Here is a 72089-nt window from a genome sequence, read left to right as displayed (position 1 = left end):
GGCGAACTTGAAAGAACAATCACGAAAACACTATAAAGAGACAGTACATACTAATAGAATAACAACTTGTCATCTTCTTGTTCCCGGCCCCCCCCCCCCTCGTTGCCACACTTGCAGACATCATGCTGCTGGTGGTGTGTCATTTCCACCAAAAGGCCAGTTGATGGGCAAATAAAAATTGCAGTCTTGTAATGTGAACCCACTGCTGTGAGAAAGCAAAAATTTACTACACTTTCTAAGGCGAACTTTAAAGAACAATCTTTAAAACATTATAAAGAGACAGTATATACCAATGGAAGAACAACTTGTCGTCTTCTTGTTCCCACCCCACACCCCCTCTTTGCGACCCTCGAGGACATCATGCTGCTTGTGGTGTGCCATTTCCACGAAAAGCCCAGTTGATGGGCAAATAAAAATTGCAGCCTTTTAATGTGAGCACCCTGCTGTGAGAAAGAAAAGGTTTACTACACTTTGGAAATAAAATACTACGTTCTAAGGCGAACTTGAAAGAACAATCTTTAAAACACTATAAAGAGACAGTACATACCAATAGAATAACAACTTGTCATCTTCTTGTTCCGGCCCCCCCCCCCCCTCGTTGCCACTCTTGCGGACATCATGCTGCTGGTGGTGCATCATTTCCACCAAAAGCCCAGTTGATGGGGAAATAAAAATTACAGCCTTGTAATGCGAACACCCTGCTGTGAGAAAACAAATATTAACTACACTTTGGTAATAAAATGCTACATTCTGAGGCGAACTTGAAAGAACAATGTTTAAAACACTATAAAGAGGCAGTACATACCAATAGAATAACAACTTGTCATTTTCCTGTTCCCGGCCCCCCCCCCCCCCCCCGCCTCCTTGCCACTCTTGCGGACATCATGCAGCTGGTGCTGCGTCATTTCCACCAAAAGCCCAGTTGATGGGCAAATAAAAATTGCAGCCTTGTAATGTGAACCCCCTGCTGTGAGAAAGCAAAGATTTACTACACTTTGGAAATAAAATGCTACGTTCTAAGATGTACTTCAAAGAACAATCTTTAAAACAACATAAAGTGACTGTACATACCAATAGGATAACAACTTGTCGTCCTCCCGTTCCTTGGTCCTCCAACCCCCCTCCCCGCCACCACCCCTACCGCCCCGTGCCAATCTTGTGGACATTATGCTGCTGCTGGTGTGTCATTTCTACGAAAAGCCCAGTTGATGGGCAAATAAAAATTGCAGCCTTGTAATGTGAACCCCCTGCTGTGAGAAAGCAAAGATTTACTACACTTTGGAAATAAAATGCTACGTTCTAAGATGTACTTGAAAGAACAATCTTTAAAACAACATAAAGTGACTGTACATACCAATAGGATAACAACTTGTCGTCCTCCCGTTCCTTGGTCCTCCAACCCCCCTCCCCCCCACCACCCCTACCGCTCCGTGCCAATCTTGTGGACATTATGCTGCTGCTGGTGTGTCATTTCTACGAAAAGCCCAGTTGATGGGCAAATAAAAATTGCAGCCTTGTAATGTGAACACCCTGCTGTGAGAAAGCAAAGATTTATTACACTATGGAAATAAAATGCTACGTTCTAGGGCGAACTTGAAAGAACAATCTTTAAAACACTATAAAGAGACAGTACATACCAATAGAATAACAACTTGTCATCTTCTTGTTCCCGGCCCCCTCCCCTCGTTGACACTGTTGCGGACATCATGCAGCTGGTGCTGCATCATTTCCACCAAAAGCCCAGTTGATGGGCAAATAAAAATTGCAGCCTTGTAATGTGAACCCCCTGCTGTGAGAAAGCAAAGATTTACTACACTTTGGAAATAAAATGCTACGTTCTAAGATGTACTTGAAAGAACAATCTTTAAAACACCGTAAAGAGACTGTACATACCAATAGGATTACAACTTGTCGTCCTCCCGTTCCTTGGCTCTCCACCCCCCCCCCCCCCTCCCGCTCCATTCCAATCCTGTGGACATCATGCTGCTGGTGGTGCGTCATCTCCACCAAATGCCCAGTTGATGAGCAAATAAAAATTGCAGCCTTGTAATTTGAACACCCTGCTGTGAGAAAGCAAAGATTTACTACACTTTGGAAATAAATTGCGACGTTCTAAGGCGAACTTGAAAGAACAATCATGAAAACACTATAAAGAGACAGTACATACCAATAGAATAACAACTTGTCATCTTCTTGTTCCCCCCCCCCCCCCCCCCCACCTCCCCACGTTGCCACACTTTCAGACATCATGCTGCTGGTGGTGTGTCATTTCCACCAAAAGGCCAGTTGATGGGCAAATAAAAATTGCAGTCTTGTAATGTGAACACCCTGCTGTGAGAAAGCAAAAATTTACTACACTTTGGAAAAAAAATGCTATGTTCTAAGATGTACTTGAAAGAACAATCTTTAAAACAACATAAAGTGACTGTACATCCCAATAGGATAACAACTTGTCGTCCTCCCGTTCCTAGGTCCTCCAACCCCCCCCCCCCCCCCCCGCCACCCTCAACTCCGTGCCAATCTTGTGGACATCACGCTGCTGGTGGTGCGTCATTTCCACCAAAAGCCCAGTTGATGGGCAAATAAAAATTGCAGCCTTGTAATGTGAACCCCCTGCTGTGAGAAAGCAAAGATTTACTACACTTTCTAAGGCGAACTTTAAAGAACAATCTTTAAAACATTATAAAGATACAGTACATACCAATGGAAGAACAACTTGTCGTCTTCTTGTTCCCACCCGACAACCCCTCTTTGCGACTCTCGAGGACATCATGCTGCTGGTGGTGTGCCATTTCCACGAAAAGCCCAGTTGATGGGCAAATAAAAATTGCAGCCTTTTAATGTGAACACCCTGCTGTGAGAGAGAAAAGATTTACTACACTTTGGAAATAAAATACTTTGTTCTAAGGCGAACTTGCAAGAACAATCTTTAAAACACAATAAAAAGACAGTACATACCAATAGAATAACAACTTGTCATCTTCCTGTTCCCGGCCCCCCCCCCCCGCCTCGTTGCCACTCTTGCGGACATCATGCTGCTGGTGGTGCGTCATTTCCACCAAAAGCCCAGTTGATGGGCAAATAACAATTGAAGCCTTGTAATGTGAACACCATGCTGTGAGAAAGCAAGGATTTACTACACTTTGGAAATAAAATGCTACGTTCTATGATGTACTTGAAAATACAATCTTTAAATCACTATAAAGAGACAGTACATACCAATAAAATAACAACTTGTCATCTTCTTGTTCTCGGCCCCCCCCTCGTTGCCAATCTTGCGGACATCATGCTGCTGGCGGTGCGTCATTTCCCACAAAAGCCCAGTTGATGGGCAAATAAAAATTGCAGCCTTGTAATGTGAATACCCTGCTGTGAGAAAACAAAGATTTACTACACTTTGGAAATAAAATGCTACGTTCCAAGGCGAACTTGAAAGAACAATCTTTAAAACACAATAAAGGGACAGTACATACGAATAGAATAACAAGTTGTCATCTTCCTGTTCCCGGCCCCCCCCCCCCCCCCGCCTCGTTGCCACTCTTGCGGACATCATGCTGCTGGTGGTGCGTCATTTGCAACAAAAGGCCAGCTGATGGGCAAATAAAAATTGCAGCCTTGTAATGTGAACACCCTGCTGTGAGAAAGCAAAGATTTACTACACGTTGGATATAAAATGCTACGTTCTAAGATGTACTTGAAAGAACAATCTTTAAAACACCATAAAGAGACTGTACATACCAATAGGATAACAACTTGTCGTCCTCCCGTTCCTAGGCCCTCCAACCCCCTCCCCCCCCTTCCCCCACTCCGTGCAAATCTTGTGGACATCATGCTGCTGGGGTGCGTCATTTCCACCAAAAGCCCAGTTGATGGGCAAATAAAAATTGCAGCCTTGTAATGTGAACACCCTGCTGTGAGAAAGCTAATATTTACTTCACTTTGGAAATAAAATGTGATGTCCTAAGGCGAACTTGAAAGAACAATCTTTAAAACACTATAAAGCGACAGTACATACCAATAGAATAACAACTTGTCATCTTCTTGCTCCCGCCCCCCCCCCCCCCCCCCTCGTTGCCACTCTTGCGGACATCATGCTGCTGGTGGTGCATCATTTCCACCAAAATCCCAGTTGATGGGCAAATAAAAATTGCAGCCTTGTAATGTGAACACCCTGCTGCGAGAAAGTTAAGATTTACTACATTTTGTAAATAAAATGCTACGTTCTAAGATGTACTTGAAAGAACAATCTTTAAAACACCATAAAGAGACTGTAGATACCAATTGGATAACAACTTGTCGTCCTCCCGTTCCTTGGCCCTCCCCCCCCCCCCCCCCCCCCTTTTCCGCTCCGTGCCAATCTCGTGGACATCATGCTACTGGCGGTGCGCCTTTTCCACCATAAGTTCAGTTGATGGGCAAATAAAAATTGCAGCCTTGTAATGTGAAGACCCTGCTGTGAGAAAGCAAAGATTTACTACACTTTGGTAATAAAATGCTATGTTCTAAGCCGAACTTGAAAGAACAATCTTTAAAACACTATGAAGAGACAGTACATACCAATAGAATAACAACTTGTCATCTTCTTGTTCTCGGCCCCCCCCCCCTCCCCCTCGTTGCCAATCTTTCGGACATCATGCTGCTGGTGGTGCAACATTTCCACCAAAAGCCCAGTTGATGGGCAAATAAAAATTGCAGCCTTGTAATGTGAATACCCTGCTGTGAGAAAGCAAAGATTTACTACACTTTGGAAATAAAATACTACGTTCTAAGATAATCTTTAAAACACCATAAAGAGACTGTACATACCAATTGAATAACAACTTCTCGTCCTTCCGTTCCTAGGCACTCCAACCCCCCCCCCCCTCCACCCCTTCCCAACACCTCCTTCCCGCCCCCACCCCAACGCTCCGTGCTAATCTTGTGGACATCATGCTGCTGGTGGTGCGTCATTTCCACCAAAAGCCCAGTTGATGGGCAAATAAAAATTGCATCCTTGTAATGTGAACACCCTGCTGTGAGAAAGCAAAGATTTACTACACCTTGGAAATAAAATGCTACGTTCTAAGGCGAACTTGAAAGAACAATCTTTAAAACACTACAAAGAGACAGTACATACCAATAGAATAACAACTTGTCATCTTCTTGTTCCCGCCCCCCCCCCCCCCCTCATTGCCATTCTTGCGGACATCATGCTGCTGGTGGAGCGTCATTTGCATCAAAAGGCCAGTTGATGGGCAAATAAAAATTGCAGCCTTGTAATGTGAACACCCTGCTGTGAGAAAGCAAAGATTTACTACACTTTGGAAATAAAATGCTACATTCTAAGGCGAACTTGAAAGAACAATCTTTAAAACACCATAATGGGACCGTACATACCAATAGGATAAAAACTTGTCGTCTTCCCGTTCCTTTGCCCTCCACCCCCCCCCCCCCCCCCGCCACCCTCCCTCTCCGTGCCAATCTTGTGGACATCATGCTGCTGGTGGTGTGTCATTTCCACCAAAAGCCCAGTTGAAGGCAAAATAAAAATTGCAGCCATGTAATGTGAACACCCTTCTGTGAGAAAGCTAAGATTTACTACATTTTGTAAATAAAATGCTACGTTCTAAGATGTACTTGAAAGAACAATCTATAAAACACCATAAAGAGACTGTAGATACCAATTGGATAACAACTTGTCGTCCTCCCGTTCCTTGGCCCCCCCCCCCCCCCCCCCCCTTTTCCGCTCCGTGCCAATCTCGTGGACATCATGCTACTGGTGGTGCGTCTTTTCCACCATAAGTTCAGTTGATGGGCAAATAAAAATTGCAGCCTTGTAATGTGAACACCCTGCTGTGAGACAGCAAAGATTTATTACACTTTGGAAATAAAATGCTACGTTCAAAGGCGAACTTGAAAGAACAATCTTTAAAACACTATAAAGAGACAGTACATACCAATAGAATAACAACTTGGCATCTTCTTGCTCCCGCCCCCCCCCCCCTCGTTTCCGCTCTTGCGGACATCATGCTACTGGTGGTGCATCATTTCCACCAAAAGCCCAGTTGATGGGCAAATAAAAATTGCAGCCTTGTAATGTGAACACCCTGCTGTGAGAAAGCAAAGATTTACTACACTTTGGTAATAAAATGCTATGTTCTAAGCCGAACTTGAAAGAACAATCTTTAAAACACTATGAAGAGACAGTACATACCAATAGAATAACAACTTGTCATCTTCTTGTTCTCGCCCCCCCCCCCCCCCCCCTCGTTGCCAATCTTTCAGACATCATGTTGCTGGTGGTGTGTCATTTCCACCAAAAGCCCAGTTGAAGGCAAAATAAAAATTGCAGCCATGTAATGTGAACACCCTTCTGTGAGAAAGCAAAGATTTACTACACTTTGGAAATAAAATGATACGTTCTAAGATGAACTTGAAATAACATTCTTTTAAACACTATGAAGGGACAATACATACCAATAGAATAACAACTTGTCGTCTTCTTGTTCCGATCTCTCCGCCCCCCCCCCCCCCCCCAAACCCATTCCACTCTCATGGACATCATGATGCTGGTGGTCTGCCATTTCCACCAAAAGCCCTGTTGATGAACAAATAAAAAATGCTGCCTTGTAATGTGAACACCCTGCTGTGAGAAAGCAAAGATTTACTACACTTTGGAAATAAAGTGCTACGTTTTAAGATGAACTTGAAAGATCAATCTTTGAAACACTATAAAGAGACGGTACATACCAATAGAATAACAACTTGTCGTCTTCTTGTTCCCATCCACTCCCCCCCCCCCCCCCCCCCAACCCAAGCCACTCTCGTAGACATCATGCTGCTGGTGGTCTGCCATTTCCACAAAAAGCACTGTTGAAGGGCAGATAAAAATTGCAGCCTTGTAATGTGAACACCCTGCTGTGAGAACAAAAAATTTACTACGCTATGTAAATAAAATGCTACGCTCTAAGATGAACTTGAAGGAACAATCTATGAAACACTGTAAAGTGATCTGACATACCAATAGAATAACACCTTGAGGTTTTCCATTCTTCGGCCCTCATTCCCCCCTCCCAACCCCCACCCACACCACCACCCTGCCTTCGTGCCAATCTCATGGACATCATGCTGCTGGTGGTGCGTCATTTCCACCAAAAGCCCACTTGATGGGCACGTAAAAATTGCAGCCTTGTAATGTGAACACCCTGCTGTGAGAAAGCAAAGGTTTACTACACTTTGGAAATAAAATGCTACGTTCTAAGTGAACTTGAAAAAACAATCTTTGAAACACTATAAAGAGACAGTACATACCAATAGAATAACAACTTGTCGTCTTCTTGTTCCCACCCCACACCCCCTCTTTGCCACACTCGTGGACATCATGCTGCTGGTGGATTGTCATTTCCACCAAAAGCCCAGTTGATGGGCAAACAAAAATTGCAGCCTTGTAATGTGAACACCCTGCTGTGAGAAAGCAAAGATTTACTACACTTTGGAAAGATAATGCTACGTTCTAAGATGAACTTGAAAGAACAATCTTTAAAACACTCTAAAGGGACCGTACATACCAATAGAATAACAACTTGTCGTCTTCTTGTTCCCACCCCACACCCCCTCTTTGCCACACTCGTGGACATCATGCTGCTGGTGGAGTTTCATTTCCACCTAAAGCCCAGTTGATGGGCAAATAAAAATTGCAGCCTTGTAATGTGAACACCCTACTGTGAGAAAGCAAAGATTTACTACACTTTGGAAATAAAATGCTACGTTCTAAGATGAACTTGAAAGAACAATCTTTAAAACACTCTAAAGGGACCGTACATATCAATAGAATAACAACTTGTCGTCTTCTTGTTCCCACCCCACACCCTCTCTTTGCCACACTCGTGGACATCATGCTGCTGGTGGAGTGTCATTTCCACCAAAAGCCCAGTTGATGGTCAAATAAAAATTGCAGCCTTGTAATGTGAACACCCTACTGTCAGAAAGCAAAGATTTACTACACTTTGGAAATGAAATGCTACGTTCTAAGATGAACTTGAAAGAACAATCTCTAAAACACTATAAAGAGACAGTACATACCAATAGAATAACAACTTGTCGTCTTCTTGTTCCCACCCCACACCCACTCTTAGCCACTCTCGAGGACATCATGCTGCTGGTGGTGTGTCACTTCCACCAAAAGCACAGCTGATGGCCAAATAAAAATTGCAGGCTTGTAATGTGAACACATTGCTGTGAGAAAGCAAAGGTTTACTACACCTCTGAAATTAAATGCTACGTTCTAAGAAGCACTTGACAGAACAATCTTTAAAACACTATAAAGAGACAATACATACCAATAGAATAACAACTTGTCGTCTTCTTGTTCCCATCCACTCCCCCCCCCCCCCCATCCCAACCCAAGCCACTCTCGTAGACATCATGCTGCTGGTGGTCTGCCATTTCCACCAAAAGCACTGTTGAAAGGCAAATAAAAATTGCAGCCTTGTAATGTGAACACCCTGTTGTGAGAGAGCAAAGATTTACTACACTTTGGAAATAAAATGCTACGTTCTAAGTGAACTTGAAAAAACAATCTTTGAAACACTATAGAGAGACAGTACATACCAATAGAATAACAACTTGTCGTCTTCTTGTTCCCACCCCACACCCCCTCTTTGCCACACTCGTGGATATCATGCTGCTGGTGGTGTGTCATTTCTACCAAAAGCCCAGTTGATGGGCAAATAAAAATTGCAGCCTTGTAATGTGAACACCCTGTTGTGAGAGAGCAAAGATTTACTACACTTTGGAAATAAAATGCTACGTTCTAAGATGAACTTGAAAGAACAATCTTTGAAACACTATAAAGAGACGGTACATACCAATAGAATAACAACTTGTCGTCTTCTTGTTCCCACGCCCTCCTTGCCACTCTCGTGGACGTCATGCAGCTGGTGGTGTGTCATTTCAACCAAATGCCCAGTTGGTGGGCAAATAAAAATTGCAGCCCTGTAATGTGAACACCCTGCTGTGAGAAAGCAAAAATTTACTACACTTTTGAAATAAAATGCTTCCTTCTAAGTTGAACTTGAAAGAACAATCTTTAAAACACTATAAAGAGACAGTACATACCAATAGAATAACAACTTGTCGTCTTCTTGTTCCCACCCCACACCCCCTCTTTGCCACACTCGTGGATATCATGCTGCTGGTGGAGTGTCATTTCCACCAAAAGCCCAGTTGATGGTCAAATAAAAATTGCAGCCTTGTAATGTGAACACCCTACTGTCAGAAAGCAAAGATTTACTACACTTTGGAAATAAAATGCTACGTTCTAAGATGAACTTGAAAGAACAATCGCTAAAACACTATAAAGAGACTGTACATACCAATAGAATAACGACTTGTCGTCTTCTTGTTCCCACCCCACACCCACTCTTAGCCACTCTCGAGGACATCATGCTGCTGGTGGTGTGTCACTTCCACCAAAAGCACAGCTGATGGCCAAATAAAAATTGCAGCCTTGTAATGTGAACACATTGCTGTGAGAAAGCAAAGGTTTACTACACTTCTGAAATTAAATGCTACGTTCTAAGAAGCACTTGACAGAACAATCTTTAAAACACTATAAAGAGACAATACATACCAATAGAATAACAACTTGTCGTCTTCTTGTTCCCATCCACTCCCCCCCCCCCCCCCCCCCCATCCCAACCCAAGCCACTCTCATAGACATCATGCTGCTGGTGGTCTGCCATTTCCCCCAAAAGCACTGTTGAAAGGCAAATAAAAATTGCAGCCTTGTAATGTGAACACCCTGCTGTGAGAACCAAAAATTTACTACACTATGGAAATAAAATGCTACGCTCTAAGATGAACTTGGAAGAACAATCTTTAAAACACTGTAAAGTGATCTGACAAACCAATAGAATAACAACTTGAGGTCTTCCATTCTTCGGCCCTCATTCCCCCCTCCCACCCCCCACATACACCGCCACCCTGCCTTCGTGCCAATCTCATGGACATCATGCTGCTGGTGGTGTGTCATTTCCACCAAAAGGCCAGTTGATGGGCAAATAATAATTGCAGCCCTGTAATGTGAACACCCTGCTGTGAGAAAGCAAAGATTTACTACACTTTTGAAATAAAATGCTACATTCTAAGATGAACTAGAAAGACCTATAAAGAGACCGTACATACCAATAGAATAACAACTTGTCGTCTTCCCGTTCCCCAGCCCTCCACAGCCCCTCCCCCTCCCCCCACCCCATTCCAATCTCGTGGACATGATGCTGCTGGTGGTGTGTCATTTCCACCAAAAGCCCAGTTGATGGGCAAATAAAAATTGCAGCCTTGTAATGTGAACACCCTGCTGTGAGAACCAAAAATTTATTACACTATGGAAATAAAATGCTACGTTCTAAGATGAACTTGAAAGAACAATCTTTAAAATACTGTAAAGTGATCTGACATACCAATAGAATAACAACTTGAGCTCTTCCCATTCTTCGGCCCTCATTGCCCTCTCCCACCCCCCACCCACACCACCCCCCCTGCCATTGTGCCAGTCTCATGGACATCATGCACCTGGTGGTACGTCGTTTCCACCAAAAGCCCAGTTGATGGGCAAGAAAAAATTGCAGCCTTGTAATGTGAACACCCTGCTGTGAGAAAGCAAAGATTTACTATACTTCTGAAATTAAATGCTACGTTCTAAGAAGCACTTGACAGAACAATCTTTAAAACACTATAAAGAGACAATACATACCAATAGAATAGCAATTTGTCGTCTTTTTGTTCCCACCCCCCCCCCCCCCCCTCCCCCCGCCGCGCCACTCTCGTGGACATCATGCTGCTGGTATTGTGTCATTTCCACCAAAAGGCCAGTTGATGGGCAAATAAAAATTGCAGCCCTGTAATGTGAACACCCTCCTGTGAGAAAGCAAAGATTTACTACACTTTTGAAATAAAATGCTACTTTCTAAGATGAACTAGAAAGACCTATAAAGAGACCGTACATACCAATAGAATAACAACTTGTCGTCTTCCCGTTCTTTGGCCCTCCACACCCCCCCCCCCCCCTTCACCCCACCATTCCAATCTCGTGGACATGATGCTGCTGGTGGTGTGTCATTTCCACCAAAAGACCAGTTGATGGGCAAATAAAAATTGCAGTCTTGTAATGTGAACACCCTGCTGTGAGAAAGCAAAGATTTACTACACTTTGGAAAGATAATGCTATGTTCTAAGATGAACTTGAAAGAACAATCGTTAAAACACTATAAAGGGACCGTACATACCAATAGAATAACAACTTGTCGCCTTCTTGTTCCCACCCCACACCCCCTCTTTGCCACACTCGTGGACATCATGCTGCTGTTGGTGTGCCATTTCCACCAAAAGCCCAGTTGATGCGCAAATAAAATTTGCAGCCTTGTAATGTGAACACCCTGCTGTGAGAAAGCAAAGATTTTCTACACTTTGGAATGAGTATGCTACGTTCTAAGAGGAACTTGAAAGAACAATCTTTATAACACTATAAAGAGACAGTACACACCAATAGAATAACAACATGTCGTCTTCTTGTTCCCACCCCACACCCCCTCTTAGCCACTCTCGAGGACATCATGCTGCAGGTGGTGTGCCATTTCCGCCAAAAGCCCAGTTGATGGGCAAATAAAAATTGCGGCCTTGTAATGTGAACACCCTGCTCTGAGAAAGCAAAGATTTACTACACGTTGGAAATAAAATGCTTTGTTCTAAGATGAACTTGAGAGACCAATCTTTAAAACACTATAAAGAGACAGTACATACCAATAGAATAAAAACTTGTCGTCTTCTAGTTCCCACCCCGCCCCCACCCTTTCCACTCTCGTGGACGTCATGCAGCTGGTGGTGTGTCATTTCAACCAAATGCCCAGTTGATGGGCAAATAAAAAACTGCAACCTTGTAATGTGAACACCCTGCTGTGAGAAAGCAACGATTTACTACACTTTGGAAAGAAAATGCTATGTTCTAAGATGAACTTGAAAGAACAATCTTTAAAACACTATAAATAGATCGTACATACCAATAGAATAACAACTTGTCGTCTTCTTGTTCCCCCCCCCCCCCCTCCCCCAATGGAGCTCTCGTGTACATGATGCTGCTGATGGTGTGTCATTTCCACCAAAAGCCCAGTTGATAAGAAAATAAAAACTCCAGCCTTCTATTGTGAACACCCTCCTGCGAGAAAGCAAAGATTTGCTACACTATGGACATAAAATGCTACCATATAAGATGAACTTGAAATAACATTCTTCAAAATGCAATAAAGAGACATTACATACCAATACAATAACAACATGTCTTCTTCTTGTCCCACCCTCCCCCCCTCCCCACCTTAACACTCTCGTGGACATGCTGCTGCTGGTGGTGTGTCATTTCCACCAATGGCGCCGTTGATGGGCAAATAAAAATTGCAGCCTTGTAATGTGATCACCCTGCTGTGAGAAAGCAAAGATTTACTACACTTTGGAAATAACATGCTATGTTCTAAGATGAACTTGAAAGAACAATCTTTAAAACACTATAAAGAGACAGTACATACCAATAGAATAACAAAAATGTTGTCTTCTTCTTCCCACCCCACACCCCCTCTTTGCCACTCTCGAGGACATCATGTTGCTGGTGGTGTGTCATTTCCAACAAAAGCCCAGTTGATGGGCAAATAAAAATTGCAGCCTCGTAATGTGAGCACATTGCTGTGAGAATGCAAGATTTATTACACTTTTGAAATAAAATGCTACCATCTAAGATGAACTTGAAAGAACAATCTTTAAAGCACTATAAGGAGACATTACATACCAATAGAATAACAACTTGTTGTCTTCTTGTTCCCACCCCACACCCCGTCTTGGCCACTCTCGAGGACGTCATGCTGCTCGTGGTGTGCCATTTCCACCAAAAGCCCAGTAGATGGGCAAATAAAAATTGTAGCCTTCTAATGTGAACACCCTGCTGTGAGAAAGCAAAGAATTACTAAACTTTGGAAATAAAATGCTACGTTCTAAGATGTACTTGAAAGAACAATCTTTAAAACACCATAAAGAGACAGTACATACCAATAGGATTACAACTTGTCGTCAACCCGTTCCTTGGCCCTCCACCCCCCTCCACCCTCCCGCTCCGAGCCAATCTTGTGGACATCATGCTGCTGGTGGTGCGTCATTTCCACCAAAAGCCCATTAGATGGGCAAATAAAAATTGCAGCCTTGTAATGTGAACACCCTGCTGTGTAAAGCAAACATTTACTACACGTTGGATATAAAATGCTACGTTCTAAGATGTACTTGAAAGAACAATCTTTAAAACACCATAAAGAGACTGTACATACCAATAGGATAACAACTTGTCGTCCTCCCGGTCCTAGGCCCTCCAAACCCCCCCCCCCCCCCCACCCTCCCCCTCCCCCATTCCGTGCAATTCATGTGGACATCATGCTGCTGGGGTGCGTCATTTCATTTCCACCAAAAGCCCAGTTGATGGGCAAATAAAAATTGCAGCCTTGTAATGTGAACACCAAACTGTGAGAAAGCAAAGATTCACTATGCTTAGGAAATAAAATGCTAGGTTCTAAGATGAACTTGAAAGAACCATCTTTAAAACACTATAAAGAGACAGTACATACCAACAGAATAACAACTTGTCGTCTTCTTGTTCCCACCCCTCACCCCCTCTTAGCCACTCTCAATGACATCATGCTGCTGGTGGTGTGTCATTTCCACCAAAAGCCCAGTTGATGGGCAAATAAAAATTGCAGCCTTGTAATGTGAACACCCTACTGTGAGAAAGCAACGATTCACTATGCTTAGGAAATAAAATGCTAGGTTCTAAGATGAACTTGAAAGAACAATCTTTAAAATACTATAAAGAGACAATACATGCCAATAGAATAACAACATGTCGTCTTCTTGTTCCCACCCTACACCCCCTCCCCCTTTGCCACACTCATGGACATCATGCTGCTGGTGGTGTGTCAATTCCACCAAAAGCCCAGTTGAAGGGCTGATAAAAATTGCAGCCTTGTAATGTGAACACATTGCTGTGAGAAAGCAAACATTTACTACACTTCTGAAATTAAATGCTATGTTCTAAGAAGAACTTGACAGAACAATCTTTAAAACACTATAAAGAGACAATACATACCAATAGAATAACAATTTGTGGTCTTTTTGTTCCCCCACCCCCCCCTCTCCCCACCGCACCACTCTCATAGACATCATGCTGCTGGTATTGTGTCATTTCCACCAAAAGGCCAGTTGATGAGCAAATAAAAATTGCAGCCCTGTAAAGTGAACACCCTGCTGTGAGAAAGCAAAAATTTACTACACTTTTGAAATAAAATGCTACGTTCTAAGATGAACTTGAAAGAACAATCTTTAAAACACTATGAAGAGACAATACATACCAATAGAATAACAACTTGTCGTCTTCTTGTTCCCATCCCCTCCGCCCCCCCCCCCCCCCAAACCCATGCCACTCTCATGGACATCATGATGCTGGTGGTCTGCCATTTCCACCAAAAGCCCTGTTGATGGGCAAATAAAAATTGCTGCCTTGTAATGTGAACACCCTGCTGTGAGAAAGCAAAGATTTACTACACTTTGGAAATAAAATGCTACGTTCTAAGATGAACTAGAAAGAACAATCTTTAAACCACTATAAAGAGACCGTACATACCAATAGAATAAACTTGTCATCTTCCTGTTCCCCGGAACTCCACTGCCCCCCCCCTCCCCCACTCCATCGATCTCGTGGACATGATGCTGCTGGTGGGGTGTCATTTCCACCAAAAGCCCAGTTGATGGGCAAATAAAAATTGCAGCCTTGTAATGTGAACACCCTGCTGTGAGAAAGCAAAGATATACTACACTTTGGAAAGATAATGCTACGTTCTAAGATGAACTTGAAAGAACAATCTCTAAAACACTCTAAAGGGACCGTACATACCAATAGAATAACAACTTGTCGTCTTCTTGTTCCCACCCCACACCCCCTCTTTGCCACACTCGTGGACATCATGCTGCTGGTGGAGTGTCATTTCCACCTAAAGCCCAGATGATGGGCAAATAAAAATTGCAGCCTTGTAATGTGAACACCCTACTGTGAGAAAGCAAAGATTTACTACACTTTGGGAATAAAATGCTACGTTCTAAGATGAACTTGAAAGAACAATCTCTAAAACACTATAAAGAGACAGTACATACCAATAGAATAACAACTTGTCGTCTTCTTGTTCCCACCCCACACCCCCTCTTTGCCACACTCGTGGACATCATGCTGCTGGTGGTGTGTCATTTCTACCAAAAGCCCAGTTGATGGGCAAATACAAATTGCAGCCTTGTAATGTGAACACCCTGCTGTGAGAAAGCAAAGATTTACTACACTTTGGAAAGATAATGCTACGTTCTAAGATGAACTTGAAAGAACAATCTTTAAAACACTCTAAAGGGACCGTACATACCAATAGAATAACAACTTGTCGTCTTCTTGTTCCCACCCCACACCCCCTCTTTGCCACACTCGTGGACATCATGCTGCTGGTGGAGTGTCATTTCCAACAAAAGCCCAGTTGATGGTCAAATAAAAATTGCAGCCTTGTAATGTGAACACCCTACTGTGAGAAAGCAAAGATTTACTACACTTTGGGAATAAAATGCTACGTTCTAAGATGAACTTCAAAGAACAATCTCTAAAACACTATAAAGAGACAGTACATACCAATAGAATAACAACTTGTCGTTTTCTTGTTCCCACCCCACACCCACTCTTAGCCACTCTCGAGGACATCATGCTGCTGGTGGTGTGTCACTTCCACCAAAAGCACAGCTGATGGGCAAATAAAAATTGCAAACTTGTAATGTGAACACATTGCTGTGAGAAAGCAAAGATTTACTACACTTCTGAAATTAAATGCTACGTTCTAAGAAGCACTTGACAGAACAATCTTTAAAACACTATAAAGAGACAATACATACCAATAGAATAACAATTTGTCGTCTTTTTGTTCCCACTTCCCCCCCACCCCCGCCACGCCACTCTCGTGTACATCATGCTGCTGGTATTGTGTCATTTCCACCAAAAGGCCAGTTGATGGGCAAATAAAAATTGCAGCCCTGTAATGTGAACACCCTGCTGTGAGAAAGCAAAGATTTACTACACTTTTGAAATAAAATGCTACATTCTAAGATGAACTAGAAAGACCTATAAAGAGACCGTACATACCAATAGAATAACAACTTGTCATCTTCCCGTTCCCCAGCCCTCCACAGCCCCTCCCCCCCCCCCCCCCCCCAATTCCAATCTCGTGGACATGATGCTGCTGGTGGTGTGTCATTTGCACCAAAAGCCCAGTTGATGGGCAAATAAAAATTGCAGCCTTGTAATGTGAACACCCTGCTGTGAGAAAGCAAAGATTTACTCCACTTTGGAAATAAAATGCTACGTTCTAAGGCGAACTTGAAAGATCTATATTTAAAACACTAGAAAGAGACATTACATACCAATAGAATAACAACTTGTCGTCTTCTTGTTCCCCCCCCCCCCCCCCTCCCCCAATGGAGCTCTCGTGTACATGATGCTGCTGATGGTGTGTCGTTTCCACCAAAAGCCCAGTTGATAAGAAAATAAAAACTCCAGCCTTCTATTGTGAACACCCTCCTGTGAGAAAGCAAAGATTTACTACACTTTTGAAATAAAATGCTACTTTCTAAGATGAACTTGAAAGAACAATCTTTCAAATACTGTAAAGTGATCTGACATACCAATAGAATAACAACTTGAGCTCTTCCCATTCTTCGGCCCTCATTCCCCCTCCCCCCCCCCCCTCCCCATCCCCCTGCCTTCGTGCCAGTCTCATGGACATCATGCACCTGGTGGTGCATCATTTCCGCCAAAAGCCCAGTTGATGGGCAAGTAAAAATTGCAGCCTTGTAATGTGAACACCCTGCTGTGAGAAAGCAACGATTTTCTACACTTTGGAAATAAAATGCTACGCTCTAAGATGAACTTGAAAGAACAATCTTTGAAACACTATAAAGAGACGGGACATACCAATAGAATAACAACTTGTCGTCTTCTTGTTCCCACCCCCTCCTTGCCACTCACGTGGACATCATGCAGCTGGTGGTGTATCATTTCAACCAAATGCCCAGTTGATGGGCAAATAAAAATTGCAGCCTTGTAATGTGAACACCCTGCTGTAAGAAAGCAAATATTTACCACACTATGGAAAGAAAATGCTACGTTCTAAAATGAACGTGAAAGAACAATATTTACAACACTATAAATAGACCGTACATACCAATAGAATAACAACTTGTCGTCTTCCTGTTCCCCGGACCTCCACCACTGCCCCCCCCCCCCCCTCCCCACCCCACCGCCAGCCACTGGGCCAATCTCGTGGACGTGATGCTGCTGGTGGTGTGTCATTTCCACCAAAAGACCAGTTGATGGGCAAATAAAAATTGCAGTCTTGTAATGTGAACACCCTGCTGTGAGAAAGCAAAGATTTACTACACTTTGGAAAGATAATGCTATGTTCTAAGATGAACTTGAAAGAACAATCGTTAAAACACTATAAAGGGACCGTACATACCAATAGAATAACAACTTGTCGCCTTCTTGTTCCCACCCCACACCCCCTCCTTGCCACACTCGTGGACATCATGCTGCTGTTGGTGTGCCATTTCCACCAAAAGCCCAGTTGATGGGCAAATAAAATTTGCAGCCTTGTAATGTGAACACCCTGCTGTGAGAAAGCAAAGATTTTCTACACTTTGGAATGAGTATGCTACGTTCTAAGATGAACTTGAAAGAACAATCTTTATAACACTATAAAGAGACAGTACATACCAATAGAATAACAACTTGTCGTCTTCTTGTTCCCACACCACACCCCCTCTTAGCCACTCTCGAGGACATCATGCTGCAGGTGGTGTGCCATTTCCGCCAAAAGCCCAGTTGATGGGCAAATAAAAACTGCAACCTTGTAATGTGAACACCCTGCTGTGAGAAAGCAACGATTTACTACACTTTGGAAAGAAAATGCTACGTTCTAAGATGAACTTGAAAGAACAATCTTTAAAACACTATAAATAGATCGTACATACCAATAGAATAACAACTTGTCGTCTTCCCGTTCCCCGGATCTCCACCCCCCACCCCCCCCCCCCCCGCCCACTACCGTGCCAATGTTGTGGCCATGATGCTGCTGGTGGTGTGTTATTTGCACCAAAAGCCCAGTTGATGGGCAAATAAAAACTGCAACCTTGTAATGTGAACACCCTGCTGTGAGAAAGCAACGATTTACTACACTTTGGAAATAAAATGCTACGTTCTAAGGCGAACTTGAAAGAACAATCTTTAAAACACCATAAAGAGACAGTACATACCAATAGAATAACAACTTGTCATCTTCTTGTTCCCGGCCCCCCCCCCCCCCCCTCGTAGCCACTCTTGCGGACATCATGCTGCTGGTTGTGCGTCATTTGCAACAGAAGCCCAGTTGATGGGCAAATAAAAATTGCAGCCTTGTAATGTGAACACCCTGCTGTGAGAAAGCAAAGATTTACTACACTTTGGAAATAACATGCTATGTTCTAAGATGAACTTGAAAGAACAATCTTTAAAACACTATAAAGAGACAGTACATACCAATAGAATAACAAAAATGTTGTCGTCTTGTTCCCACCCCACACCCCCTCTTTGCCACTCTCGAGGACATCATGTTGCTGGTGGTGTGTCATTTCCACCAAAAGCCCAGTTGATGGGCAAATAAAAATTGCAGCCTGGTAATGTGAGCACATTGCTGTGAGAATGCAAGATTTATTACACTTTTGAAATAAAATGCTACCATCTAAGATGAACTTGAAAGAACAATCTTTAAAGCACTATAAGGAGACATTACATACCAATAGAATAACAACTTGTTGTCTTCTTGTTCCCACCCCACATCCCGTCTTGGCCACTCTCGAGGACGTCATGCTGCTCGTGGTGTGCCATTTCCACCAAAAGCCCAGTAGATGGGCAAATAAAAATTGTAGCCTTCTAATGTGAACACCCTGCTGTGAGAAAGCAAAGAATTACTAAACTTTGGAAATAAAATGCTACGTTCTAAGATGTACTTGAAAGAACAATCTTTAAAACACCATAAAGAGACAGTACATACCAATAGGATTACAACTTGTCGTCAACCCGTTCCTTGGCCCTCCACCCCCCTCCACCCTCCTGCTCCGAGGCAATTTTGTGGACATCATGCTGCTGGTGGTGCGTCATTTCCACTAAAAGCCCATTAGATGGGCAAATAAAAATTGCAGCCTTGTAATGTGAACACCCTGCTGTGAGAAAGCAAAAATTTACTACACGTTAGATATAAAATGCTACGTTCTAAGATGTACTTGAAAGAACAATCTTTAAAACACCATAAAGAGACTGTACATACCAATAGGATAACAACTTGTCTTCCTCCCGGTCCTAGGCCCTCCAAACCCCCCCCCCCCCCACCCCTCCCCCTCCCCCATTCCGTGCAATTCATGTGGACATCATGCTGCTGGGGTGCGTCATTTCATTTCCACCAAAAGCCCAGTTGATGGGCAAATAAAAATTGCAGCCTTGTAATGTGAACACCCTACTGTGAGAAAGCAAAGATTCACTATGCTTAGGAAATAAAATGCTAGGTTCTAAGATGAACTTGAAAGAACCATCTTTAAAACACTATAAAGAGACAGTACATACCAACAGAATAACAACTTGTCGTGTTCTTGTTCCCACCCCTCACCCCCTCTTAGCCACTCTCAATGACATCATGCTGCTGGTGGTGTGTCATTTCCACCAAAAGCCCAGTTGATGGGCAAATAAAAATTGCAGCCTTGTAATGTGAACACCCTACTGTGAGAAAGCAAAGATTCACTATGCTTAGGAAATAAAATGCTAGGTTCTAAGATGAACTTGAAAGAACAATCTTTAAAATACTATAAAGAGACAATACATGCCAATAGAATAACAACATGTCGTCTTCTTGTTCCCACCCTACACCCCCCCCCCCCTTTGCCACACTCATGGACATCATGCTGCTGGTGGTGTGTCAATTCCACCAAAAGCCCAGTTGAAGGGCTGATAAAAATTGCAGCCTTGTAATGTGAACACATTGCTGTGAGAAAGCAAACATTTACTACACTTCTGAAATTAAATGCTATGTCCTAAGAAGAACTTGACAGAACAATCTTTAAAACACTATAAAGAGACAATACATACCAATAGAATAACAATTTGTGGTCTTTTTGTTCCCCCACCCCCCCCTCTCCCCACCGCACCACTCTCATAGACATCATGCTGCTGGTATTGTGTCATTTCCACCAAAAGGCCAGTTGATGAGCAAATAAAAATTGCAGCCCTGTAAAGTGAACACCCTGCTGTGAGAAAGCAAAAATTTACTACACTTTTGAAATAAAATGCTACGTTCTAAGATGAACTTGAAAGAACAATCTTTAAAACACTATGAAGAGACAATACATAGCAATAGAATAACAACTTGTCGTCTTCTTGTTCCCATCCCCTCCGCCCCCCACCCCCCCCAAACCCATGCCACTCCCATGGACATCATGATGCTGGTGGTCTGCCATTTCCACCAAAAGCCCTGTTGATGGGCAAATAAAAATTGCTGCCTTGTAATGTGAACACCCTGCTGTGAGAAAGCAAAGATTTACTACACTTTGGAAATAAAATGCTACGTTCTAAGATGAACTAGAAAGAACAATCTTTAAACCACTATAAAGAGACCGTACATACCAATAGAATAAACTTGTCATCTTCCTGTTCCCCGGAACTCCACTGCCCCCCCCCTCCCCCACTCCATCGATCTCGTGGACATGATGCTGCTGGTGGGGTGTCATTTCCACCAAAAGCCCAGTTGATGGGCAAATAAAAATTGCAGCCTTGTATTGTGAAAACCCTCCTGTGAGAACCAAAAATTTTCTACACTATGGAAATAAAGTGCTACGTTCCAAGATGAACTTGAAAGAACAATCTTTAAAACACTGTAAAGTGATCTGACGTACCAATAGAATAACAACTTGAGGTCTTCCCATTCTTTGGCCCTCATTCCCCCTTCCACCCCCCACCCACACCACCCCCCTGATTTCGTGCCAATCTCATGGACATCATGCTGCTGGTGGTGCGTCATTTCCACTAAAAGCCCAGTAGATGGGCAAATAGAAATTGCAGCCTTGTAATGTGAACCCCCGCTGTGAGAAAGCATAGATTTACTACGCTTTGGAAATAAAGTGCTACGTTTTAAGATGAACTTGAAAGGTCAATCTTTGAAACACTATAAAGAGACGGTACATACCAATAGAATAACAACTTGTCGTCTTCCCGTTCCCCTGCCCTCCACCCGCCCACACCCCATCCCCCCCCCCCCAACCGTGCCAATCTCGTGAACATGATGCTGCTGGTGCTGTGTCATTTTCACCAAAAGCCCAGTTGGTGGGCAAATAAAAATTGCAGCCCTGTAATGTGAACACCCTGCTGTGAGAAAGCAAAAATTTACTACACTTTGGAAATAAAATGCTACGTTCTAAGTGAACTTGAAAAAACAATCTTTGAAACACTATAAAGAGACAGTACATACCAATAGAATAACAACTTGTCGTCTTCTTGTTCCCACCCCACACCCCCTCTTTGCCACACTCGTGGACATCATGCTGCTGGTGGATTGTCATTTCCACCAAAAGCCCAGTTGATGGGCAAATAAAAATTGCAGCCTTGTAATGTGAACACCCTGCTGTGAGAAAGCAAAGATATACTACACTTTGGAAAGATAATGCTACGTTCTAAGATGAACTTGAAAGAACAATCTCTAAAACACTCTAAAGGGACCGTACATACCAATAGAATAACAACTTGTCGTCTTCTTGTTCCCACCCCACACCCCCTCTTTGCCACACTCGTGGACATCATGCTGCTGGTGGAGTGTCATTTCCACCTAAAGCCCAGTTGATGGGCAAATAAAAATTGCAGCCTTGTAATGTGAACACCCTACTGTGAGAAAGCAAAGATTTACTACACTTTGGGAATAAAATGCTACGTTCTAAGATGAACTTGAAAGAACAATCTCTAAAACACTATAAAGCGACAGTACATACCAATAGAATAACAACTTGTCGTTTTCTTTTTCCCACCCCACACCCACTCTTAGCCACTCTCGAGGACATCATGCTGCTGGTGGTGTGTCACTTCCACCAAAAGCACAGCTGATGGGCAAATAAAAATTGCAACCTTGTAATGTGAACACATTGCTGTGAGAAAGCAAAGATTTACTACACTTCTGAAATTAAATGCTACGTTCTAAGAAGCACTTGACAGAACAATCTTTAAAACACTATAAAGAGACAATACATACCAATAGAATAACAATTTGTCGTCTTTTTGTTCCCACTTCCCCCCCACCCCCGCCACGCCACTCTCGTGTACATCATGCTGCTGGTATTGTGTCATTTCCACCAAAAGGCCAGTTGATGGGCAAATAAAAATTGCAGCCCTGTAATGTGAACACCCTGCTGTGAGAAAGCAAAGATTTACTACACTTTTGAAATAAAATGCTACATTCTAAGATGAACTAGAAAGACCTATAAAGAGACCGTACATACCAATAGAATAACAACTTGTCATCTTCCCGTTCCCCAGCCCTCCACAGCCCCTCCCCCCCCCCCCCCCCCCCCAATTCCAATCTCGTGGACATGATGCTGCTGGTGGTGTGTCATTTCCACCAAAAGCCCAGTTGATGGGCAAGTAAAAATTGCAGCCTTGTAATGTGAACACCCTGCTGTGAGAGAGCATAGATTTACTACACTTTGGAAATAAAATGCTACGTTCTAAGATGAACTTGAAAGAACAATCTTTTAAACACCATAAAGAGACGGTACATACCAATTGAATAACAACTTGTCGTCTTCTTGTTCCCACCCCCTCCTTGCCACTCTCGTGGACGTCATGCAGCTGGTGGTGTGTCATTTCAACCAAATGCCCAGTTGGTGGGCAAATAAAAATTGCAGCCCTGTAATGTGAACACCCTGCTGTGAGAAAGCAAAAATTTACTACACTTTTGAAATAAAATGCTTCGTTCTAAGTTGAACTTGAAAGAACAATCTTTAAAACACTATAAAGAGACAATACATACCAATAGAATAACAACTTGTCGTCTTCTTGTTCCCATCCACTCCCCCCCCCAACCCAAGCCACTCTCATAGACATCATGCTGCTGGTGGTCTGCCATTTCCACCAAAAGCACTGTTGAAGGGCAAATAAAAATTGCAGCCTTGTAATGTGAACACCCTGCTGTGAGAACCAAAAATTTACTACACTATGGAAATAAAATGCTACGCTCTAAGATGAACTTGAAAGAACAATCTTTAAAACACTGTAAATTGATCTGACATACCAATAGAATAACAACTTGAGGTCTTCCATTCTTCGGCCCTCATTCCCCCCTCCCACCTCCCACCCACACCACCACCATGCCTTCGTGCCAATCTCTTGGACATCATGCTGCTGGTGGTGCGTCATTTCCACCAAAAGCCCAGTTGATGGGCAAGTAAAAATTGCAGCCTTGTAATGTGAACACCCTGCTGTGAGAAAGCAAAGATTTACTACACTTTGGAAATAAAATGCTACGTTCTAAGTGAACTTGAAAAAACAATCTTTGAAACACTATAGAGAGACAGTACATACCAATAGAATAACAACTTGTCGTCTTCTTGTTCCCGCCCCACACCCCCTCTTTGCCACACTCGTGGATATCATGCTGCTGGTGGTGTGTCATTTCTACCAAAAGCCCAGTTGATGGGCAAGTAAAAATTGCAGCCTTGTAATGTGAACACCCTGCTGTGAGAAAGCAAAGATTTACTACACTTTGGAAAGATAATGCTACGTTCTTAGATGAACTTGAAAGAACAATCTTTAAAACACTCTAAAGGGACCGTACATACCAATAGAATAACAACTTGTCGTCTTCTTGTTCCCACCCCACACCCCCTCTTTGCCACACTCGTGGACATCATGCTGCTGGTGGTGCGTCATTTCCACCAAAAGCCCAGTTGATGGGCAAATAAAAATTGCAGCCTTGTAATGTGAACACCCTACTGTGAGAAAGCAAAGATTTACTACACATTGGAAATAAAATGCTACATTCTAAGATGAACTTGAAAGAACAATCTCTAAAACACTATAAAGAGACAATACATACCAATAGAATAACAATTTGTCGTCTTTTTGTTCCCCCCCCCCCCCCCCCTCCCCCCGCCGCGCCACTCTCGTGGACATCATGCTGCTGGTATTGTGTCATTTCCACCAAAAGGCCAGTAAATGGGCAAATAAAAATTGCAGCCCTGTAATGTGAACACCCTGCTGTGAGAAAGCAAAGATTTACTACACTTTTGAAATAAAATGCTACATTCTAAGGTGAACTAGAAAGACCTATAAAGAGACCGTACATACCAATAGAATAACAACTTGTCGTCTTCCCGTTCCCCGGCCCTCCACCACTGCCCCCCCCCCCCCCCCCCCCCCACCCGCCTCTGGGCCAGTCTCGTGGACGTGATGCCGCTGGTGGTGTGTCATTTCCACCAAAAGACCAGTTGATATGCAAATAAAAATTGCAGTCTTGTAATGTGAACACCCTGCTGTGAGAAAGCAAAGATTTACTACACTTTGGAAAGATAATGCTATGTTGCAAGATGAACTTGAAAGAACAATCTTTAAAACACTATAAAGGGACCGTACATACCAATAGAATAACAACTTGTCGCCTTCTTGTTCCCACCCCACACCCCCTCTTTGCCACACTCGTGGACATCATGCTGCTGTTGGTGTGCCATTTCCACCAAAAGCCCAGTTGATGGGCAAATAAAATTTGCAGCCTTGTAATGTGAACACCCTGCTGTGAGAAAGCAAAGATTTTCTACACTTTGGAATGAGTATGCTACGTTCTAAGATGAACTTGAAAGAACAATCTTTATAACACTATAAAGAGCCAGTACATACCAATAGAATAACAACTTGTCGTCTTCTTGTTCCCACCCCACACCCCCTCTTAGCCACTCTCGAGGACATCATGCTGCAGGTGGTGTGTCATTTCCACCAAAAGCCCAGTTGATGGGCAAATAAAAATTGCGGCCTTGTAATGTGAACACCCTGCTCTGAGAAACCAAAGATTTACTACACGTTGGAAATAAAATGCTACGTTCTAAGATGAACTTGAGAGAACAATCTTTAAAACACTATAAAGAGACAGTACATACCAATAGAATAAAAACTTGTCGTCTTCTAGTTCCCACCCCGCCCCCACCCTTTCCACTCTCGTGGACGTCATGCAGCTGGTGGTGTGTCATTTCAACCAAATGCCCAGTTGATGGGCAAATAAAAAACTGCAACCTTGTAATGTGAACACCCTGCTGTGAGAAAGCAAAGATTTACTACACTTTGGAAAGAAAATGCTACGTTCTAAGATGAACTTGAAAGAACAATCTTTAAAACACTATAAATAGATCGTACATACCAATAGAATAACAACTTGTCGTCTTCCCGTTCCCCGGCTCTATACCCCCCCCCCCCCCCCCCCCCCCCCCCCCCCTCCGTGCCAATCTTGTGGACATGATGCTGCTGGTGGTGTGTCATTTGCACCAAAAGCCCAGTTGATGGGCAAATAAAAATTGCAGCCTTGTAAGGTGAACACCCTGCTGTGTAAAGCAAAGATTCACTACACTTTGGAAATAAAATGCTACGTTGTAAGATGAACTTGAAAGAACAATCTTTAAAACACTATAAAGAGACCGTGCATACCAATAGAATAATATCTTGTCGTCTTCTTGTCCCTCTCCCCGCCCCTCCTTGCCGCTCTCGTGGACATCATGCTGCTGGTGGTGTGTCATTTCCACCAAAAGCCCAGTTGATGGACAAATAAAAATTGCAGCCTTGTAATGTGAACACCCTGCTGTGAGAAAGCAAAAATTTACTACACTTACGAAATAAAATGGTACGTCCTAAGATGAATTTGAAAGAACAATCCTTAAAACACTATAAAGAGACCGTACATAGCAATAGAATAACAACTTGTCGTCTTCCCGTTCCGCGGCCCTCCATCTCACCCCCCCACCCCCACCCCCCTCCGTGCCAATCTCGTGGACATCATGCTGCTGGTGGTGTGTCATTTCCACCAAATGCCCAGTTGATGGGCAAATAAAAATTGCAGCCTTGTAATGTGAACACCCTGATATGAGAAAGGAAAGATTTACTACACTTGGGAAATAAAATGCTACGTCCTAAGATGAACTTGAAAGAAGAATCTTTAAAACACTGTGAAGATACAGTGCATACCAATAGAATAACAACTTGTTGTCTTCCCGTTCCCCGCCCGTCCCCCTCCCCCACCGTTCCTATCTCGTGGACATCATGCTTCTGGTGGTGTTTCATTTCCACCAAGAGCCCATTTGATAGGCAAATAAAAATTGCAGCCTTGTAATGTGAACATGTGGCTGTGAGAAAGCAAAGATTTACTACACTTTGTAAATGAAATGCTACGTTCTAAGATGAACTTGAAAGAACAATCATTAAAACACTATGAAGATACAGTACATACCAATAGAATAACAACTTGTCGTCTTCTTCCCCCCCCCCCCCCCCCTCCTTGCCACTCTCGTGGACATCATGCTGCTGGCGGTGTGTCATTTCCACCAAAAGACCAGTTGATGGGCAAATAAAAATTGCAGCGTTGTAATGTGAACACCCTGCTGTGAGAAAGCAAAGATTTACTACACTTGGGAAATAAAATGCTTCGTTCTAAGATGAACTTGAAAGAACAGTCTTTAAGACACTATAAAGAGACAGTACATACCAATAGAATAACAACTTGTCGTCTTCCCGTTCCCCGTCCCCCTCGGCCCCCTAATGGACATCATGCTGCTGCTGGTGTGTCATTTCCTTCAAAATTGCAGTCGATGGGCTAAGAAACATTGCAGCCTTGTATCGAGAACACTCTGCTGTGAGGAAGAAAAAATCTACTCCATTTTGGATATCAAATACTTCTTACTTATATGAAGTTGTTGTAGCTAACGTTTAAAAATTATAATTGTTGTGTACTTACCATACATTCATTTGTTATTCACGTGACACTTAATGATTAGTCAACAATGTTAGTCATTGATTTTTTTTTGAGCCACTCATTAGTTACTGCTTCCTTACTGACAACATAATGGTCTCAGGCTTCTTTCAAATTGGTTGCTCCTCTTCTCGTAACATCTTTTGGTTAATAGCTGATAATAGTTTCGTTACCAGATGCTTCAGACGATGTCATCGATACTGGTGTACTCTATATTGTACACTGAAGGTGCTCAGAATGTTGGACACCTTCCTAACATTGTGTAGAGCACACGCGAGCACGCAGATATGTCCTACCATGACGTGGCGTGGATTTGTCTAATTTCTGTATATTGAGCAAGCAGTAAAGGAAACAAAAGAAAAATTTGGAGTAGGTATTAAATTCCATGGAGAAGAAATAAAAAGTTTGAGGTTCGCCGATGACATTGTAATTCCGTCAGAGACAGCAAAGGACTTGGAAGAGGAGTTGAACGGAATTGACAGTGTCTCGAAAGGAGGATATAAGATGAACATCAACAAACGCAAAATGAGGATAATGGAATGTAGTCGAATTAAGTCGGGTGATGCTGAGGGAATTAGATTAGGAAATCAGACACTTGAAGTAGTAAAGGAGTTTTGCTATTTGGGGAGCAAACTAACTGATGATGGTTGAAGTGGAGAGGATATAAAATGTATACTGGCAATGGCAAAGAAAGTGTTTCTAAAGAAGAAAAATTTGCTAACATCCAGTATAGATTTAAATGTCAGGAAGTGGTTTCTGAAAGTATTTGTATGGAGTGTAGCCATGTATGGAAGTGAAACGTGGACGATAAATAGGTTAGACAAGAAGAGAATAGAACCTTTCGAAATGTGGTGTTACAGAACAATGCTGAAGATTAGATGGGTAGATCACATAACTAATGAGGAGGTATTGAATAAAATTGGGGAGAAGAGGAGTTTGTGGCACAGCTTGAAAAGAAGAAGAAGAGACCGGTTGGTAGGACACGTTCTGAGGCATCAATGGATTACAAATTTAGCGTTGGAGGGCAGTGTGGAGGGTAAAAATTGAAGAGGGAGACCAAGAGATGAATACACTAAGCAGATTCAGAAGAATGTAGGTTGCAGTAAGTACAGGTAGATGAAGAAGCTTGTACAGGATAGAGTAGCATGGAGAGCTGCATCAAACCAGTCTCAGGACTGAAGACCACAACAACAACAACAACAACGAAATTTCTCGAATTTATTTCTCTAGGTGACATACGTAAGTGATTAACATTGTAAGATCTTAAGTTATTGAGAGCGTGAGATGAGCCACTGCATATGTGAAATGCTGGTGTATGAATAATAACCATAAGAGCCAGAATGTTTCATGCAAACGTGGTTGCATTGTGTTGCACATGTGCCGGATCTCAGTCTGTGGGAATGACATCCATGCCTGTCGCACATGGTCGGTCAGTACAGGGACGGTTAACGCTATTTGCTGATAACGCTGAAGTTGTTGCCTGAAGATGTCATTAAAGACAGATGTGGTGATTGAACAGGCCAAGGCAACATGTCGACGAGTATGTTGTGTTACAAAAGCGCTATGCTGGCGAGCGTTATCCTGTTGGAAAATATCTGCAATGCTGTTCAAGAACGGCAGTACAACAGGTCGAATCATCAGATTGGCATCCAGATTTGTAGTCAGAGTGCGTTAGATAACCACGAAAGTGTCCCTGCTGTCGTACGACATCGCATCCAAGATCATAGCTCCAGTGAGTCTAGCATGTAGACGGGTTGGTTGCAGGCCCTCAACTGACACTCTTCTATCCCACACACGGCCATCACTGGCATCGAGGCAGAATCACCTTTCATCAGAAAACACAACAGACCTCCACCCTGCCCTCCAAACCGAAAATGGGGGTGTTTTGGGGTCAGTGGAATACACGGTACAGGGCGCCTGGCTCGGAGCTGTCCTTGAAGTAACAGATTTGTTACAGTTCATTGTGTCACTGTGGTGGCAATTGCTCCTCAGATTGCAGCTACAGAAGCAGTACCATTCGCTAGAGCCGTGTGCTGATCATGATGGCCTCTACTCTCGGTAATGAAAGGCCATCTGGAGCCCGGTCTTTTTGCGAACGTACAGTCTCGTGACCAACGCTGCCAGCAATCACGTACAATGCCTACATTCCTACCAAGTATTTCTGCAATATCGTAGAAGGAACATCCAGCTTCTCGTAGTCCAATTCCACGACCGCGTTTAAATTCGGTAAGGTGTTGGTGATGGAATCTTTGTCACCTTAAAGACATTTTTGACTAACAACAACTCTTCACGTCCCATCTAAAAGCTAACTAACGCTCCCGATCGTTGCAGTGCGTATTTCAAGCGAACCTGATTTGCACTCTCCTACATCCCGTTTACATGGGACGCCCAAAACCTAATTTCGTACATCGATTTCCCAATAACGATTTTGTGTGGTCATGTATACGCTTCAGAGTCGATTCTGGAAATCTACACCTACATCCATACCCCGCAAGCCACCTGATGGTGTGTGGCGGAGGGTACCTTGAGTATCTCTATCAGTTCACCCTTCTATTCCAGTCTCGTATTGTTCTTGGACAGGATTGTCGGTATGCCTCTATGTGGGCTCTAATCTCTCTGATTTTATCCTCATGGTCTCTTCGTGAGATATACGTAGGAGGGAGCAATATACTGCTTGACTCCTCAGTGAAGGTATGTTATCGAAACTTCAAACTTTGGAAGTCTATTTATTTGTACAGAAGGTGTCAAAGAATTTTTAACTCATTGTGAGACTAAGATGACTTCTACTTTTGATGAATATGCTCACATAAGTAATTGTGGTGCTTTCTTTGTGAACATGTTGATGGACATCCTCAATTTTCCACCTGGGTGCTGTGCTGAAACCAAGCTGCTGTTAATAAGACTGTTTGTGAAAGTGAGGCTCTTTTACATCACAGTTTAGTCAACTATCAGCTGCCTTTACTGAATTAGCAGTCTAGTTAAAAGTTGATTAACTCTCTACAGTAAATTGACTTCTTCGGATGGATAGGATGTGTGACTGCTGTGTACGGACGCAGGAGGAGCTGGCCACTGTTCGTGAAGAGCTGAGCGTGTTGATGGCCGCGGTCAGCCGTCTTCAGGCTGCTGCCTCGGAGTGTAGCGGCAGTGGGGAGTCTGGTGCGTCGCAAGGTACACCCCAGGTGTTACATGCTTCACCCACGGTCCCTGCTATCGAGACATCTTCGCTCGTAGCGGGCGCGGTTGGGCCACCCTCTCCCCGAGGGGAGTGGCGGGTTCAGCTGCGTTCGCGGCGCACGAGGCGGAGGGTCAATGTGGAGGCTGGCCGTGTGGCATCGCCCGCTCTGCCTGTGAGTGGACACGTGGCCGCTCCTTCAGCAAGGTCCGAGCAGGCACATGGGGGAAGGGGTTTATTAGTTATTGGGAGCTCCAACGTTAGGCGAGCCCCTTAGGGGAATAGCGGAAAGGTCTGGGAAGAAGGCCAGTGTTCACTCTGTTTGCTTGCCGGGGGGTCTCATCTGAGATGTGGAGGAGGCCCTGCCGGCGGCGATAGAGAGCACTGGGTGCACCCGACTGCAAATTGTTGCTCATGTCGGCACCAATGACTCCTACCGTCTGGGTTTAGAGGTCATCCTCAGTTCGTACAGGCGGTTGGCGGAATCGGTGAAGGCGGAAAGCCTCGCTCGCGGGGTGGAATCTGAGCTAACTATTTGTAGTATCGTTCCCAGAACCGATCGCGGTCCTCTGGTTTGGAGCCGAGTGGAAGGCTTAAACCAGAGGCTCAGACGATTCTGCGGAGATCTGGGGTGCAAATTTCTCGACCTCCGCTAAAGGGTGGAGAAATGTAGGGTCCCCTTGAATAGGTCAGGTGTGAAATACACGCCGGAAGCGGCTACAAGGGTAGCGGAGTACGTGTGGAGTGCACATGTGGGTTTTTTAGGTTAGAGAATTTCCTCCCTAGGCCCGACAAGACGCCTCCTGAGACGCAGCAAGGTAGGAGTAGGCAAAATGCAACAGGGAATAACAGTATTAATGTGCTAATAGTAAACTGCAAGAGCGTCTATAGAAAGGTCCCAGAACTGCTCTCATTAATAAACGGTCACAACGCCCATATAGTACTAGGGACAGAAAGTTGGCTGAAACCAGACGTAAACAGTAACGAAATCCTAAACTCAGATTGGAATGTATACCGCAGAGACAGGCTGGACAGTGAATGGGGCGGCGTGTTTATAGCGATAAGCAGTGCAATAGTATCGAAGGAAATTGACGGAGATCCGAAATGTGAAATAATTTGGGTGAAGGTCACGGTTAAAGCAGGCTCAGACATGGTAATTGGATGTCTCTATAAGCCCCCTGGCTCAGCAGCTGTTGTGGCAGAACAACTGAAGGAAAATTTGGAAAATATTTCGAGTAGATTTTCCCACCATGTTATAGTTCTGGGTGGAGATTTTAATTTGCCGGATATAGACTGGGAGACTCAAACGTTCATAACGGGTGGCAGGGACAAAGAATCCAGTGAAATTTTTTTTAAGTGCTTTATCTGAAAACTACCTTGAGCAGTTAAACAGAGAACCGACTCGTGGCGATAACATATTAGACCTTCTGGTGACAAACAGACCCGAACTATTTGAAACAGTTAACACAGAACAGGGAATCAGCGATCATAAAGCGGTTACTGCATTGATGATTTCAGCCGTAAATAGAAATATTAAAAAAGGTAGGAAGATTTTTCTGTTTAGCAAAAGTGACAAAAAGCAGATTACAGAGTACCTGACGGCTCAACACAAAAGTTTTGTCTCAAGCACTGATAGTGTTGAGGATCAGTGGACAAAGTTCAAAACCATCGTACAATATGCGTTAGATGAGTATGTGTCAAGCAACATCGTGAGAGATGGAAAAGAGCCACCTTGGTACAACAACCGAGTTAGAAAACTGCTGCGGAAGCAAAGGGAACTTCACAGCAAACATAAACATAGCCAAAGCCTTGCAGACAAACAAAAAGTATGCGAAGCGAAATGTAGTGTGAGGAGGGCTATGCGAGAGGCGTTCAATGAATTCGAAAGTAAAGTTCTATGTACTGACTTGGCAGAAAATCCTAAGAAATTTTGGTGTTATGTCAAAGCGGTAGGTGGATCAAAACAAAATGTCCAGACACTCTGTGACCAAAATGGTACTGAAACAGAGGATGACAGACTAAAGGCCGAAATACTAAATAATAAATGTCTTTTTCCAAAGCTGTTTCACAGAGGAAGACTGCACTGTAGTTCCTTCTCTAGATTGTCGCACAGATGACAAAATGGTAGATATCGAAACAGACGACAGAGAGTTCAAATCAAATGGCTCTGAGCACTATGGGACTTAACATCTTAGGTCATCAGTCCCCTAGAACTTAGAACTACTTAAACCTAACTAACCTAAGGACATCACACACATCCATGCCCGAGGCAGGATTCGAACCTGCGACCGTAGCAGTCCCGCGGTTCCGGACTGAGCGCCTAGAACCGCTAGACCACCGCGGCCGACAGAGGGACAGAGAAACAACTGAAATCGCTCAAAAGAGGAAAGGCCGCTGGACCTGATGGGATACCAGTTCGATTTTACACAGAGTACGCGAAGGAACTTGCCCCCCTTCTTGCAGCGGTGTACCGCAGGTCTCTAGAAGAGCGTAGCGTTCCAAAGGATTGGAAAAGGGCACAGGTCATCCCCGTTTTCAAGAATGGACGTCGAACAGATGTGCAGAACTATACACCTATATCTCGAACGTCGATCAGTTGTAGAATTTTGGAACACGTATTATGTTCGAGTATAATGACTTTTCTGGAGACTAGAAATCTACTCTGTAGGAATCAGCATGGGTTTCGAAAAAGACGGTCGTGTGAAACCCAGCTCGCGCTATTCGTCCACGAGACTCAGAGGGCCATAGACACAGGTTCACAGGTAGATGCCGTGTTTCTTGACTTGCGCAAGGCGTTCAATACAGTTCCCCACAGTCGTTCAATGAACAAAGTAAGAGCATATGGACTATCAGACCAATTGTGTGATTGGATTGAAGAGTTCCTAGATAACAGAACGCAGCATGTCATTCTCAATGGAGAGAAGTCTTCCGAAGTAAGAGTGATTTCAGGTGTGCCGCAGGGGTATGTCGTAGGCCCGTTGCTATTTACAATATACATAAATGACCTTGTGGATGACATCGGAAGTTCACTAAGGCTTTTTGCAGATGATGCTGTGGTGTATCGAGAGGTTGTAACAATGGAAAATTGTACTGAAATGCAGAAGGATCTGCAGCGAATTGACGCGTGGTGCAGGGAATGGCAATTGAATCTTAATGTAGACAAGTGTAATGTGCTGCGAATACATAGAAAGATAGATCCCTTATCATTTAGCTTCAAAATAGCAGGTCAGCAACTGGAAGCAGTTAATTCCATAAATTATTTGGGAGTAGGCATTAGGAGTGATTTAAAATGGAATGATCATATATAGTTGATCGTCGTTAAAGTAGATGCCAGACTGAGATTCACTGGAAGAATCCTAAGGAAATTCAATCCGAAAACAAAGGAAGTAGGTTACAGTACACTTGTTCGCCCACTGCTTGAATACTGCTCAGCAGTGTGGGATCCGTACCAGATAGGGTTGATGGAAGAGATAGAGAAGATCCAACGGAGAGCAGCGCGCTTCGTTACAGGATCATTTAGTAATCGCGAAAGCGTTACGGAGATGATAGATAAACTCCAGTGGAAGACTATGCAGGAGAGACACTCAGTAGCTCGGTACGGGCTTTTGTCAAAGTTTCGAGAACATACCTTCACCGAAGAGTCAAGCAGTATATTGCTCCCTCCTACGTATATCTATCGAAGAGGATAAAATCAGAGAGATTAGAGCCCACACAGAAGCATACAGACAATCTTTCTTTCCACGAACAATACGAGACTGGAATAGGAGGGAGAACCGATAGAGGTACTCAGGGTACCCTCCGCCACACACCGTCAGGTGGCTTGAGGAGTATGTATGTAGATGTAGGTGTAGATGTAGATTAAATTCAGGAATCAAGACTTAGTCTGTAGGAGGAAGAGAAGAAATAAAAAAGTGATGAGGCTGGCTTATTTGGGTTGCTAAAGTGTTGAGGACTGACTCATTCGTTTAATTTTATGTTCCGTAAATGTATCAATGGGATATAATAAAGTTCTAAAACAGTCATGCTTTTTATTGAGAAAACCTGATACCACAAAGAATAAGACGGGAATTGTATTTTTGGAAGCAGGCTTCCTGCAAAACAGAACGTAGGCCTAATGAAAAGTGATAAGTCGCTTCACTTTTACACAAGGAAGAGCATCTATATACTCCATATGTGGGATATACAGTGTGTATTCTCTTACTTTCAGTGGAGTAAGTGCGATTGTATGCTACTTCTTAATTATTTCTTCAAGAATATGTTGCAGCTTATGTCACTTCATTCAATAGTTTGTGCCCTGTTTACTTATATTTCACGATTATTTATGTCTCTCGCTGCTCTCCTAACACTTGTGACGCAAAAATGTATTAACTATTTTGTAAATTACGTACAAAACGAATTAAAAACAAACATTATTTTTACGTCGCATCTGCGTCAGAGGAAGGCGAGCTTTCTGGCCGCTAGGGGCGCTAGTGTCACTTGAACTGTGAAATGGTAACAACTTTTACAGCAGTGAGTGTCGCGACTGTATATATATTAGACTGTGGTAGTACTCCATATTCGCGACAAAAAAAAAAAAAAAAAATTGCTCTGAGCACTATGGACTTAATTTCTGAGGTCATCAGTCCCCTAGAACTTAGAACTACTTAAACCTAACTAACCTAAGGACATCACACACATCTATGCCCGAGGCAGGATTCGAGGAGGAGGAGGAGGAGGAGGAGATTAGTGTTTAACGTCCCGTCGACAACGAGGTCATTAGAGACGGAGCGCAAGCTCGGGTGAGGGAAGGATGGGGAAGGAAATCGGCCGTGCCCTTTCAAAGGAACCATCCCGGCATTTGCCTGAAGCGATTTAGGGAAATCACGGAAAACCTAAATCAGGATGGCCGGAGACGGGATTGAACCGTCGTCCTCCCGAATGCGAGTCCAGTGTGCTAACCACTGCGCCACCTCGCTCGGTGGCAGGATTCGAATCTGCGACCTAGGCGGTCGCGCGGTTCCAGACTGAAGCGCCTAGAACCGCTCTGCCACTGCGGCCGGCCGCGTTTCTCGCTGGATAAACATGGAATTAGATTTTTCCATGTGAGAGAACCCGCCGAAGAAACGTCAAGAACACCAGACATCCCACTCACTAACGACATAAATCGTCTGGGTTTCATTAGCAACTCACAAATAATTCGCGGAGGTATGTCATTCAGAGCAACTACTGGAACAACGGGAAACAGATAAAAATGATGTTCACAAATAGTTGATCACAACGCCCGCCACAGGAATCGCATGATCGATTTACGATAGCACGTTCGATATGTATCGTTTCGACCCAGCGGCTTCCATAGGCAATCATTCTTGGAAAATACCCTATTCCCAGATAATGCCGTTGTCTATACCAAAGTAGCAACGCCAAATGGTAATAGAATTTGCAGAACGACCTGCAGAGAACTGATGAATGATGCAGGCTATAGCAGTTGATCCTGAACGTAAATAAATGTAACATATTGTGCATATATAGGAAAAGAAATCCACTACTGTACAATTACACTATCGAGACAAACAGCTGGAGACAGCGTCTGCCATAAAATACCTAGGCGTAACTGTTCAGAACGACCTTAAGTGGAATGATAATATAAAACAGATAGTGGGGAAAGCAGACAACAGAGTCAGATTCATCGGAAGAATCTTAAGGAAATATAACTCATTCGGGAAAGAAGTGGTTTATAAGGCGCTTGTTCACCCGATTCTTGAGTATTGTTCATCTATCTAGGATCCCTGTAAGGTAGGACTGACAGAGGAGGTACACAAGATCCAACGAAGAGCGGCGCGTTTCGTCACGGCATCGTTTAGCTGGCGAGAGAGCGTTACGAAGATACTAAACATACTCACATAGAAATTTCGGGACAGGAGGAGTCTGACAACTTATTACTTCCCCCCACATACATCTCGCGTATTGACCACGAGGGAATTCGAGAAATTAGAGTCAATACAGAGGCTTACCAACAATCATTCTTCCCACGAGTGGAGGGATCAGATAGTGGTACCGAAAGTAGCCTCCGCCACACACCATTAAGTGGGTTGCGGAGTATGATGTAGATATTGATGTAGATGAACTGTTAGAAACCTGCGTCATATTTGTGAATTGAAAGTTGTAACACAGGAATCCGATTTTTTTTATTTAAACACCGTTGGATTCGAAGCTAATCTTACACCGTGAAGAGAGGGCGATGGGGGATTTCGATCCCGAGAAAAACACACACACACGCAGTATACACTGTCAAAAATGAACACATGAAACGTTTGCGCAACCTGCTAACAAATAATTTACATTTACTGCACATAGTGCCAGAATTGACTAAACGCATTCCAGCGAACTATTGCACCAGTTGTGTAGTACTAAACGTAGAAGGTAGTCAGTGCCATCAACAGAATGTTTTCAAGTTACGATCATTATCTTGTAAGAATAGATTATGAACGTAAAATCAACCAGAAACATACTATGGAGCGGCGACATTAAAAAGCCACGCTGCTAATTTGTTGTCTATTCCAAGCCACTGACAACCGAAAGAAAAACCAGTTCAGTTACCGTAGGGATTTTGACTACGGGTGGTTCTGAACGAAATGACTGACGCAGAAACTGCAAAACACGAGAAACTGCGAGCAGTTCATATATGCTGACATGTCTAATAAAAACAGAAGAACCTTAACGTCCTCAAAGAACGCAAACATCACACATTTTCCCAACTACCTATGAGCACATCGCTACTGCTCACGATTCAGTTACAGACGTTGAGTATCTCTTACCTTTTCGCCGAGAAAATTTTTCGCTGGACGCTCGAAACCCAAAATAAAAGCTTCTCTTGTAGAACTCTTGTATAGAATATTGGAAGCTTCAAATTCGCCTCGCATGTAACTGTCGACGACAGAGCAAACACCACAAGTGTCGCGAAGGCACAGCTGCTCGTATACATAGGCCGTTCAAAGAACAATTATTCGTCGCGGAAAACGCTCAGAGAGTAAACAATACGTGGCGGGAAAAACAATCTCGTAGCGAACGCGACTGAAAGTTGCGCATCAGGCGTACAGAATTTTGGCATAAACTAAAAATAAAATTTATTAACTGGAGTAATGTCTTGTTTTGTAAATCGCAACGTCGAGTGCCCTAGCCCTCTGTCAACCTGTATCTTTACAGAAATAATCCCACCAATTCTTCCAGCCAATGATATGACACTATTTATAAAGGTCAAAGATTCGACATTCGAACTTGCGGGAATCAGCGCTGCAGCCTGAAGTTTTTCGCGGACAGTTTGTCATACAGATAGCCAAACACGCTGGCAAAAGAGTCGTGAATATTACTTTCTCTTTCTTCGTTACAGATCTGCGTATTAAAGAAATAAACTTCTGTTTGTTTATTCGCATAAAAAACAACATTTACACGTGGTTCGTGTGAATCTGGAACATTCATGATTTATTCCTATTGGGTTGTTGTTGTGGTCTTCATCCTGAGACTGGATAGCTCTCCACGCTACTCTATCCTGTGGAAGCTTCATCATCTCCCAGTACTTACTGCAACCTACATAATTCAGAGCCTGCTTAGTGTATTCATCTCCCTCTACGAATTTTACCCTCCACGCTGCCCTCCATTACTAAATTGGTGATCCCTTGATGCCACAGAACATGTCCTATCAACCGATCCCTTCTTCTACTCAAGTTGTGCCACAAACTTCTCTTCTCCCCAATCCTATTCAATACTTCCTTATTAGTTATGTGATCTACCCATCTAATCTTCAGCATTCTTCTGTAGCACCACACTTGAGAAGCTTCTACTCTCATCTTGTCTAAACTATTTATCGTCCATGTTTCACTTCCATACATGACTACACTCCATACAAATACTTTCAGAAATGACTTCCTTACACTTAAATCTATACTCGATGTTAACAAATTTTTCTTCTTTAGAAACGCTTTTCTTGCCATTGCCAGTCTACATTTTATATCCTCTCTACTTCGACCATCATCAGTTATTTTGCCGGCCGCGGTGGTCTAGCGGTTCTAGGCGCGCAGTCCGGAACCGCGCGACTGCTACGGTCGCAGTTTCGAATCCTGCCTCGGGCACGGCTGTGTGTACTGTCCTTAGGTTAGTTAGGTTTAAGTAGTTCTAAGTTCTAGGGGACTAATGACCACAGATGTTAAGTCCCATAGTGCTCAGAGCCATTTGAACCAATCAGTTATTTTGCTCCCCAAATAGCAAAACTCCGTTACTACTTTTATTGTCTCATTTCCCAATCTAATTCCCTCAGCATCACCCGGCTTAATTCGACTACATTCAATTATCCTCGTTTTGCTTTTGTTGATGTTCATCTTATATCCTCTTTTCAAGACACTATCCATTCCGTTCAACTGCTCTTCCAAGTCCTTTGCTGTCTCTGACAGAATTACAATGTCATCCTATTGGGTATGTGGTTCTTAAAAGTAGTCTCACGACTAGAGTTTTTATCAGGAATTAGAAAAATGTGTCAAAGACAAAAGAGAACACTCAGCAGTCCACATCATTCATAATTGACATTTGTTTACCCAGTGGGACCTCAATAAGTTTAAATAACGCAGTGAACGTCTTACTAAGGGGGCTCACATTAATTTATTGGTTCAAATGGCTCTGAGCACTGTGGGACTTAACTTCTGAGGTCATCAGTCCCCTAGAACTTAGAACAACTTAAACCTAACTAACCTAAGGACATCACCCACATCCATGCCCGAGGCAGGATTCGAACTTGCGACCGTAGCGGTCGCGCGGTTCCAGACTGTAGCGCCTAGAACCGCTCGGCCAGTCCGGCCGGCAAAATTTCTTGTCTAAAGTGTATGTGCTGTATTGTAGTTAGCCAACATCAACGAGAACGAGAAATATCCCATGTCTACGGAAAATTGTGTTTATACAAGGTCAGACCAAAAAGTTTACGTTTGAAGGCGTTACTGCAGCGCATATGCAACGTAGCGCAACTCCGATGCGGGTATATAAGCACCGACATGTAGGCGAGGGACTACTGTGATATTCGTGTCTTTCCGACGTGCGTGTAGTAAATGCCGAAACGTGAACTATGACGACGTTATCACCAAATGCGTCCAAACAGGAACAATGTGCTGTTATTCTTTTCTTCGTTACCGAAGGACAATCAACGGTAGACATCGATCGGGGAATGAAAAATATCTATGGGGAAGCATGTCTATCGAAAACTAATGTTGTGGAATGGTACAAGTTCCATGTGGGTCGCGATTCGACAAAAGACACCGGTCTATCTGCGAGGCCGGACTCATTTCAAGGAACGGGGCGTCTACTTCACGGGGAACCGGTAACTGCGCATCACATTGTGTAGGATTTGTCTCCGATGGCTGTTCTGTAATGGCAGGCAGAGAGAGAGCAGTGTACAGGCCATTTTCAGAAATAAATATTTTCGATCCTCACAGTTTCTTTGCTCAAGCCACAAACTCAACCTTGTGGGAAAAGATGCAAACGCAGTGCCAGAAATACGAACGCAGTTGTCATTGTAAACGACGCTACAAACTCTTTCTAGAAAATCGACTACACGCTGAAAATATGCTTCCAATTTACCACGAATGTGTGAGACGAGATGGTCTGAAAAATATAAAACGAGCAGACTATTTTCTCAACATTTCCCAGATGCTGCGAGAGCTCTAGAGAAATTGTCTACAGAAAGAAATTATGCAACGAGAATATCTACGTATCAACTGAATTCAGCCGTTACAGTGCTCATCTTACATTTACACACAATAACCAAGTACTCAGCAGTTTTGAAACTACATTACTGGCCATTAAAATTGCTACACCAAGAAGAAATGCAGATGATAAACGGGTATTCATTGGACACACATATTATACTACAACTGACATGGGATTACATTTTCACGCAATTTGGGTGCATAGATCCTGAGAAATCAGTACCCAGAACAACCACATCTGGCCGTAATAACGGCCTTGATACGCCAGGGCATTGAGTCAAACACAGCTTGGATGCCGCGTTCAGGTACAGCTGCCATGCAGCTTCAACACGATACCACAGTTCATCAAAAGTAGTGACTGGCGTATTGTGACGAGCCAGTTGCTCGGCCACCATTCACCAGACGTTTTCAATTGGTGAGAGATCTCCAGAATGTGTTGGCCAGGGCAGCAGTCGAACATTTTTTATATCCAGATAGGCCCGTACAGGACCTGCAACATGCGGTCGTGAATTATCCTGCTGGAATGTAGGGTTTCGCAGGGACCGAATGAAGGGTAGAGCAACGGGTCGTAATACATCTTAAATGTAACGTCCACCGTTCAAAGTGCATTCAATGCGAACAAGAGGTGACCGAGACGTGTAACCAATGGCACCCAATACCATCACGCCGGGTGATACGCCAGCATGGCGATGACGAATACACGCTTCCATTGTGAATTCACCGCGATGTCGCCAAACACGGATGCGACCATCATGATGCTGTAAACAGAACCTGGATTCATCCGAAAAAATGGCGTTTTGGCATTCGTGCACCCTGGTTCGTCGTTGAGTACACCATCGCAGGCGCTACCGTTTGTGATGCAGCGTCAAGGGTAACCGCAGCCATGGTCTCCGAGCTCATAGTACACGCTGCTGCAAACGTCGTCGAACTGTTCGTGCAGATGGTTGTAGTCTTGCAAACGTCCCCATCTGTTGACTCGGGGATCGAGACGTGGCTGCACGATCCGTTACAGCCATACGGATAAGATGCCTGTCATCTCGACTGCTAGTGATACGAGGCCATTGGAATGCAGCACGGCGTTCCTTATTACCGTCCTGAATCCACCGATACCAAATTCTGCCAACAGTCATTGGATCTCGACCAACGCGAGCAGCATTGTGCGATAGCATAAACCGCAATCGCGCTAGGCTACAATCCAACCTATATCAAAGTCGAAACGTGATGGTACGCATTTCTCCTCCTTACACGAGGCATCGCAACAACGTTTCACCAGGCAACGCCGGTCAACTACTGTTTGTGTATGAGAAATCGGTTGGAAACTTTCCTCATGTCAGCACGTTGTAGGTGTTGCCACCGGCGCCAACCTTGTGTGAATGCTCTGAAAAGCTAATCATTTACATATCACAGCATCCTCTTCCTGTCGGTTAAATTTCGCGGCTGTAGCACGTCATCTTCATGGTGTTGCAATTTTAATGGCCAGCAGTGTAGTAGTTCATTCGAGATTGCAGTTCCTGTATTATTCTGAATTACGATTCAGTGTTCCTTCGGACATGCACTGCAGCGACTACAGAAGTTACGAAATACATAAAATGCATTCGCATTTGTGAATATGGGTAACCATCAGCTGTATAATGGAATGATGACCATGAAATTTTGTGCCAGACCGAGACTCGAACCCGGATCCCGGATTTCCCGCTTACCGCGAGCGGTCGCCTACCGCTTTTTTTTTCTTTTTTTTTTAAGTCGTTTCGTTTGGTCGTTGCGGACGTCACATGACATCCGGTCAATTTCGTTTGGTGATCCTTCCACTCTTTTACTACAGAGGCTAACCAGCTCTCTGACCGAACACGATCAGCTACCGTGCCAGCCGTACCATTTGGTTATCTGCGCTCGACTTACAGCCAGACCCAAACTTCCATATGTCATCAACCACGTGTCTACAACTTGTACTCGTACATCCATTATGTATAGTTCCGTACAGGGAAGACATTTTACTTGAAAGGTGCTTGCCCAGAATCAGCGGACACGACAGTGCAGCGCCTGTGTTATTCAGAATAGGCGGAGAGTCATCGTGAGATGTAGACGTATTTTCGGGTGTGCCCTAGGAAAGTGTGTTGGGACCCTTGCTGCTCATGTTGTATATTAATGACCTTGCATATAATATTAATGGTAACACGCGGCTTTTTGCAGATGATGCAGTTTTGTATAACGTACTATCTGAAAGAAGCTGCGTGAATATTCAGTCAGATCTTGATAAGATTTGAACTTGGTGCAGAGATTGGCAACTTGCTTTAAATGTTCAGGAATGTAAAACTGTGCACCTCACAAAACAAAACAAAAAAGTAGTATTCTATGGCTGTAGTATCAGTGATTAACTGTTGGAATCGGCCAACTCATACAAATACCTGGATGTAACACTTTGTAGGGACACGAACAGGAATGATCACATAGACTCAGTCGTAGGTAAAGCAGATGGTAGACTTCTCTTTATTGGCAGAATAATAGGGAAGTGCAATCAGTCTATAAAGGAGATTGCTTACACATCACTCATGCGACCGGCCTGCGAATATTGCCCGTGCGTGTCGGACTCCTTCCAAAGAGGGCGAAGAGGGGATATTGAACGTATACAGAGAAAGGCAGCACGAAAGATGACAGGTTTTTTTAACCGTGGGAGAGTGTCACAGAGATACTGTAGGATCTGAATTGGAAGACTCTCGAAGATAGGCGTAAACAACACTGAGAATGGTTCAAGTGGCTCTAAGCACTATGGGACTTAACTTCTGAGGTCATCAGTCCCCTAGAACTTAGAACTACTTAAAGCTAACTAACCTAAGGACATCACACACATTCATGCCCGAGGCAGGATTCGAACCTGCGACCGCAGCGGTCGCTCGGCTCCAGACTGTAGCGCCTAGAACCGCTCTGTCACATCCCCCTCAGATGTAGTGGTAAGAGGGTCCAGCGGATAGCCCGGCAAAAACTGAACACATATGGAGTATGAAAACAGGAAGAAAATGTACTCAATTGTGAAAAAAAAGAAGCAATATAGAAACAGTGGGTGGTGTTCCAGCGTAACGACAAACGCCGCCACGACGATCGAGAACGGAGGAGCAGAGAGGGCTGTGAGAGGACGTCAGCCAACAGCGTGCTGACGAACACATCTCCAGCACGACGCTGAGACAGCAGCGGCATCTACACGCAGGGAATGTGAGTGCCGAGCCGCCTAGCTGCGGTGCAGTGGAAGACGAGCCGTCATACAAACGCCACAGCAGTCAGTTATGAACTGTATTGTTTTTGCTTGCACTGAAATTGTATATACCAAAGGACACTGATTATTTGCATTTCCCCATTTGCTTGCGACACACCTTTGTGAATACGCAAAGTTAAGGATTGTCAATTCAGCTTACTGTAATAAACTCTGTTAATACGGTTTGCTTCAATTGTTGTCTAGCAATCCGAGAAAACAGCTTCCCGGGCATCCTGTATTAGATGAGTGGCCGGACACAATAAACGGTCCCAGCTTAATAAGTGCAGTAGAAAGGAGCCTGGACGAGCAATTGCCTGGTGGTTAAAGTCGGCATGGTAGCTCAGTGTGTTTGGTTAGAGGGTTAGCTGCCCTGGGTAATAAAGATAACTGAGTAAATGGATCAACAAGGGTGTCATGGGGCATATGCCCCGAACAATTGCAACAAATAATAACGAACAAAATGAGATAGAAAGAAGGTGGACATGATGTTAGACAATCAAGCAGTGAACCGTGTTCAAACCTCCCCACCGGCCACAAACTTTTCTTTTTAAGCTGTTCGCCTTATTCAAATTCGTGGCTGTATCATGGTGCAACGTCCATTTGCAACAGTGAGGTGTAAGGAAGGGCCCTAGAATGACAGTTGATTCTGTGTAACTACTTTATTAGCAGCCGAAAGGAAGTGGCTTTCAAATGGGAACTGCAAGCATTTGATGACAAGGAGAAAAGTCAACCGAATCCCCACCGGAAAACACGTCTGGTGTATCAGACACAGGATTAGTGACAGTACATGTGCCATGTGATATGAATCTCTTACCAACACACCTAGTTCGTACGCTTGATAAGTGAGTGAGACATCCCTCCTTGCCCAATTTAGGTGTTGGTATGAATATGAATTTGTACAGAAATCAGATGGCAGTTATAAGAGTCGAGGGACATGAAAGGGAAGCAGTGGTTGGGAGGGAGTGAGACAGGGTTGTAGCCTTTCCCCGATGTGATTCAATCTGTATATTGAGCAAGCAATAAAGGAAACAAAAGAAAAGTTCGGAGTAGGTATTAAAATCCACGGAGAAGAAATAAAAACTTTGAGGTTTGCCGATGACATTGTAATTCTGTCAGAGACAGCAAAGGACTTGGAAGAGCAGTTGAACGGAATGGACAGTGTCCTGAAAGGAGGATATAAGATAAACATCAACAAAAGCAAAACGAGGATAATGGAATGTAGTCGAATTAAGTCGGGTGATGCTGAGGGAATTAGATTAGGAAATGAGACACTTAAAGTAGTAAAGGAGTTTGGCTAAAGGGAGCAAAATAACTGATGATGATCGAAGTAGAGAGGATATAAAATGTAGATCGGCAATGGCAAGGAAAGCGTTTCTGAAGAAGAGAAATTTGGTAACATCGAGTATTGATTTAAGTGTCAGGAAGTCGTTTCTGAAAGTATTTGTATGAAGTGTAGCCATGTATGGAAGTGAAACATGGACGATAAATAGTTTGGACAAGAAGACAATAGAAGCTTTCGAAATGTGGTGCTACAGAAGAATGCTGAAGATTAGATGAATAGATCACATAACCAATGAGGAGGAATTGAATAGAATTGGGGAGAAGAGGAACTTGTGGCACAACTTGACTAGAAGAAGGGATCGGTTGGTAGGACATGTTCTGAGACATCGAGGGATCACTAATTTAGTATCGGAGGGCAGCGTGGAGGGTAAAAATCGTAGAGGGAGACCAAGAGATGAATTCACTAAGTAGATTCAGAAGGATGTAGGCTGCAGTAGGTACTGGGAGATGAAGAAGCTTGCACAGGATAGAGTAGCATGGAGAGCTGTGTGGTGTCACCGCCAGACACCACACTTGCTAGGTGGTAGCTTTAAATCGGCCGCGGTCCATTAGTACATGTCGGACCCGCGTGTCGCCACTGTCAGTATTTGCAGACCTAGCGCCACCACATGGCAGGTCTAGAAAGACGTACTAGCACTCGCCCCAGTTGTACGACGACTTTGCTAGCGACTACACTGACGAAGCCTTTCTCTCATTTGCCGAGAGACAGTTAGAATAGCCTTCAGCTAAGTCCATGGCTACGACCTAGCAAGGCGCCATTAGCCTTACAGTGCTTGTAATTAAAGTCTCATTTGTATCGTCAAGAGCGATGTACCACAATTATGGATTAAAGATACGTATTATACAAGCTACGTACTTTTCTTATTAGCATTCATTACTTATCCTGTTCCAGACTTCACGCCAGTCGGCGTGTGTGTACGCGTGCTTTCGGTTACCCGTCACTGTGGACTGGCTGTCTTGTAAGTCCACTACAAGCTGCATCAAACCAGTCTCAGGACTGAAGATCACGGCAACAACAACATGAACGTGAACGTGAACGTGACCGCTCCCAAGGAAATGATTAAAAGATAATAGTTTGTCGCATAAGCTGCAACAAATGAGTGCAACAGCTCGCTGCACACGCAGTATCTCTGTACCCTGTCAAAAGATATGGTTTTGAAGTTGCGTTTCGTTTTGGAACAATTCCTTCGTTGTAACATAGTTCACACCCGTTTATTTGTTGTTTTCATTTCTGTGAGATGTCTCACCTGCTCTCACTATTCATCACGTTTACTTGCTATGGTAACCTGTTCTTACCACGTGACTCATATTCTGTAACCAATATACAGTACGACAACTGCCAAGTCTGTAGAAAGAGAACGAAAATTTCAGTGACTGAACGGACAGTTAATAATGTTGCGAAGAAAATAGAAATAAATACCACAAGAGAGTTTCGAGCCCGACTCGTCCGCTTTATGGTCCAACACTGTAACCATTTTACTACATACTAAATTGCAGACTGTCACGACCGGAAATATCATGTCCATTATGGTTATCCGGGCTGTTATGCCGTGGTCGGTTGATGAATTTTGTCTCAATTACCAACGTTTCGTCCCCGTCTGCGGGAGACATCTTCAAGGGGGTCTGTAGCTCGATGGAAGGTCCAACACAAAATTCATCAAGCGACCACGGCGTAACAGCCAGGATAATCATAATGGACATGACATTTTACTACAACACCCCAGCTGTTCGTGTGTGCTCAGTATCACACTTGTTAAACTTGAACAGGTCACTGTTCTATTTTGCCTTTTTTCACAGTTCAGTACACCTTTTTCCTGTTTTCAAGCTTCATCTGTGTTCAGTTTTTGACGGGCTATGCACGGGGCCATCTTACCACTAGATCTGAGAGGTTGCGACGGGGAGATTCCCTTGGTAGAGGCGATATCCGAAGTCAACGAGGCTTATTCGTAAACAAATGAATCTATCACAGAGAAAAAGACAATCATATAGATGTGATAGAATCCCACCGCAGTTCACGGAATTAATTACATTGGCACGAACTATATTGTGAAGAAACTGAGATAACGGAAAAGAAGGTAACAACAGAAAAATGAAACATACATGTGTGAAACAAATTGAAGCGCTGAGAACCATAACCGCCGTTCATTTTGAGATTGAGGCATGGCTTCAAATGGCTCTGAGCACTATGGGACTTAACATCTATGGTCATCAGTCCCCTAGAACTTAGAACTACTTAAACCTAACTAACCTAAGGACAGCACACAACACCCAGCCATCACGAGGCAGAGAAAATACCTGACCCCGCCGGGAATCGAACCCGGGCGTGGGAAGCGAGGTTGGTTGGTTGGTTGGTTTAAAGATTAAAGGGACCAAACTGCAAAGGTCATCGATCCGTTGCTTCATAAAAACACAGAGGACAGTGAAACCATACACCAGTCAGGCGAAGCACTAAAATAAAAATTCCGGGGGAAGAAAAGCCCCATGGTCAATGGTAAGACAACACGGGAAACGGAGCACAGCAACAAAAACTACATAGAGAACAAAGGCAGAAGGAATTAAAACTGCACAGCAGAGGACTGTGGCTGGCTGATCACTAAAATAATAGGATGAGCCAGCCACTCTGCAACACGTTAAAACGTCCAGCCTAAAAGATTAGGGTGGAGTCGAATTACAACACAAAACAAAGTAAAAGATACAGCACAAAAGAGGGTGATGTAATAAAATTAAATGGACCTATAAAAGCCGCTTGCGCGAATAAAACTTAAAACCCGATCTGCCAGAGAGACATTGTCACCTAAAACAGATGATAAATCACCCTGGAGATTAAATGCACGCCTGAGAGCGGTTAAAAGAGGACATTCCAACATCAGATGGGCCACCGTCATGGTTGCACCACAGCGACAATGAGGGGGGTCCTCTCGACGCAGCAGATGACCATGCGTCAGCCAAGAGTGACCAATGCGGAGCCTACAGAGAATAACAGAATCCCTGCGAGAGGCCCGCATGGAGGAACCCCACACGGTCGTGGTCTCCTTTACACGCCGCAGCTTGTTGGGTACAGACAGAGTGCGCCATTCGTCTGCCCACATCCCAAAGACCCGACGGCGTAACACCGATCGAAGATCAGTGGCCGGGAGGCCGATCTCCAACGGCAGTTTGCGGGTGGCTTCTTTAGCTAACTTGTCGGCGTGTTCGTTTCCCGCTATCCCAACATGTCCCGGGGTCCATATGAACACCACTGAACGTCCACGCTGTTCAAGAGCATGAACGGACTCCTGGATGGCAACGACAATGGGATGGCGTGGGTAGCACTGGTCAAGAGCCTGCAGACTACTGAGAGAGTCACTGCAAATGACAAAAGACTCGCCAGTGCTGGTACGAATGCGCTCAAGGGCACGAAAAATGGCTGTTAGCTCTGCGGTGTAAACACCGCAGCCGTCCGGCAAGGAGCGCTGGTCTACATAGTCCGCATGAGCATAAGCGTACCCCACACGGCCATCAACCATCGAGCCATCTGTATAGATAGCCTCCGAGTCGCGGGATGCGTCGAGGAGAGCAAGAAACTGGCGGCGCAAGACTGCAGGAGGAACTGAATCCTTTTGCCATTGTGAGAGGTCCAGCCGAAGCTGCGGCCGACGAATACACCGCACGACCACGAGATGTATGCATGCTTCTGACATCTATTAATCTTACAGTGAACTAGCTTTGTCCATGCTGTACATCTGCACTACACTGGTATATATGAACATTGGCGAAAAGCTGTCTCGCCGGTTTCTCTGATATTCACTTCCATGATGGCCCGAGGCACAAATTTTCATTGCTGCAGTAATGCTCTCCGGTTACAATGACGCCCATTTCTTCACAAAATCTGGAAGCTCGTGGAGAGAAGCCCCACCACAAAATCACATTCCTTTTTTCAACTTTTGTAGTCCTGTCTTCCTCAGTTGCGTGTAATATCACGGTATATTGATAATTTTTACTTATTGACCGTCTGACAGTCGACAACACAAACCAAAACATTGCACTGAAACAAGCGTTCAGTTCTAAGTGCTGTGGAATGTGGGAAAAAACCGCAAATTGGCATTCATAAGAAGGAGGACAACACCAAAAATGCAACAGGACTGTAATATATAAGACATTGTCCACGCAATCTGCCAGTGATGATGCCTTGCAGAAAATAAAGGCGAAACGCGTATGGCACTAATATTGTGTTTTATTCAGTTGCTGTCAGACGGTCCATAAGTAAAAATTATCAATAGACCGTGGCACGTTCCTTTTGTTTCAGCATTCTAGTTTGTAAAATGGACGTTGAGACTATTAGAGTCTTTATGAATGTTACCGACTCCACTACCAAACTGATGTTCGTCGTAACATTTTACTTTTAAGAAATTTTGCAATGATGAAGTTCTCAACAGGTTTCCATGAACTGTTGATCAAAGTAGCGTAACCTAAATTGGGCAAGGAGGCATATCTCACTCACTCACAGGTGTTCAAATTAGGTGCGCTGCTAAGAGATTCCTATCGTATGACACACGTACTGTGTCTAATGCCGTGTACGACACACCAGACTTGTTTCCTGGTGGAGGGTTCGGTGGACTTGTCTCCTTGTCGTCAAACACTTGCGGTTCCCATTCGAAAGTCAATTTCTTTCAGCTGCTAATAGAGTAGTTGTGCGGAATCAACTGTCATTATAGGTCCGTTCCTTACATCTCTCTGTTGCAAACGGACGTTGCACCACGATACACACACAAATTTGGACACAGCGAACAGCTGAAGCAGAAAACGTTTGCGGCCAGTGGGGGGCTTGAACGCGGCTCGCCTGCTTGATTGTCTAACACCGTGTCTACCTTTTTTTAAATCTCATTTTGTTTGTTGGAATCGTAGGAGGCCACCATTTTCTTCAAGTCACGTTGAGGGAGACGCTTCGACCATAAATATGTATAATAGACTGGCCCTGACGTCATTTTCGTGGCTCCAACATCTCTGGGCTGAAGTCACGTCGGGGAAATGGCATTACATTTCACGTGTAAGTGTTTCTATGATAGTGCAGATGCGTTTATTGAAATCTACTGAAGTGACTTTTATATGTTTTTTACACTTGAAATAGAGTACCACGCAAATTAAAGTGTTGAAAGTGATGCCTGTAAAGTCAGACTCATATTACATTTTGGAAAGTATCTGTGATAATTCGGTTACAGAAGTAAGTGTAACTGTTTCTCGTTCCTACTCATAGGTTCGCTAAGGATGAAAACCAAAGGCAGCTTTGGATTCAGGCCCTGAAACGGAAAAAACTTTAAGCCATCTGCACATACGCGCCTTTGCTCGAAGCACTTCGCGGAGAAGTGTTTTGATAGGTTAGTTATTATTTACAGTGTATACCTATAATTTGAATTTACAGTGTCTGTCATTTTTAAACCTAGGCTCCGAAATTATTTTCTAAAACTGCAAAGTCTCATCTTTCATCTAAATTAACATTTTTTTTAAACTGATAGTTTAAACTTTTGTAAAAATAGTGGGAACTGAACCTTTGAAGTGCACCTAAAATTGATACTCTAAAATGGACTTGCTCCTAAAGTAAACAATTTTGACACCTATAGTTGACATGATTCCCATAGCCAATTTCTTTTATAAGTGACTAGAGCTCGAAACGTGGGGAATACAATGTTTAAAGTTTTGACACGAGCCCACTCTTACTGTTTAAAAGAATTTTAACGACGATTATAGTAATTTCGTCCCGCTGCCCACCAGAGTGGCGTTCGATGTATTTGTTAGATTTTATAAATGGTACTTTGAACAAATCCAGGTCAAATGTAGTTCTGGCATAATTTTTCACAAATAAAAAAGTACACTCCTGGAAATTGAAATAAGAACACCGTGAATTCATTGTCCCAGGAAGGGGAAACTTTATTGACACATTCCTGGGGTCAGATACATCACATGATCACACTGACAGAACCACAGGCACATAGACACAGGCAACAGAGCATGCACAATGTCGGCACTAGTACAGTGTATATCCACCTTTCGCAGCAATGCAGGCTGCTATTCTCCCATGGAGACGATCGTAGAGATGCTGGATGTAGTCCTGTGGAACGGCTTGCCATGCCATTTCCACCTGGCGCCTCAGTTGGACCAGCGTTCGTGCTGGACGTGCAGACCGCGTGAGACGACGCTTCATCCAGTCCCAAACATGCTCAATGGGGGACAGATCCGGAGATCTTGCTGGCCAGGGTAGTTGACTTACACCTTCTAGAGCACGTTGGGTGGCACGGGATACATGCGGACGTGCATTGTCCTGTTGGAACAGCAAGTTCCCTTGCCGGTCTAGGAATGGCAGAACGATGGGTTCGATGACGGTTTGGATGTACCGTGCACTATTCAGTGTCCCCTCGACGATCACCAGTGGTGTACGGCCAGTGTAGGAGATCGCTCCCCACACCATGATGCCGGGTGTTGGCCCTGTGTGCCTCGGTCGTATGCAGTCCTGATTGTGGCGCTCACCTGCACGCCGCCAAACACGCATACGACCATCATTGGCACCAAGGCAGAAGCGACTCTCATCGCTGAAGACGACACGTCTCCATTCGTCCCTCCATTCACGCCTGTCGCGACACCACTGGAGGCGGGCTGCACGATGTTGGGGCGTGAGCGGAAGACGGCCTAGCGGTGTGCGGGACCGTAGCCCAGCTTCATGGAGACGGTTGCGAATGGTCCTCGCCGATACCCCAGGAGCAACAGTGTCCCTAATTTGCTGGGAAGTGGCGGTGCGGTCCCCTACGGCACTGCGTAGGATCCTACGGTCTTGGCGTGCATCCGTGCGTCGCTGCGGTCCGGTCCCAGGTCGACGGGCACGTGCACCTTCCGCCGACCACTGGCGACAACATCGAAGTACTGTGGAGACCTCACGCCCCACGTGTTGAGCAATTCGGCGGTACGTCCACCCAGCCTCCCGCATGCCCACTATACGCCCTCGCTCAAAGTCCGTCAACTGCACATACGGTTCACGTCCGCGCTGTCGCGGCATGCTACCAGTGTTAAAGACTGCGATGGAGCTCCGTATGCCACGGCAAACTGGCTGACACTGACAGCGGCGGTGCACAAATGCTGCGCAGCTAGCGCCATTCGACGGCCAACACCGCGGTTCCTGGTGTGTCCGCTGTGCCGTGCGTGTGATCATTGCTTGTACAGCCCTCTCGCAGTGTCCGGAGCAAGTATGGTGGGTCTGACACACCGGTGTCAATGTGTTCTTTTTTCCATTTCGAGGAGTGTAGTTTTGACTGGAAACGTTTGGCAGTCAATTGAGAAATGTGCGTAAAATCCGATACAAACATAGGATGGCAGACCGCTGATTTGAAATCCCCCCACGTTTTGCCAACAGTCACGTGGTTTATGCTGGAGCCACACCAACCCTATAGCTTCTGCACAGCAAGGCCAGTCTACTAGTATCTATAGTCGAAGGGGAGACGACAGTTTGCTATGTCTCCACAGTCTGTAGATGCCTTGCAAAATATAGTGCACCAATACGTATGTAGAAGGCAAATACCAACGTTGAAACACAAACTCTCAAGAAAATACTATATCAAACTTGAAATACATAGACTCAAAAAAAAAAAAAAAAAAGAACTACTAGATTTCATGCCTAAAGTGAACACACAGTTTTATCTGAACCTCAAGCCAACGAATGCGCTTAATGAAAATGATAACAGGGATCTGAAGTGTTGGGACAGGTCACAACTATGGTGCATTAAGTGTCTGTTATTTATGTTCTGATTCTAGTTTTACATTAGTTACAGACTACACTACAGTTAAAAGACGCCATTACCTCTAACCTTAGATTAATAATAATAATAGAAGTACTCAAAGAATACGCAGAAAAAGTAGGGCTACAGATCTCCTTCCTAAAAACAGAGTTCTTCTGCACGAAATTCAACATACTGAATTTAAACACAAATATAGCAAGATCGACAGAGAAACTCTCTTTAATCATGTAGGGGATGTGCAGGGACCGACAGGAAGGGAGAAAATCACGCAGAACACTAGGTTACTGAAGATGAAGAGAGCCTTACACAAAACGCGGGCATCTACAACAACAAAATGTCTGTCCACTTCCTTCCAAATTCGTCACTACGATACTGTACTCAAACCTGAGGTGTTATACACCTACGAGACACTGACGCTACACACCAAGGGTGACCTAGAGAAGATGCTCACAGAGGAAAGAAAAATTATCAGGAAAATTATTGGGCCAAAACTCACAGACAATGGATACAGGAGACACCACAGAGAAGTTGGCCGCGTCGTCAGACTCCCACTGACCAGACGCACCAACAGAATACTCAGATACAAACAGAGGCTCAAAACCACTACACCTTGGATGGCACAAGTCAAAATTGATCTGGAAGAAGCGCAGTTTAATTCAGCGGACATCACAGACAATAGCGTCTGTAGACACACAATACACAATTGGGAAGTAATGTCAGAGAAGACAGCACCTAAACCCGAAAGACCAAAGTGGACCGAAGAAAGGAAGAGGGCCTATAGCGAACGAATGGAAAAGTACTGGAAGAACAGGAGGAACTAATAGTCACACATGCTTCGCGTGGTCAGATAAAGGCCTGTGAAATGTGTAATAATAATAATAATGAAAAATATTAAACTATATTAATAGGATATATGGGATGTAAAAAAAATCACACCTATGAGACTAGTGTTTTCCCTACAAATTTGATTTTCACAAATATCTGTTTTCCCCTACACTTTGCATACGTGCTTTGGGCCCTTGCGGTTTTCAGTGCCTGCGTTATTATCATAGTTTACGCTAGTAAGTGAAAGAACCACAGACTACCTTTACAGTTGACTGCAGCATCACGCATAGTAAACACGTGGTATTATGGAATAGCGACAGTTCTTAATAACAAGTATTGAATCTTGGGGGGGGAGGGGGGGGGTTGAAGGGCACAAACTAAAATCTAACAAAATGGTTCAAATGGTTTTGAGCACTATGGAACTTAAGAGCTGAGGTCATCAGTCCCCTAGAGCTTAGAAATACTTAAACCTAACTAACCTAAGGACATTACACACATCCATGCCGGAGGCAGGATTCGAACCTGCGACCGTAGTGGTCGCGCGGTGCCAGACTGATGCGCCTAGAACCACTCGGCCACAAAATCTAACACAACAATCGCAAAATTAAAGAAATGGTAACTCATAGGAAACGTAAGCAGGACAATAGCGGGAAATGGGAGAAAGCAACACAAAATTTCTAAAAGAAAAGTCTCTACACAAGTAACGAAAAAATAACAAATCTTGGAATCGATAACCAGATTTGAGTTGTATAGGTCAATTCTAGTTGTCGATTCCAAGGTTTGCTATTTATCGCATTTCTGCAGTAGTATAGGAAGCGATACCATACAGGTAAATACTAAAGGGATTAGGGGCCCACGCCTAATGAAAATGACGCAATAAAGGAACGTGAAGTCGACAATTTGAGCGGTACCACACATGAAAATTCTAAAAGAATGCACTGTAGGATTATGCAGTGGTTCGTTATATGATTTCTGTTTTGGTGTTACTTTCTATGCTACTGTTGTTGCTGTAGCTGTGTGCTGTGCATTCTTAGAGAATTGCTCTGTATGGTATCACTCTAATTGTTGATTCCGTGTACCGTTATATTTCATGATTTTTATTGGCTGTTAATAATTTCGTCAAAGATTTAACTTTTTCGTATTACTCGCTATGCTTCTGGAAGAACGAGAAACATAACTAACGTTCGAATCGACAACTAGACTTGACCTACGATATATAGAGGCAAAAAGTAAATAATCCCAAATAAAATAACAAAAAACAATGAAAAATCACGAATAAAAACGAACCGTGGTATTAAGAACTAGAATTGACCTATACAACTGCCCTCTTAAGTTGCTGCCTAATCTCACACTCGGCAATCGTGGCACATTCGGGAAAAAACAGCCAATATATGTGAGAAGCAAGATTATATGTACCGATAATTGCAGAGAGTCTCACACACAGAAATTTCAGCTGAGCTCGTAAGTATCTGGCCAACCCTGCACTCGGAAATGGTGCCATATCCGGAAAAAGGTAGTCATATATATTTACGAGAAATAAAATTATAAATACGATTGCTACTTGATTCACGAGCAGCAACTTAAGCTTTGCACTTAGCTTCCTGCCTGACAACAACCTGAGAAATCGCGATATATTTTTTGTAATGAACAGCATCGTTTACGTCAGTTACGAACATAACCACAGATAAAATTTAATGACAGCCACTCTTCGACCATAGATACTAGTAGACTGGCCTTGCTGTGCAGAAGCTATGGGGCTAGTGTGGCTCCAACATAAACCACTGGACTGTTGGCAAAACGTGGCGGGATTTCAAATCAGCAGTCTGCCATCCTATGTTTGTATCGGATTTTCCCCACATTTCTCAATTGACTGCCAAACGCTTCCAACAAAAACTACTTTCTTATTTGTGAAAATTTATGGCAGAACTACATTTGACCTGGATTTGTTCAAAGTACCATTTATAAAATCTAACAAATACATCGAACGCCACTCTGGTGGGCAGCGGGACGAAATTACTATAAACGTCGTTAAAATTCTTTTAAACAGTAAGAGTGGGCTCGTGTCAAAACTTTAAACATTGTATTCGCCACGTTTCGAGCTCTAGTCACTTATAAAAGAAATTGGCTATGGGAATCATGTCAACTATAGGTGTCAAAATTGTTTACTTTAGGAGCAGGTCCATTTTAGAGTATCAATTTTAGGTGCACTTCAAAGGTTCAGTTCCCACTATTTTTACAAAAGTTTAAACTATCAGTTAAAAAAAATATTTTAGATGAAAGGTGAGACTTTGCAGTTTCAGAAAATAATTTCGGAGCCTAGGTTTAAAAATGACAGACACTGTAAATACAAATTATAGATATACATTGTAAATAATAACTAACCTATCAAAACACTTCTCCTCGAAGTGCTTCGAGCAAAGGCGCGTATGTGCAGATGGCTTAAAGTTTTTCCGTTTCAGGGCCTGAATCCAAAGCTGCCTTTGGTTTTCATCCTATGAGTAGGAACGAGAAACAGTTACACTTACTTCTGTAACCGAATTATCACAGATACTTTCCAAAATGTAATATGAGTCTGACTTTACAGGCATCACTTTCAACACTTTAATTTGCGTGGTACTCTATTTCAAGTGTAAAAAACATATAAAAGTCACTTCAGTAGATTTCAATAAACGGATCTGCACTATCATAGAAACACTTACACGCGAAATGTAATGCCATTTCCCCGACAAAACGCTGAGTACAGCCATAAGCGCAACACGAAACAACCATGTTTTGCCAACATTCACGTGACTTCAGCCCAGAGATGTTGGAGCCACGAAAATGACGTCAGGGCCAGTCTATTATATTTATGGTCGAAGCAGCCACTTCTATCCTTCGCATCGTAAACTCATGGCGTCCTTCGATCGGGAATCGGACACTAGATTTGACTAAAATTAGAACTTAATGCCTGAGATTCGTCTAAAATACGTTAGAAAGTATTATAAAACATATTATTTCATACGATAGGGCCATGGAAAACGTGTGTTTCACGCTAGCACAACGATGTACTAAACTTGTCGAATGTTATCTACACGAGCGAATACAACAAGTAATTGGCATGGACATCTTTCCAGGACCGTGTACAATTTGTAGTATTACGATCTTACTCTAATTACAAAATTTGTGAAGTTAATGGTTCTCCAACACAAGATGCTTTGGACAAACCGTGATTTGCAAAATTAAATTACCTCGAATATAACTGCTGCGTTGAAGATCTCCATATTCATTGAACATACGTGACGTGAGAATTAATGTTATGCGTCAGCAGAAAGGCGCAATCGGTTTAACGCCTGTGTTATGGCTGCCAGGGATAGGCGGAAATCACATGCTGGTTAATGACTTACCAGAGACCGCCACCGTAGCCCGTGCCCGTACTTCATTTCACGATTTCTTAAGGTTCTGCTGAATGTGGACAGGACCATTCACGTTGCTCGCCATTCGACTCGAATCAAACTGTTGCTAAGAAACGACACGGGACGTCGAAGAGACCCCTGTATTGTTGAAAATTGCGTCACGTCGCGATTGCTGTTGTTTACTGCAAGACGGTATGTGGACAATTATCGCCGTATAATTAAAGGAACTGTACACCGGTCATAATAGGAGCGTAAATAGGCTGTAGTGTCCGGGGCAATTCCGCCGAGAAAAACATCCTCACACCCTTACTTCCGGCGGTACCTCGTCTAATACACACCGAAGATCGAAAGAAGCTGATACACATGCCTAATGTCGTGCACGCCCCCGCGAGAATGCAGAAGTGCCGCAACACGACGTGGCATGGACTCGACAAATGTCTGAAGTAGTGACGGAGGAAACTGACACCATGAATCCTGCAGGGCTGTCCGTAAATCCGTAAGAGTACGAGAGGATGGAGATCTCTTCTGTACAGCCAGAAACGCTTAATAATGTTCGTGACTGGAGAGTTTGGTGGCCAGCGGACGTGTTTAATCTCAGAAGAGTGTTCCTGGAGACACTCTGTAGCAATTCTGGACGTGTGGAGTGTCGCATTGTCCTGCTGGAATTGGCGAAGTCCGTCAGAATGCACAGAGGACATGAATGCATGCAGGTGATCAGGCAGGATGCTTACGTACGCGTCACCTGCCAGAGTCGTATCTAGACGTATCAGGGGCCCCATAGCACTCCAACTGTACACGCCCCACACCATTACAGAGCCTCCACCAGCTTGAATAGTCCCCTGTTGACATGCAGGGTCTATGGATTCATGAGGTCGTCTCCATACCCATACACGTCCATCCACTCGATACAGTACAGGTGTACTCTATATTAAGCTGCTGGAGCAAGAGCCGAAATCGAACTCCAGAAGAGGGATGTGCCCAATACTGGTGATCAAAGGAGTCATCGAAGAAGGAGGCATAGGATGGGCGGCCACGCATGCCAGACAAATGCCACAGGTATCTGCTGAGGAGAAAGTTATGGTGGTAGGACAATGGTAGTTCGGCAGCTTCAGCATACAGACTCGCCACTGGGCTGGGCAGGGCTTAAATCCTCGTACAAACGAAAAAATTGGCTGACATGGAAATAAGTGTCCAAGGAATAGAAAAGGAACTGGAATCACTAAACAGAGGAAAGTCTACTGGACCTGACGGAATGCCAATTCGATTCTACTCAGAGTACGCGAAAGAACTTGCTCCCCTTCTAACAGCCGTGTACCGCAAGTCTCTAGAGGAACGGAAGGTTCCAAATGATTGGAAAAGAGCACAGGTAGTCCCGGTCTTCAAGAAGGGTCGTCGAGCAGATGCGCAAAACTATAGACGTATATGTCTGACGTCGATCTGTTGTAGATTTTTAGAACATGTTTTTTGCTCGCGTATCATGTCGTTTCTGGAAACCCAGAATCTACTCTGTAGGAATCAACATGGATTCCGGAAACAGTCCCAGGAAATATTAGATACAGGCTCCCAGGTAGATGCTATTTTCCTTGACTTCCGGAAGGCGTTCGATACAGTTCCGCACTGTAGCCTGATAAACAAAGTAAGAGCCTACGGAATATCAGACCAGCTCTGTGGCTGGATTGAAGAGTTTTTAGCAAACAGAACACAGCATGTTGTTCTCAATGGAGAGACGTCTACAGACGTTTAAGTAACCTCTGGCGTGCCACAGCGGAGTGTTATGGGACCATTGCTTATCACAATGTATATAAATGACCTAGTAGATAGTGTCGGAAGTTCCATGCGGCTTTTCGCGGATGATGCTGTAGTATACAGAGAAGTTGCAGCATTAGGAAATTGCAGCGAAATGCAGGAAGATCTGCAGCGGACAGGCACTCGGTGCAGGGAGTGGCAACTGACCCTTAACATAGACAAATGTAATGTACTGCGAATACATAGAAAGAAGGATCCTTTATTGTACGATTATATGATAGCGGAACAAACACTGGTAGCAGTTACTTCTGTAAAACGTCTGGGAGTATGCGTGCGGAACGATTTGAAGTGGAATGATCATATAAAATTAATTGTTGGTAACACGGGTACCAGGTTGAGATTCATTGGGAGAGTCCTTAGAAAATGTAGTCCACGAACAAAGGAGGTGGCTTACAAAACACTCGTTCGACGTATACTCGAGTATTGCTCACTAGTGTGGCGTCCGTACCAGATCGGGTTCACGGAGGAGGTGGAGAAGATCCAAAGAAGAGCGGCGCGTTTCGTCACAGGGTTATTTGGTAAGCGTGATAGTGTTACGAAGATGTTTAGCAAACTCGAGTGGCAGACTCTGCAAGAGAGGCGCTCTGCATCGCGGTGTAGCTTGCTCGCCAGGTTTCGAGAGGGTGCGTTTCTGGATGAGGTATCGAATATATTGCTTCCCCCTACTTATACCTCCCGAGGAGATCACGAATGTAAAATTAGAGAGATTAGAGCGCGCACGGAGGCTTTCCGACAGTCGTTCTTCCAGCGAACCATACGCGACTGGAACAGGAAATGGAGGTAATGACAGTGGCACGTAAAGCGCCCACCGCCACACACGGTTGGGTGGCTTGCGAAGTATAAATGTAGATGTAGATGTGTAAAAGGTGACCATGGCGAAACGCACTCCACGATTGTGGGCAGTATTGAGAGGACATAAGAAGGACGGACCTGCAGATGCATAAACAAAACACCCATAGTCTAGTTTCGAGTGGATAAGAGACCAGTCCAAAGGGGGGAGGGTGGCTCAATCTGCTCCCCAGGAAATACCACTGAGGACACGAAGGACATTGAGGGACTGCATACAGCGGGCTGCCAGGTAATACGTGTGCGAGGAGCAAGAAAGTGTCCTATCAAGAATGAGTCCCATTTGTTTCGTAGTTTGAACGAACGGAAGATCAACAGGTCCAAGATGTAAGGACAGCGGAAGAAACCAATTGCGCCCCCAGAAATTCATACAAACTGTTTTGTCAGTGGAAAAACAAAAGTCATTGTCAATGCTCCATGAGTAAAGACGATCGAGACAGCGCTGAAGACACCGCTCAATGAGACAGGTCAGTGGAGAAATTCAATAGATGGCAAAATCTTCAACAAAAAGGAAGCCGGAAATGCCTGGCAGGAGACAGCCGTTATAGGATTAACGATGTCAGCAAAGAGGACGACGCTCAGGATGGAACCCTGAGACACATCTATTTGCTGGATAAAGGTGTCTGACAAAGCAGAACCCCTCGCTATCAGTATTTTTAATAGGTGCAGATATCTATACAGTGACGTTTTATGGTGGTTTTTTCGAGTTTTGGAAAGCGTTTTCAGCAGCATAAAACGCGTGATTACATTCATTGAAAGACTTGTGACGCGAAGGTGCCAGGATCCTTATATTATATTTGTTCTATACTGGCTTAATCATGTTTGTGTCACTGAACTATTGTTCCTATAAACATGATATGTAATTCGAAATTTGTGTCGGACAGTGTTGCAATGCAGTGCTGAGGTACATCAGGCTACTGAAAACACACTTACGGAAAAAAATGCAACACCAAAAAATAATTAAATTAGAGTAATGAAATTTCGCGAATACATTTGTCTTCATAACATATGTAAGTGATTTGCAAGCTCACATGGTAATGTAAGTTTTTTTTGTGGTTTTACGGCGCACAACTACCTTGGTCATTAGCGCCCAGAGTAAGTTATGAATGTACTGCGAGGCACAGTGTTAAAACAGCAACTAAAAAGGACAACACTATAAAAGGCATATTAACAGGCAAGGGATTAAAAGAAAACAGCATAATCAAATGTCCTTAGACAGGTTTGTCAAGTGGATAAAACGAAGAACGCGAGCAGCTGCTCCCGGTTCATCCGCTAAAATGTCATCCAGAGTACGTGGCAGGCCGAGATCAATGCGCAGTGTATTAAAATTCGGCCAGGACGTTAAAATGTGGCGGACCGTCAGCAATTGCGCACACGGGCAGAACGGCGCCGGCGCAGCCGTCAGCAGATGGCGGCGGCTGAACCGGCAGTGGGCGATCCGCAACGGGGCCAATACGACCTCCTCCCGCCGAGAAGGGCGTGAAGAGGTCGTCCGAGCCGTGGGGAGAGGCTTCGAGGCCCGAAGCTCGTTTTTAGTGAGTGTAGACCAATCGGCACGCCACAGCGATAAAATGCGCCGACAAATGACGCTGCTAAAATCAGATGAAGGCACACAACGAGAAGCTGTCCGAGGCTGGAGGACCGCAGCGTCGGCCGCGGCATCTGCAGCTTCGTTCCCAGGGATACCGACACAGTCTGGAACCCACATAAAGGTAACCCGAGAACCGTCATCCGCCAGCTGCTGAAGAGATCGTCGGATCCGGTGCACGAAAGGGTGAACCGGATACGGATCACCGAGGCTCTGGATGGCGCTCAGGGAATCGGAGCAGATGACGTAAGCAGAATGTCGGTGGCGGCAGATGTAAAGAACAGCCTGGTAGAGGGCAAATAGCTCAGCTGTGAAGACCGAACAATGGCCTCGGAGCCGGTATTTGAAACTGTGTGCCCCGACAATAAAAGAACACCCGACACCGTCATCGGTCTCAGAGCCATCAGTATAAATGAAGATCGTATTAGTGAACTGCGAACGAAGTTCCACAAAGCGTGAGCGGTATACCGAAGCTGGGGTAATGTAAGTGCGAGATGAGCCATTGCAAATGTGAAATGCTAGTACATTAACAACCAGTATATGCGCCAGAATATTGCATTCAAAAATGCACATTTACATGCAGTATTTTCCGCAGGTTCCGGATTTCAGTTTGTGAGGTAGAGTTCTATCCATGCCTGTTGCACTTTGTAGGTCAATACAGCGATGGTTAATGCTATTTGTGGATAACGCTGAAATTGTTGTCCGATGGTGTCATTACAGACTGATCTGGTGATTGAGCAGGCCAAGGCAACATGTAGACGACCACCTCGGTTTACAACAATGGTATGTTGGCGAGCGTTATCCTGTTGGAAAACATCTCCTGCAATGCTGTTCAAGAATGGCAGTACAACAGGTCGAATCATCAGACTGGCATGCAGATTTGTTGTCAGAGTACGTGAGATAACCACGAAAGTGTTTCTGCTGTCGTACGAAATCCCACTCAAGATCATAACTCCAGGTGAAGGTCCAGTGCGTGTAGCACGTAAATGGCTCGGTTGCAGGACTCAACTGGCTCCCTTCTGTCCAACACACGGCCGTCACTTGCACCGAGGCAGAACCGGCTTTCGTTGACAAACACAATATACCTCCACTCTGGCCTGCAATGAGCTCTCGGTTGACACCACTGAAGTCGAAAATGGCGGTGGTTTGGGGTCAGTGGAATAAACTATACAGCGCGTCTGGCTTGGACCTGTCCTCGAAGTAACCTCTTTGTAACAGTTCGTTGCGTCACTGAGGTGCCAACTGGTGCTCAGACTGCTGCTGCAGGTGCAGGATGACGCACCGAAACCATACACTGAACACGATGGTCTTCGTTCTCGGTAGTGCCACGTGGCCGACTGGAGCACGGTCTTCTTGCGACCTTACATTCTCGTTAAAGTCGCGCGGTTCCAGACTGAAGCGCCTAGAACCGCTCGGCCACACCTGCCGGCTTACATTCTCGTCACCAACGCTGTTAGGAGTCATGTACAGTGCCTACACTCTTGCCAAGTATTTCTGCAGTATCGTAGAAGGAACATCCAGCTTCTCAAAGCCCAATTACACGACCTCGTTCAAATTCAGTGAGGTGTTGATAACGGCATCTTTGTTGCCTTAAGGGGGGTAGAACGTCAAACGGGCCGACTTGTAGCAGGACAGGCACCAGAGGACATTTTAATTTCCACTGTCTACACTTTTACAAATAAATTCATAAAATTTTGTCAGCATGACCAGGAAGGATTCAGAATTCACACTCGTAGCAGTGGAAGTTCGAAAACATAACGAAGTAATGTTTTTTACATGTGAAATTTCATCATTTTTCACTTATTACTGCTTGCATTTGTTGCTATAGGTACACTTTTCTTCATAAGTAAGAGAGATGGTTCGATGAATTTTGCACAGCATACAAAACATACAGGTGTATGAAACTCTAGAATTTTTCAAATCTATTAAAAACTGTGGTAAAAACTTGAGTTAATTAACTACAAAATTTGTGTTTTTTCGAAACATGAAGTATAAAATACAACAGATCATTCGTTTTTTCACAAATTAAATAAATTATAGAGTTTTATACACTTGTAAGTATGGTATGTATGCTGTGGAAAATTCATCGAAGAATCTCTCTAACTTATGAAGAAAAGTGTACCTATAACAACAAATGCAGCCATTAGTAAGTGAAAAATGATGAAATTTCACACGTAAAAAAATTATTTTGTTATGTTTTCGAACTTCCACTGCAATGACTGTAAATCCTGAATCCTTCCTGGTGATGCTGACAAAGTTTTACGAATTTATTTGTAAAAGTATAGACAGTGGAATTTAAAATGTCCTGTGATGCCTCTCCTGCTCCAAGTCGGCCCGTTTGACGTCCTACCCCCCTTAAAGGCAGTCTTGACTAACATCAACTCATCGCGTCCTGTCTCAAACGTTACTAACGCTCACGACCGTTACAGCTCGTATTTAAAGAAAAGTTCATTTGCTCTCTCACTGTGGCGTTATTATCGCCACTCGTAGGCGACTGGCAAGAAATTGGAGTAGATGTCATTTTTCAGATATAGAAACACGCCTACCCACAATCGTTTATGTCACACAACTCCCTCTTGGTTCCGATTTTTTTTTCCGTCAGTGTGTTTAGCGATTTTAAGTTTGCGATACAGTAATTCTGTAATTTCGGTCATGTATTGATTGATTACGCAGACTTGAGTAAAGAGGAGTAGCTGTACTGAACAGAAAATGATAGTTTATGACTTTGGCTGATGTAGGTTTGATCAGCACAAAAATTCTGTTGCAATATATTACTGACTTATACACTACTGGCCATTAAAATTGCTACACCAAGAAGAAATGCAGATGATAAACGGGTATTCATTGGACAAATATATTATCCTAGAACTGACATGTGATTACATTTTCACGCAATTTGGGTGCGTAGATCCTGAGAAACCAGTACCCAGAACAACCACCTCTGGCCGTAATAACGGCCTGGATACGCCTGGGCATTGAGTCAAACAGAACTTGGATGGCGTGTACAGGTACAGTTGCCCATGGAGCTTCAACGCGATGCCACAGTTCATCAAGAGTAGTGACTGGCGTATTGTGACGAGCCAGTTGCTCGGCCACCATTGACCAGAGGTCTTCAATTGGTGAGGGATCTGGAGAATGTGCTGGTCAGGGCAGCAGTCGAACATTTTCTGTATCCAGAAAGGCCCGTACAGGACCTGCAACATGCGGTCGTGCATTATCCTGCTGAAATGTAGGGTTTCGCAGGGATCGAATGAAGGGTAGAGCCACGGGTCGTAACACATCTGAAATGTAACGTCCACTGTTCAAAGTTCCGTCAATGCGAACAAGAGGTGACCGAGACGTGTAACCAATGGCACCCCATACCATCACGCCGGGAGATACGCCAGTATGGCGATGACGAATACACGCTTCCATTGTGCGTTCACCACGATGTCGCCAAACACGGATGCGACCATCATGATGCTGTAAACAGAACCTGGATTCATCCGAAAAAATGACGTTTTGCCATTCGTGCACCCAGGTTCGTCGTTGAATACACCATCGCATGCGCTCCTGTCTGTGATGCAGCGTCAAGGGTAACCGCAGCCACGGTCTCCGAGCTGGTAGTCCGTGCTGCTGCAAACGACGTCGAACTGTTCGTGCAGATGGTTGTTGTGTTGCCAACGTCCCCATCTGTTGACTCAGGGATCGAGACGTGGCTGCACGATCCGTTACAGCTATGCGGATAAGATGCCTGTCATCTCGACTGCTAGTGATACGAGGCCGTTGGGATCCAGCCAGCTGATCCAGCATGGCTCCTGAACCCACCGATTTCATATTCTGCTAACAGTCATTGTATCTCGACCAACGCGAGCAGCAATGTCACGATACGATAAACCGCATTCGCGATAGGCCACAATCCGACCTTTATCAAAGTCGGAAACGTGATGGTACGCATTTTTCCTCCTTACACGAGGCATCACAACAACGTTTCACCAGGCAACGCCGGTCAACTGCTGTTTGTGTATGAGAAATCGGTTGGAAACTTTCCTCGTGTCAGCACGTTGCAGGTGTCGCCACCGGCGTCAACCATGTGTGATTGCTCTGAAAAGGTAATGATTTGCATATCACAGCATCTTCTACCCGTCGGTTAAATTTCGTGTCTGTAACACGTCATTTTCGTGGTGTAGCAATTTTAATGGCCAGTAGTGTATTAGTGGAATAAATTGATAAATACGTCTCACTTCCGTTATGATATGCTGCCGTTTAAGGTTAATTAGTCCCCGTCACAAATTTTCCCTTTCTCGGCAGGACGATGATCGTGTTTAGTGATCCTCACGTTACTCGTATTAAATGATCCTGACGGACTGCTCAAAATCTGCGTTGATTCTGGTACTGCCTTCTGGGTTGTCATAGTTGAGCAGAAAATGAGTATATGATGTTAACGTATGAAGACAAGAATTTTGTGATTTGGAATGCATACACATATATGGTGCAGAGACGTTTCGCCCCACGGTGACTGTTGGAGCACAAAGACGCAATAGTGTGGGTATTTCACATTGACCTACACGACACAAATGTTCGATTACCAAACGAAGTTCACTCACCGAAGGCTGAGAAGTTCTCGCATCGCGGCGTCGCACACCGTTCTCCTCAAAAGTGGTTGGAGCCCATTGAGCATCTGGGACAGCTGCCGCAACCCCGTGGCAAACAATTTTTCCTTACAAAGTAAACCAGATTTTACAATTGTAGAAAGTTACATAATGGCGAATGTTCTTTCCTCTTCTTCCAAGATAACGTATTCATACCTGAAAGACCGCTGCTTCTTACACCGCGTCATTCTTTTCTGCGATCTCGATTTTCTTGCCGGTTTTTCAGATGACCTGCCGCGTTTGCTGTAAATACGGGAGCACCAAAGTTTTCTGATAACCTGCAGTTTAGAATTATTATGAAGTAGTTCTTCTACATTCACCAGGTCACACGAAGGATCACAACTGTGATCAACAAATATTGCAGAGGGACGGTTTGTATTGTGTTGTAACTGTGAGCTAGAGGCGCGACCTGCATTTATTACCGAGATATCAACTCTGTTGTATTTGTATTGAAAGATTAAATCGGGCTTTCATGAGAATCGGGAGTATCTGAATACCTGTGCAAGATGGTTGTATGGATCAGTGAACAACTGCTGAGAAAAAGCGGTCACTAAATCAAAGTGACTAAACAGAGCTGACACAACAGGCAGTTTGGATGGAGGTAAAGCAGAATTAGTAGGCCAATAATTTTCACCATGTAATCTACAGTAACACAATTGCAACCTCACATTCACATATACAGTCTCAGAAATGATCGCTAAACATAAGGCAACTACTATTTATTATATTATGGCGCGAAACTACGTAACTGACGGAAACCTGTGTTATATTTGTGAGTTAAAACTTGCAACAGGGAAACCCGAATTTTTTATTTAATTCGAGTCGAAACTAATCTTACATCCTGAAAAGGGGTCGGGGGTGAGAGATCAAAATTAATATATTTCGACATTGAGAAATACACACACATACTCACACACACATATATGCGACCGTGTGTACACCCATGCGCGGTCGTATACGCTGTCAAAAAGGAACACATGAAACTTTTACGCAACCTGCTAACGAATAATTTGCGTTTACTGCACATAATGCCAGGACTGGCTAAACGCACTCTAGAGTAAACGCTTCGCGGAACTATTTATTGCACCAGTTGAGTGGTACTAAACGTACAAGGCAGTTAGCACCATTAACAGAATGTTTGCAAGTTACGACCATTAGCTTGTCAGACAGTACATTATGTACGTAAAACTATGGAGCAGCGACATTAAAAAAAAAAATCCGCAGCTAGTTCGTCATTATTCCAGGCCACTGACAACCGAAAGAAACAGCATTTCAGTACCGTAGGTATTGTGCTTATGGGGTGATCGTGAAGGAAATGAATCTCGCAGAAGCTCCAGAACACGAGAAACTGCATGCAGTTCGACCACGTATATTTCTCATATATGTTGACAAGACCAATGACCCCCCCTGCGGGTCCGGGGATTAGAATAGGCCCGAGGTATTCCTGCCTGTCGTAAGAGGCGACTAAAAGGAGTCCATCCCCCTTACGGGGGTAGTTAGCGCCTGCGTCCGGAGACGGACGGTTCCACGACTTATAATCGTGGTCTTTCTGGTTTTTCACTTCTCGTTTCTTCCTTCCTTTTGTTGGATCCTTTCTTTGCTCTTCTCCACCTCACTGTCTTCCTTACTCTTTCCCTTGACTTCTCCTTGCCTTCTCATTGCCTTTTTCTCCTTGCCTTCTCATTGCCTTTTTCTCCTTGCCTTCTCATTGCCTTTTTCTCCTTGCCTTCTCATTGCCTTTTTCTCATTGCCTTCTCATTGCCTTCTTCTCCTTGCCTTCTCTGGTCTCCGCCTCGGCGTTTGAGACAGTCTGTCCTCTTTCTCCCTCTCTCTCTTCTTTCTCCTCTTCTTCCTTCCTCCCTGTGCGTGCCTGAAGGCCGACCCACGCGTTCGCACGCGTAGCCGGTGACGGGGTAACGCGTAAGTCCCCGCCCTGGGTAGACATGTAAGGCACGCGCGTACCCCCTGGTAAAGGCCAGGCCCGGGGAGGGGTGATTGCCTGAGCTGATACCTTCTGACCATGCCGATTGGTCCCTCCGTCTGTTTCTCGGGAGGTGTGACCTGAGGTGTAAACATTCACCTAAGGCGGGAGTGCCCTCTGAGAGGGTCCCCACAAGGAAGGAGCGCGCCATCGGAGACGCTGGCAATCATGGGGGATTCCTCCGCAATGGATTCTACTCCATCGCTTTCGACTTCGACCCAAAAACGGAAACGTGACCAGCCAACAGTGACAAAAGTACTACCGCCTGCCCCACAGTTCCTCGTCGTTTCTCGATCTGAGGACGGAAAGGATTTTTCCTCTGTCAACCCTTTCGTTATTCAGAAGGGCGTAGATGCCATAGCCGGATCTGTCAAATCTTGTACCAGGTTGCGTAACGGCACCTTATTACTAGAAACTGAGAGTGCCTTTCAGGCACAAAAACTGCTTCGGGCCACACTCCTGTACACGTCCCCTGTCCGGGTGGAGGCCCACCGAACTTTGAATTCGTCTCGTGGTGTAGTCCATACTAGCTCCCTCGACGGATTGACTGACGAGGAGCTTCAATCTTTCCTCGCTGAGCAGGGCGTGACGGCTGTCCATCGGGTCATGAAAAAGGTCAACAATGACCTTGTACCGACCCGGACACTTTTCTTGACCTTCGATAGTGTTAAGCTGCCATCGCGCATCAAGGCGGGCTACGAGGTTATTTCTGTTCGCTCCTATGTCCCGACACCTACGCGCTGCTACCAGTGTCAGCGTTTCAATCACACTCGACAGTCTTGTTCCAATGCGGATAAATGTGTCACTTGTGGCAGGGATGCCCATGAGGGTGACTGTCCACCTCCGTCTCCTCGTTGTGTGAACTGTCAGGGTGACCATGCCGCATCCTCCCGCGACTGTCCTGTCTATAAGGAAGAACGCTGTATCCAAGAAATTCGGGTCAAAGAGAAAGTGTCCACCTCGGCTGCTCGCAAGCTATTGGCTAGTAGGAAGCCCACGCTGCTCCCAGCGGGGAAATACAGTACTGTCTTCGCCTCTCCTCGGACTACCCGGGAGGTAGCAACCCAGACATGCGATCTGACCTTTAGCACCACGGTTGTCCGTTCGGCCAGTGCTAAGATCGCGCGGTCGACGTCTCCTCTTCCTCCCATCACCCCACAGACACCAGCCCCTTCCTCAGCTTCTGCTAAGTCGAAGACCCCGAAGTCAGATGCACGGGCCTTCAAGAAGGAACCATCCCGTGCAGACTTCCTCCGTCCCTCGACCTCCCAGCCTTCGACCGGTACTTCCACCAAACGTCCTTCCAAAAAGGCGCGTAGGAAGCACAGTTCTCCTTCTCCGCCACGGCGCATTTCTTCTCCTGCGCCACCCAGCAGTTGCCGCCCCAGGCCGTCATCCGTTTCGCCTGGCCGCACCGCTGGTAGCCGTACATCTGGCCGTTCACCGGCGGAGGAAGCTCCCCCTCCCGGCCATCCTCCCGAGATGGCCGATGACCCTATAGACCCCATGGACGATGACTGTCCGCCTACTGATAGCGGCGGCAGTGCTCGCTCGAAGCCAGGCCCTAAGCGGCCTTCGAGGTGACCCCTTCTCTCATCTTCCTTTTCTTACGATGGCACTTATTCACTGGAATATTCGCAGCATTCGCTCCAACCGAGAGGACTTGAAGTTGCTGCTCCGCTTGCATCGTCCGCTCGTCGTAGCCCTCCAGGAAACGAAGCTACGCCCATGCGATCAAATTGCCTTGGCACACTACACCTCTGTGCGTTTTGACCTAACCCCTGTGGTAGGTATCCCAGCTCATGGAGGGGTTATGTTGCTGGTCCGGGATGATATTTACTACGATCCCATCACGTTGCACACCGGCCTGCAGGCAGTTGCCATCCGCATTACTCTCCCCACTTTTACGTTTTCCTTTTGTACCGTTTACACTGCATCGTCATCTGCCGTTACCAGGGCAGACATGATGCAACTTATTGCTCAGCTACCTGCACCATTTTTGTTAACTGGAGACTTCAATGCCCACCATCCCCTTTGGGGCTCTCCAGCATCCTGCCCGAGGGGCTCCTTGTTAGCAGACCTTTTCAACCAGCTCAATCTTGTCTGCCTCAATACTGGCGCCCCTACTTTTCCTTCGGACACATCTCACACCTATTCCCATTTAGACCTCTCTATATGTACTCCCCAACTTGCACGCCGGTTTGAGTGGTATGCACTTGCTGATACATATTCGAGCGACCACTTCCCGTGTGTTATCCATCTCCTGCAGCATACCCCCTCTCCGTGCTCCTCTAGTTGGACCAAGGCAGACTGGGGGCTCTTCTCTTCCAGGGCGACCTTTCAGGATCAAACCTTCACAAGCTGCGATCGTCAGGTCGCACACCTCACGGAAGTCATTCTCGCTGCTGCTGAATATTCCATCCCTCACCCTACTTCTTCTCCACGTCGCGTACCGGTCCCCTGGTGGACCGCAGCATGTAGAGACGCTTTACGTGCTCGTCGACGTGCTTTACGCACCTTTAAACGCCACCCTACAGTGGCGAATTGTATTAATTATAAACGATTACGTGCTCAGTGTCGTCGTATTATTAAAGAAAGCAAGAAAGCCAGCTGGGCTGCTTTCACAAGCACCTTCAACAGTTTTACTCCTTCTTCTGTTGTCTGGGGTAGCCTGCGCCGGCTATCTGGCACTAAGGTCCACTCCCCAGTTTCTGGCTTGAAGATCGCGAATGAAGTCCTTGTGGCCCCTGAGGCTGTCTCCAATGCCTTCGGCCGCTTTTTCGCAGAGGTTTCGAGCTCCGCTCATTACCACCCTGCCTTCCTCACCCGCAAACAGGCAGAGGAGGCTAGGCCACCTGACTTCCGCTCCTCGAATTGTGAAAGTTATAATGCCCCATTCACCATGCGGGAACTCGAAACCGCACTTGGCCGATCACGGTCCTCCGCTCCAGGGCCTGATTCTATTCATATTCAGATGCTGAAGAACCTTTCTCCTGCGGGTAAAGGTTTTCTTCTTCGTACATACAATCGCATCTGGATTGAGGGACATGTTCCCGCATGCTGGCGCGAGTCTATTGTTGTCCCGATTCCTAAGCCGGGGAAGGACAAGCACTTGCCTTCCAGTTATCGACCTATCTCGCTTACCAGCTGTGTCTGTAAAGTGATGGAGCGAATGGTTAACTCTCGATTGGTTTGGCTGCTCGAGTCTCGACGCCTACTTACCAATGTACAATGTGGATTTCGTAGGCGCCGCTCTGCTGTTGACCATCTGGTTACATTGTCGACCTTCATTATGAATAACTTCTTGCGGAAGCGCCCGACCGCGGCTGTGTTCTTTGATTTGGAGAAGGCTTACGACACCTGTTGGAGGGCGGGCATTCTCCGCACCATGCATACATGGGGCCTTCGCGGTCGCCTCCCTCTTTTTATTCGTTCCTTTTTAATGGATCGACAGTTCAGGGTACGTGTGTGTTCTGTCCTGTCCGACACCTTTCGCCAGGAGAATGGGGTACCACAGGGCTCAGTTTTGAGCGTCGCTCTCTTCGTCATCGCGATCAATCCAATAATGGATTGCCTCCCAGCTGATGTATCAGGCTCCCTTTTTGTGGACGATTTTACCATCTATTGCAGCGCGCAGTGTACACGTGTCCTGGAGCGCTGTCTTCAGCGTTCTCTTCACCGTCTTTACTCCTGGAGTGTCGCCAATGGCTTCCGTTTTTCTGCCGAGAAGACGGTCTGTATTAACTTCTGGCGCTACAAAGAGTTTCTCCCACCGTCCTTACGACTCGGTCCCGTTGCTCTCCCAATCGTGGAGACAACCAAATTTTTAGGCCTTACCTTTGACAGGAAACTTAGCTGGTCTCCACATGTGTCATATTTGGCCGCCCGTTGTACCCGTTCTTTAAACGTCCTCCGTGTTCTCAGTGGTATGTCGTGGGGAGCGGATCGAACCGTCCTACTTCGTCTATATCGGTCGATCGTCCGCTCCAAGCTGGATTATGGGAGCTTCGTATACTCCTCTGCACGGCCATCCATCTTACGCCGCCTCAACTCCATACAACATCGGGGTTTACGACTTGCGATCGGAGCATTTTATACCAGTCCCGTAGAGAGTCTTCATGCTGACGCTGGCGAATTGCCACTCACCTACCGGCGGGATATACTGCTTTGTCGGTATGCCTGTCGGCTACTGTCAATGCCCGACCATCCGTCTTATCGTTCCTTTTTTGACGACTCTCTTGACCGTCAATACGGGTTGTATGTCTTTGCCCTGCTACCCCCTGGAGTTCGCTTTCGTCGCCTCCTTCAACACCTTAATTTTTCACTCCCTGCAACCTTTCGAGTGGGCGAGAGCCGCACGCCACCTTGGCTCCAGGCTCAGGTCCGCGTTCACCTTGACCTCAGCTCGCTCCCAAAAGAGGTCACCCCCGGTTCGGTCTACCACTCCCGTTTTTTGGAACTTCGTTCGAAGTTCATCAACATGACTTTCATTTATACAGATGGCTCTAAGACCAATGACGGAGTCGGGTGTTCCTTTATTGTCGGGGCACAAAGTTTCAAATACTGGCTCCATGGCCATTGTTTGGTCTTCACAGCTGAGCTCTTTGCCCTCTACCA

This window comes from Schistocerca cancellata, unplaced genomic scaffold, assembly GCF_023864275.1.
Source record: "Schistocerca cancellata isolate TAMUIC-IGC-003103 unplaced genomic scaffold, iqSchCanc2.1 HiC_scaffold_1132, whole genome shotgun sequence".
NCBI lineage: Eukaryota > Metazoa > Arthropoda > Insecta > Orthoptera > Acrididae > Schistocerca > Schistocerca cancellata.
The sequence above is the reverse complement of the archived record's forward strand: the minus strand, read 5'-3'. Positions refer to the sequence as shown.